General features: G+C 36.6%; 3 protein-coding genes and 1 pseudogene across 3 annotated transcripts; 3 read left to right on the top strand and 1 right to left on the bottom strand.

The window, feature by feature from the left end:
• The first annotated feature begins 2,786 nt into the window (after positions 1–2,786).
• Positions 2,787–3,500, top strand: LOC126080469 (olfactory receptor 10AG1-like). Its single transcript, XM_049891682.1, has one exon. It carries the CDS (start codon positions 2,787–2,789, stop codon positions 3,498–3,500), a length of 714 nt encoding a protein of 237 aa, XP_049747639.1.
• Positions 3,501–13,226: 9,726 nt separating this feature from the next.
• Positions 13,227–14,168, bottom strand: LOC126080470 (olfactory receptor 10AG1-like). Its single transcript, XM_049891683.1, has one exon. The coding sequence runs from the start codon at positions 14,166–14,168 to the stop codon at positions 13,227–13,229; it is 942 nt and encodes a 313-aa protein (XP_049747640.1).
• A 1,776-nt stretch (positions 14,169–15,944) lies between these two features.
• On the top strand, positions 15,945–35,486 carry LOC126080471 (olfactory receptor 10AG1-like). The gene is made up of 2 exons (XM_049891685.1): positions 15,945–16,091; positions 34,482–35,486. Exons 1-2 carry the CDS (start codon positions 15,945–15,947, stop codon positions 35,484–35,486), a joined length of 1,152 nt encoding a protein of 383 aa, XP_049747642.1.
• A 25,074-nt stretch (positions 35,487–60,560) lies between these two features.
• LOC126080783 (olfactory receptor 10AG1-like) lies at positions 60,561–61,525 on the top strand (annotated as a pseudogene).
• Positions 61,526–72,089: the final 10,564 nt, after the last annotated feature.

Raw genomic sequence — 72,089 nt, forward strand, 5'->3', positions numbered from 1 at the left:
CTTCAAGTGGAATCAGACTCATAATGACCATATAGGTTAGAATAGAACTGCCTCATATGGTCTCCAAAGCTGTAAATCTTTATGGAAGCAGACTGCCACATCTTCCTCCCACAGAGTGGCTGGTGGATTTGAAATACCAGCCTTTTGGTTAGCAGCCAAGCATAAGACCACTGTGCCACCAGGAGTCTGTCAGAATTTTGTTACACATTCCTTAATTACTTGGATTTTTTCCAGTGAATGGATGCTTAGATTGGAAAAAAAAAAGTGATAAAACTGAGTTTTATTTTCCTTATAATAAAAAGAACTTAAAACATTTCAAAAATGAAGAGCAATATAGAAGGATTTGGGAGAACACACAGGGTAAATCTCTGCTCTTGCTATCCTGCCTTCTTGAGAAAAACATAGACAAATCTTACATATTTAATGTTATACATGGATAATTTCATCACCAAGGAGTGAAGTTTGTACAATTAGAAGTATTATTTCATTGAGCACTCAAAGTAATTTTATTCAACTAACAAAAATTGAACTGTTTTTATTAAATACTGGCATTCATGAAGTATAGGTATTATAGTGAACTGTATTCGTGGACTATAGGTATGCAGTCCACAAAGTAGAGATAATGATATAAACCTAAATATTAGCAGAGAATTAATGGAGAAATTGCAACTTGAGAGTTGAATGTTTTTTGGGTTTTGGTACAAGTTGATAATTGCTTTAAAGATCTCACTTCATTTCTGCAATAATCCTGTGGTACAAAAGGAAAATAAATTAGAGGCATTATTCACGTTATATAGCATACTGAGTAACTTTCAGAAGAATAAATTAAAATTAGTGTTAATAATAATAATAAATGGATGCTAATAATAAAAAAAATTTAATAATAAGTAACTGTTGACAGCAATAATAATAATAGGTAACAAAAATAATGGCCTTTTATAAATGCCTGGACTTCTTCAAGGTTTTTAACTTATACTAAATGATTTAGTTCACATAACAACACTAAATGTTGGTATAGTTACTAATGATTTAACAGCTGAGCAAACTGTGAAGTGGGAAGATTAACTTGCGTAAAGTCATCAGCACTGAGTTTTTGTTTTTTAAGTCATCACACAGCTAAATGTTGCTGGAGCTATAATTCAGCTACAGTCCATCTGGGAAATACTATTCTCTAATGATGGGTATGGAGACCTGGTAGCTCCATGGTTAAACATCCGGCTACTAACCAAAAGGCCAGTGGTTCAAACTGCTGCCCCTTGGAATAGAGATGTGGTAGTCTACTACACTAAAGATTTATGTACTGAAAACCCTATGGGGCAGTTCTACTCTGTTGTATAGGGTCTTTGTAACTCAAAATTGACTCTTTGGCAATGGGTTTGGTTTTTTTTTTTTTTTTTTTTTTAACCATGGCACCATATTCTTCTTTTCTTAGTGGACAAGGTGCAAACGCATTAGGATAAAGAGATGAAAAGCAGGGTGAGACAAGAGGCACCTTGACTCTGGAAAAATTTAATGAGGCACTCACTGTCAGGATTGTGCAAGTGCAAGGATGGCCCTGAATGCCTCCTTACATTTTGTACCTTAGGAGCTTCACTGACTAGTTCTTGTCCTGACTCTGATGAAAGGGGATGGTGGGAAAAACAATTGCCAACAAAGGAACTGAAAACCACTTTATCAAATATCTAATTAACTAGGCAATCTGTTAAATCCTAGGGCTACATGCTTAAAGAACATACTGTCATAATCATAATTATAGAACCATAACTAAAAAGTAAACACTTTAAATTGGTAGGTAGAGGATAGGTTTTACCAACATTATCTCATTTACTTCTCACAAAGAAGTAAAACTTAGAAAATATAAATAAATGCCTAATATCACACAGATAATAAATCACAGGGATAGGAGTCAAATTCAAGTCCATTAAAAAAAAAAATGATACTGACTTGCAATCATAAAACCTGTGCGCAATTCGTCGGATTGTCCACACTTATTGAGTCTCAATAACTTTGTATCTAAAGAAGAGTCAGTTTAGAAATAGTTAAGTGAAATGTTATTTTTTGAGTAACAGCAAAAATAATGACAGGGGCACACAGCACATTGGGTACAAATGATATAACAGCCAATATCTTCCCTCCTCTTGACTCACACACATAATCGCAGGTAACAAATACCCTTCATACTACCCCGCTTGTCCAGGGTGACTACATATATTGTTGTATCTGAATCAATATACCCAGGCTAATTTCCCTGGGGAAAAAAAAAAAAACCTCTTATCTACTTAATATCCTGTTAAAAGATATTTGTTTTATTCCCCTATTCAAAATGAAATATTCTGTCAATTTTCTTTCTAGACTACCTAATATGAACTGTGTAATAGTTTTTTTTTTTTTTTAATAGGAACCTATATATGCTTAAAGTCGTCAAGAGATGAGAAAATGAAGCATTGAAACAGGCATTTAAAAATGTATGTGAGAAGACAGTTTATGATATAGTGTTTGAGAAGCTTGATGAGAAAATACATAGAGAAATAAAATAGGATTGTCAAGGTACGTAATTAATTTAAAGTGAGATTAGATGGCAAAGCTGAGGGTCCATTTCCAGCAGTTGTCAGTTGCTCCAGTGCCTGTGCTGAGTCAGTGTAACTTGATCCATACTGGGCTGTGCTCCAAAAGTTTAAGGAAATGATCTTAAAAAAAATTTTTTTGAGGGGATTGTTAACTGTGATTTAACAGGAGGACATGGGGCATACATAATTAGTATCATTCTCAAAGTGCAAACAACTGCAATGATCATAAAATCCAACTCAGATACCTCAATACAGTTTAGAGAAGAGATACAGGAAGGTAAAAGAAATGCACATGTAAATTTACCTTTTCCACAGATGAATCATCAGGAAAAACCACCAGAAGAAAATCTAACTGAAATGATGGAATTTGCCCTCTTAGGCTTTGCTGACATGCCCCATCTCCAGTGGTTCCTCTTTGGATTGTTTTTAGTCATCTATATCATTATCCTGATGAGCAATGGCACCATATTTCTAATAACAAAAATGGATCCTGCTCTCCAGAGTCCTATGTATTTTTTCCTGGAAAATTTTTCCTTCTTGGAAACCTGCTATGTATCAGCTACTCTCCCCAGAATGCTGATGAATCTAGGGACCCAGAGAAGAAGAATTTCTTTAGTTGCCTGTGCTACACAGATGTGCTTTGTTCTTCTGTTCGGAGGTACAGAGTCTTTGCTCCTGGCAGTAATGGCCTATGATTGCTATGTGGCCATTTGTAACCCTCTGCACTACCCTCTAGTCATGAACCACAGGGTCTGTATCCAGTTGGTGACTGGGTCCTGGACCACTGGAATCCCAGTTATGATAGGACATACGTATCAGATTTTCTTTCTGCCTTTTTGTAGATCTAAACAAATTAACCATTTCTTCTGTGACATTCCCCCAATACTCAAGCTAGCTTGTGGGGACACCTTTGTAAATGAGATGTTGGTCTAGATAGTTACTGTGTTATTTGTCATGGTTCCATTTCTGTTGATTCTTTGCTCCTATAGTAAAATCATCTTCATCATCCTGAAGTTGCCATCAGCCACAAGTCAAGCTAAAGCCTTCTCCACTTGCTCATCTCATCTTATGGTTGTGGTGTTATTCTTTGGATCACGTATTATTACATACTTAAGACCCAACACCAGACATTCAGAGGGAACTGACAAAATGCTTTCTCTTTTCTACACTATCCTAACACCTTTGTTTAATCCCGTGATATATAGTCTAAGGAACAAGGATGACATAATAGTACTGAAAAAATTGATGTGTAAATAATTCTTTTCATTAACGAATGAGTTAAATGTATAAGAATTGCTTTGTTACATATTTTTTGTCTGATTTCAATAGATGTATACCTTTATCTATACCTTGTCTTTCATACTGATGCAATTATTTTCAAACTAAAAATTACTTGTAATATTGTTAGATCTTTCTGCTCAAGTTATGTAAGTAATATATGTGCCATCTGATAGAAAATCATTCCATTAGTAAACCTAAAACTTCATTGCATGATGTTTTTCCTCAATAAAAACTTTTGCAGGGATTGATTTAATCCAGTCGCTTGTAATATATAACTTATTATATCACTTATTGGAAAACATTCATTTCATTTCCATGAGTGTCCATACAGTTGTGACACAGATTTTAAAAGCCAGGTTGGTGATATGCATTAATCAAAATATACAGTGGTCCCTAGTGGCAGTGGATGCAGGATCCCCATGAATACCAAAATCTGTTGGTGCTTAAGTCTCTTATATAAAGTCGCTAAATGTTTTCATATAGCCCACACACCACCTTCTGTATACTTTAAACCACCTCTATCTTACTTATAACGCCCTTGAGTATATTGCACCTGAATTTAGAGACCATCTCAAGAATAGATTTGACGCACTGAACACTAGTGACTGAAGACCAGATGAGTTGTGGAATGACATCAAGGACATCATCCATAAAGAAAGCAAGAGGTCACCAAAAAGACAGGAAAGAAAGAAAACACCAAGATGGATGTCAGAGGAGACTCTGAAACTTGCTCTTGAGCGTCAAGCAGCTAAAGGAAAAGGAAGAATTGATGAGGTAAAAGAACTGAACGGAACATTTCAAAAGGTTTCTCAAGAAGACAAAGTAAAGTATTATAATGACATGTGCAAAGAGCTGGAGATAGAAAACCAAAAGGCAAGAACAAGCTCGGCATTTCTCGAACTGAAAGACCTGAAGAAAAAATTCAAGCCTCGAGTTGCAATAGTGAAGGATTCCATGGGGAAAATATTAAACGATGCTGGAAGCATCAAAAGAAGATGGAAGGAGTACACAGAGTCATCATACCAAAAAGAATTAGTCGATATTCAACCATTTCAAGAGGGAGCATATGATCAGGAACTGATAGTACTGAAGGAAGAAGTCCAAGCTGCTCTGAAGGCATTGGCGAAAAACAAGGCTCCAGGAATTAATGGAATATCAATTGAGATGTTTCAACAAACAGATGCAGTGCTGGAGGTCTATGCCAAGAAATCTGGAAGACAGTTTCCTGGCCAACTGACTGGAAGAGATCCATATTTATGCCTATTCCCAAGAAAGGTGATCCAACCGAATGTGGAAATTATAGAACAATGTCATTAATATCACACACAAACAAAATATTGCTGAAGATCATTCAAAAAAGGCTGCAAAAGTATATCGACAGGGAACTGCCAGAAATCAGGCTGGTTTCAGAAGAGGATGTGGAACCAGGGATATCATTGCTGATGTCAGATGGATCCTGGCTGAAGGCAGAGAATACCAGAAGGATGTTTACTTGTGTTTTATTGACTATGCAAAGGCATTCGACTGTGTGGATTATAACAAACTATGGATAACACTGGGAAGAATGGAAATTCCAGAACACTTAATTGTGCTCATGAAGAACCTTTACATAGGCCAAGAGGCAGTTGTTCGGACAGAACAAGGGGATACTGATTGGTTTAAAGTCAGGAAAGGTGTGCGTCAGGGCCGTATTCTTTCACCATACCTATTTAATGTGTATGCTGAACAAATAATACAAGAAGCTGAACTATATGAAGAAGAACATGGCATCAGGATTGGAGGAAGACTCATTAACAACCTGCGTTATGCAGAGCACACAACCTTGCTTGCTGAAAGTGAAGAGGACTTGAAGCACTTACAGATGAAGATCAAAGACCACAGCCTTCAGTATGGACTGAACATCATCATAAAGAAAACAAAAATCCTCACAACTGGACCAATGAGCAACATCATGATAAATGGAGAAAAAATCGAAGTTGTCAAGGATTTCATTTTACTTGGATCCACATTCAACAGCCATGGAAGCAGCAGTCGAGAAATCAAAAGACACATTGCATTGGGTAAGTCTGCTGCAAAGGACCTCTTCAAAGTGTTGAAGAGCAAAGATGTCACCCTGAAGACTAAGGTGTGCCTGACCCAAGCCATGATATTTTCAATCACATCATATGCATGTGAAAGCTGGACAATGAATAAGGAAGACCGAAGAAGAGTTGACGCCTTTGAATTGTTGTGTTGGCGAAGAATATTGAATATACCATGGACTGCCAAAAGAACGAACAAATCTGTCTTGGAGGAAGTGCAGCCAGAATGCTCCTTAGAGGCAAGGATGGCAAGACTGCGTCTCACATACATTGGACATGTTGTCAGGAGGGATCAGTCCCTGTAGATGGACATCGTGCTTGGCAGGGTACAGGATCAGCAGAAAAGAGGAAGGCCCTCAATGAGATGGATTGACACAGTGACTGCAACAATGGGCTCAAGCATAACAACGATTGTAAGGATGGTGCAGGACTTGGCAGTGTTTCGTTCTGTTGTGCATAGGGTCGCTATGAGTCGGAACCGGCTCGATGGCAACTAACAACAACAACAACCTAAAACAATGTAAATACTGTGTAAATGGTTCTTACACAGTGTAGGTTAGGAGAAATGACAATATTCAAGGCAAAAAAATGTGCCGACAAGTGCTAGAGAGACTGAAGATCCGTGAAATGGCAGGAGGCTACAGCAGGGTATACCTGCACATCACTTCATTCACATGGATTCAGTGGCACAATAACAGCAATAATACAATCTCTGTGATAAACCTGGAAAGGTCTCTTTGAAGAAGTAACATTTGAGCTGAGTCCTAAATTGTTAGAAGGAACTATGCAAAGAACATTCTAGGCAGATGAAAAAGCAAAGGAAGACCCTTTATATTCTTGGAAGCCTGAAGAACTGATTGCTTAGGGAAAAATGTCTCTGCAGATAAGATTGGAAATAAAGGCAGCGGCCAAGTTATATAGCAGTTTTCAATTCCCTAGAAAGAAATGTGAATTACTCCAAATATAATGGTAATCCATGAAAATGCTTAAGATTTTCTTTAGAGAACACTTACAGTGCTTCAAATCCACCAGCCATTCCTACTCTGTCCTACAGAGTAGTTATGAGCTTGAATGAAATCAACAGCAAGGAGTTCATTGTTTATTTGTTTTTATAGAGAATACTTAAGAAATAATGAAAAATTCAAGCTCCTAGAACAATAGTGTAGAAGGTGATGGGTGCGGTAATGAATCTTTCATGTGTTTAAATAACTTAAAAATCCAAACCCAGCCTTGAAACAGAATCATATGGAATGGGAAGCATATTAAGCAGCAATCTACTGCATTCTATGGTGGTATTTGATTTGATGTATAGATAGATGACGGATAAATGATAGATAGATAGATAGACAGATAGATAGATAGATAGATAGATAGATAGATAGATAGATAGATAGATAGATAGATAGATAGATAGATAGATAGATAGATAGATAGATAGATAGATAGATAGATAGATAGATAGATAGATAGATATTAAATTGTCCCTTGGTGTCTGTAGGGGAGTGGTTCTAGGATACACGTGGCTATAAAATGGCATAGTATTTGAATATAATGTATATGCATTCTCCCATATACTTTAAATCATTGTAATACCTAATGCAATGTAAAAGCTATGTAAATAGTCGTTATACAGTAGTGTATTTTTTAGAGAATAATGACAAGATGCAAGGTGAACAGTGCTCAGATGAGTACAGGAGAGAGACTGAGAATCTGTGAAACGGTGGGAGGCTACATCAAGGTATGCTTACACATCATTATTTTAGCATGGATTCAGCATAGCACTCGGCTCCAGGCAAATTCAAGCTTTGCTCTTTAGAACTTCCTTTTTTTTCCTCCTCAAATATTTTCAATCCACAGTTGGTTGAATCTGTGAATGTGGAATGCACAGATGTGGAGGACCAGTTGTATATACCCAGATACACACTCACATACACACACACATATATATGAATAAATAATGTATGATATATGATATATAATATAGTACATAATACACATACTTTATATTATTAATTATAAATGGTAGTGATAAATGATATTTGATTATATATGCATGTATATGTACTTGTGTGTGTGTGTATGGTCTCTATAAGTCAGAATTGGCTTGAAGACTGTGGCTTTGGTATTCGAATACATACATTTACATGTATTTATATATAAAGTGTTAATGTTCTCACATTAGTTTATAGATAATAAAATGGAGACTCAAAGAGTCTTATTTCTTAACCTCTTATAAGCCATTAATCCCAGATTATCTATACGGATTTTAAAGAAAACTAGAGAAATAATTTATTTCACTTCTCTAGTTACAAATACTCAATAGTTTTATAATGCATTGAGGGCAAAAACCTCTTTGCAAAATTGAGAAAATGTCCAACTATCAGGAGGGGTGGAGCAAGATGATGAAATGAGGGGATGTTCCCATTTACTCCCCCAGTAACTAACACACTGACCAATGAATAAAAACAAGCACATACTGAGAATTCAGAACTCAGGACAGCAGCTGATGTGTTGTAGAGTCAGGGTGAGCCCACAAGCAAGAGAGAAGATCATGGCTGGCACAGAAGCTGGAAGAACATACCTATTACCATTGGGGGTACTTGCTCATTGCAGTCAGTTTGGGAAAGGACTGGGCAACACTCCAAACAGGGAACACAGAAAGGGAGCTAATCTTAGGAAGCTGTAACTAGATTTATTAAGGCAGCACAACCTGGCTATGGAAGTTCTTGGGCCACTCAAATTGGGAGGCTGTGAAAGGAGACTGTGGCACTGCAAGAGAGAGCTGTTGAATCTCACTGAAGTCTGAGACAGATGGTCACTAGGACCAGGAGGAACTGAATGGGCAGCATGGCAAGGGAAATACTTTAGCCTGACAGGCAACACAGAGGGAAACAGTTGGTTCCCTGCCCACAGTGGGACACTGTGGGAGAGTCTGTACAGGGACACCCATGATGGAAAGACATAGAGAGCCCCCAACTTTGCCACAGGGAAGTTGAGGCCCACTATTTACGTCAGTGTCTGCGACCAGCTAACCCTCCCTCTCCCATGTATGCGTAATGACTTCCAAAAACAATCATCCAGAACTGAATAAGCACTGAAAAAAACGTAAGGATGAGTACCTTCCAGTGGTTTTGAGGAGAAGACACCAAGTTCACTGCTGCTGGATTGAATCTAACTCACGGTGACACTGTGGGGCGGAGTGGAGCTGCCCTAAGTAGTTTTCAGTGCTGTGAGTCTTTGTGGAGGTAGAATTCTCCATGTTTCTCCCACAAAGTGGCTTGTGGATGGAGGTGCCAACCTTTCGATTGTCAGCCTGGCTACTGCACCACCAGGGCACACAATCAGAAAACTTTATCACAAAAACCAGAATACCAAATTTAGCATAAAAAATAATAACAAAAGGCTCAAGTTAAACAGAAAATAGTAAAGCACACAAAAATCACAATATAAGGAAAACCAATCCAAAGCGAAACATGAAGAAGAGGAAATTTCCCCTATGGAGGATAGCCTAATGCAAAGAATTAATAATTTTCAGACGATGGTGCTAAATATGTTTAAAGAAAGATAAAAGCATACAGAATACAAACTAGCAACGATCCAGAAACAAATGGAGGAACAAAGTAAGATTCAACGATGAAATCAAAACATCCAAAAAATAAAACGAAGAGAACCATTGGAACTGGAGAATAAAGCAACTGATTTAGAAAAAGCAAGAGAAACACTCAACAATAGAATTGAACAGACAGAAGCTGGAATAAAAGAGAAGACAAAATAACTGAACTTATCAAGTCTGAAGGGAAACAAAAGAAAAGCGAAAAAAAAACCCAAAAAGGAATATGGCATTCAATGAAGAAATCTAACATTAGAATTATTGGGATCCCAGAACTCCACGAAAAAAATAGAAACATAGAAATGATTTTCCAAGATATAATCAGAGAGAGTTTCCCAAATCCAAACAGAGAATCAAGTCTGAAACTATAGGAAGCTACACAAATCCCAATCAGAAGAGACACAAAAAGATTAACTCCAAGCATAACGTAATCACACTCAGTTGTTTTGGGTACTAACCTACAGGTTGGTGGTTTGAGCCCACTGTCAACACAGCAGAAGAAAGGTCTGGCGATCTGCTTCTGTTAAGAGTACAAGCAAGAAAGCCCTATAGAGAAGTTCTGTTCTTTAACACATGGGGTGTCCATGATTTGGAATCTATTTGACATAAGTGTTTTTTTTTTTTTTTATTTAGTCTTTGAACCAATAGAACTTGCACACATATGAAATTATCCCATTAATCTGTATTGCAACATTGTTTGTAATTGCAAAAGATTGTAAGCCAATTAAACTAGAATCGTTAAATGGTTTGTCTTTCTCCGACTTTATGAGTTTTCATTATAATATTCTCATAAGCCTTTTTTTCTTTCACATCTATAGGATGCCTCTTAAAATAATTAAAAAAAAATGTATCCAGGTTTTTCTAGTGGCTGAAGCAGAAATACTGGCTTTCTGTGAGCCGCTGAAACTTAATCAGAAATGGAAATGTTTTCTTTGTTTTAAATGTTGGAAACTATATGTGATTTGGTTTTAAGTCTACTCATTCATAAACATTTTGGTTTGTTTCTTCAAATTGATTCATATGCCTAAACTTAAATTTAGATAGCTATTTATTAAAGTACATTTAGGGAGTTAAAAGTAAAGCTAATGAATGTGAAAATAGTTTTAGGATATATAACTGACAAAGAGATTATGTCCCCAATATAAAAGAAAAGGTCAAATAGATAATAATAAAGACAAATAATTCAAAAGAAAATTGATGAATTGACACTTGCATGCCCTTTAAAAGAGAAAAATCCATAAACATATTAAAATACGTCCTACCTCAACATCAATAACCGTTCAAATTGAAACTACAATGACATCCTATATCAAGCTAATGGGTAAAAATTATAAAGGATGATAATAGTGAGTTCTGGTCATGAAGTGGAATATCACATTGGTACTTACAAATGTTGCTATTACAAGTATAAACTGATATATCTGCTCTGAAAAATTATTTGAGAGCTAAATAAATGCCTGATACTTTTAGGTAAAAACCCCATTCTAATGAGTTCTTATGTGCAAAGCAAAAGTACGCATGTCCCAAAATGGAAACATCCCAAATGTTCACCATAGTAGAAGGAATTTTTCAAAACTCCGAATATTTATACCTGAAATGATAGAAACAAAACTGAACAAACTGTAAGCATGTGCAATAATATGAATGATTTATAAAATACAATGTTCATTGATGAAATTAAAATGCACAGAACACAAACCACACGACTTGTTTTACATAAAGTGCAGAGGGAATATTGATTTGTATTTTTTCATAGACATAGTTACATAGTGGAATATATGTAGAAAAATAAGTGCATGATTATAATAAATGTCAAACTCGGGATTGCTGTTGGGTTGGGGTTAGTGTGACCAGGACATGGTTGGTAATTGATGGGTGGTGATGTTCTATGAATCCATTTGCTTTAGAATTACATGAGTATTTTTTTTAAAGATTTTTTTCAATTAATTTGCAATACACATTTTTTAAAATAATATTTTATTAAGTTTTTGATGAAAGTTTACATAGCAAGTTAGGTTCCAGTTTGACAATTTCCACACAAATTGTTAGTGACATTAGGTACATTTATCACAATAATATGTCAACATTCCCTTTAATTATGTTGTTTATTCCATTTCCAGTACTCTAATTTCCCTGCCAACACGTGTCTGCCAGTTTGTCATACTGTGTGGGGTTGTGTGTTGCTGTGATGCTGGAAGCTATGCCACCAGCATTGAAATACCAGCAAGGTCATGCATGGTGGATGGGTTTCAGCTGAGCTTCCAGACTAAGACAGACTAGGAAGAAGGACAGGGAAGTCTACTTCTGAAAATATTTAGCCAGTGAAAACCTTACTAATAACAGCAGGACATTGTTTGTTATAATGCCAGAAGACAAGCCCCACAGGTTGGAAGGCACTCAAAGTATGACTGCCTCCTCAAAGTAGAGTTGTCCTTAATGATGTGAATGGAGTCAAGCTTTTGGGACTTCCATTTACAGCTGTGGCACGAATAAAAATGAGAAGAAACAGCTGCAAGAATCCATTAATAATTGGAATGTGGAATGTACAAAGTATGAATCTAGGAAAATTAGAAGTCATCAAAAATGAAATGGGATGCATAAACATTGATATCTTCAGCATTAGTGAGCTGAAATGGACTGATATTGGCCATTTTGACTTGGAAAATTATATGGTCTACTATTCCGGGAATGACAAGTTGAAGAGGAATGGTGTTGCATTCGTCTTCAAAAAGAACATTTCAAGAGCTATCCTGAAGTACAATGCTGTCAGTGATAGGAAAATATCCACAGGCCTTCAAGGAAAACCAGTTAATACGACTTCTTATTCAAACTTATACACCAACCACTAAGGCCAGAGAAGAAGAAATTGAAGGTTTTTACCACCTTCTGCAGTCTGAAATTGATGGAACAAAGAAATTATAGAATTACTAATGAATTGATTTGCTATCTGCTAATACATATATTACTTATATAATTTGAGCAGAAAGTTTTGACAACATTAGAAGTGATTTTAAATTTGGAAATAATTTCACTGCATGGAAAGACAAGGTACCTTAGTAATTTCTTGCTTCTATAAAAGAAATACCCCAAGTGTATCGCTTAACAAAGAAAAACCTATTCTCATAGCCCAGGAGGCTAGAAGTCCAGATTCAGGGGGATAGCTCCAGGGGAAGCTTTCTTTCTCTGTTGGCTCTGGGGGAAGGTCCTTGTCATCAATCCTCCTCTGGTTTAGGAGTTTCTCAATGCAGGGACTCCAGGACCAAGGATGCACTCTCCTCCTTGTTCTTTATTCTTGGTGGTAGGAATTTCCCCAGTCACTTCTCTCTTTTATTCCAAAACAGACTGACTAAAGATACAACCTAATGTTGTAGATTGAGTCCTACCTCATTAACATAACTGCCTCTAATTCTTTATCTTTAACAACATAGACTTGAGATTTACAACACTAAGGAAAATCACCACATCAAACCCTTTGCCTTCTAGAGTATTCAGACTCATAGGACAAAATGGTGGACAATCACACAATTCTAGGAATCATGGCCTAGCCAAGTTAAAACACATTTTTGTGGGCATAATTCAATCCATAACACAAGGTATAGATAAATGTATATATAGCTATTGAAATTTGATTTAAAATATATAAGAAAACAATTCTTATACATTTAGCTCATTATTTAATGAAGTGAATTATTTACATAGCAATTTTCTGAGTGCAATTATGACATCCTTGTTCCTTAGGCTATATATCATGGGATTAAACATAGGAGTTAAGATAGTGTAGAAAAGAGATAGAACTTTGCCAGTTCCCTCTGAGTGTCTAGTGTTGGGCCTTAAGTATGTGATAAAGGCTGATCCAAAGAATAATATCACAACCATAAGATGAGATGAGCAGGTAGAGAAGGCTTTGGCTTGACTTGTGGCTGATGGCAACTTCAGGATGATGGAGATGAGTTTACTGTAGGAGCCAAGTATCAACAGAAATGGAACCATGCCAAATAGCACAGCAACCGTATAGGCCAACATCTCATTTACAAATGTCTCCCCACAAGCCAGCTTGAGTATTGGGAAAACATCACAGAAGAAGTGGTTGATTTGGTTAGATCCACAAAAAGACAGAGAGAAAATCTGATACGTGTACTCTATAAGAAATGGGATTCCAATGGTCCAGGAGCCAGTCACCAACTGGATGCAGACTCTGTGGTTCATGACTAGAGGATAGTGCAGAGGGTTACAAATGGCCACATAGCGGTCATAGGCCATCACTGCCAGGAGCAAACACTCTGTGACTCCGAACATAAGGCAAAAGTACATCTGTGTAGCACAGGCAACTAAAGAAATTCTTCTTCTCTGGGTCCCAAGATTCATCAGCATTCTGGGGAGAGTGGTTGATGTATAGCAGATTTCCAAGAAGGAAAAATTTGCCAAGAAAAAATACATAGGGCTCTGAAGAGTGGGATCCATTTTTGTTATTAGAAATATGGTGCCATTGCTCAACAGGATAATGATATAGATGATTAAAAATAATCCAAAAAGAAACCACTGGACATGGGACATGTTAGTAAGGCCCAAGAGAACAAAATCCATCAGCTCAGTTAGATTATCTTCTGGAGGTTTTCCTTGATGATTCATCTGCGGAAAAGGTAAATTTACATGAGCGTTTCCTTCACCTTCCTGTATCTCTTTGTCTCTTCTCTAAATTGTATTGAGGTGTCCAGGTTGGAAATTATGATCACTGCAACTGTTGGTACTTTAAGAATGATACAGTTTATGTATATCCCACGTCTCCCTATTAAATCACAGTAAACAGTCCCCTCACATTTATTTTAAGATCTTTCACTATACTTTCGGAGAACAGCCCAGGATAGATCAAGCTATACCTGACTCAGCGCAAACACTGGAGCAATTGATGACGGCTGGAGATGGACCCTCAACTTTGCCATCTAATCTCACTTTAAATTAATTATACTCCTTGACTATCCAATTGTACCTGTCTGCATTTTCTCAGTTAATCTTCCCAACCACTATATTATAAACTGTCTTTTAACACACATTTTCAACTGCCTTTCATCGCTTCATTCTCCCATCACTTGATGATTTTAAGCATATAAGTTCCTATTATACAATTCATATTAGATAGTTTAGAAAGAAAATTGTGAGACTATTTCATTTTACATAGGGGAATAAGACAAATATCTTTTCGTAGGATATTAAGTGGATAAGACAGAGGATTTTATTCAGGGAAACTAGCCTGGGAACATTGATTCAGACATGAATGATAAATGTAGTCTCCCTGGAAAAACTGGGATAGCACGGAGGGTATTTGTTACCAGCAGGCATGTGTGTCGGACAGGAGGAGGAAAGATATTAGCTGTTATGTTATTCCCATTGTGCTGTGTGCACCTGCCTTTGTTTTTGTTGTTCCTCAAAACACAGCACTTCAGATAACTGTTTCTAAACTCCATTTTCTGTACTGTAAAGATATTGAGATTAACTCAGTGTGAATAATTTGACCAATTGCACATAGGTTTTGTGAGTACAAGTCAGTATATGTTTTTCTTTTTCAGTGGACTTGGGTTTGACTCCAGTCTCCATGATTTACAGGTGTACCTAGTTTTATTATACTTTGCTTTATTGCACCTTGCATATTTTGCATTTTTTTTTAATTGAAAGGTTCTGACAGCCCTGCATGGAACAACTCTATCTGCACCATTTTTCCAACAACATGTGTTCACTTTGTTTCTCTGTGTCACATTTGGGTAATTCTTACAATATTGCAAGGTTTTTCATTATTATTTTATCTGTTATGGTGATCTGTAATCAGTGATCTCTGATGTTACCATTGCAATTGTTTTGGGGTGCCACCGACTGCACTCATGCAAGACAATGAACTTAATCCTGTGTTCTGTTTCAGCGACCTTGCATTCTCCCTTCTCTGTCCCTCTCCTGGAGCCTCACTATTCCGTGAAACACGACAATATTGAAATGAGACCAATTAATATCCCTACGATGGCCTCTAAGTGTTAAAGTGAAACGAAGACTCTCATGTCTCTCACTTTAAATCAAAAGTTAGAAATGATTAAGCTTAGTGAGGAAGGTATGTCGAAAGCTGAGGCAGACCTAAAGCTAAGCCTCTAGCACCAGTTAGCCAAGTTCTGAATGCCAAGGAAAAGTTCTGGAAGGAAATTAAAACTGCTAGTCCAGTGAACACATAAATGATAAGAAAATGAAACATCCTTATTGCCGATATGGAGGACGTTTTAGAGGTCTGGATGGAAGATCAAACCAGCCACAACATTCCCTTAAGCCAAAGCCTAATCCAGAGCAAGTCTCTAACCTAAATTCTCTGAAGCCTGAGAGAGTGAGGAAGCTGCAGAAGATAAGTTCGAATCCAGCAGAGATTGGTTCATGAGGTTTAAGGAGAGAAGCCAGCTCCACAACATGAAAACACCAGGTGGAGCAGCAGGCGCCGACGTAGGAGCTGCAGCCAGTTACCCGGAAGGCCTGCCTGAGGTCATCGGGAAGGAGGCCGCGGCATCTCCCACATGTGCCTCTGTTCTCTGTTTGATGTGAATTATGTAAAGTTTCTAAGGTTGGCTTCTTTATGAGAATTAAATGAGATAATATTGGTAAAATTTATCACCTGTCCACCAATTTTAAACTGTTCCCTTCCTTGGCTCTATCATTACAATTACAATAATATGTTCTTTAAGCCTGTAGTTTAACAAATTGCCTAGTAAAATAGGTTGATAAAGCTCGTTAAAGTTCATTTATTGGCGATTAGTTTTCCCACCGTTCCCTTTCATCAGGGCCAGGACAAAGACTAGTCAGTTAGGCTCCTAAGGGCAAAATATAAGGAGGAGTTCAGGGCCTTCCTCGCACTTGCACAATCCCAAAAGTGGGTGCCTCCTTAAATTTTGCATCCCTTGCATCTCTTGCCTCACCTTCCTTTTCATCTCTCCATTCTAATGGCTTTGCACTTTGTCCACTAAGCGGAGGAGAAGTATGGTGCCATGATTTCAAAAAAAAAAAAAAAAAACTCTTTTCCGGGGAGTTGATTCCAACCCCTAGGGACCGTATAAGACAGAGGAGAACTGTCCCAAACTGTTCCCAAGGCTGTGAGTCTTTACAGAAGCAGACCACCACATCCTTCTCCCTTGGAGTAGCTGGTGGGTTTAAACCCTGAATTTCTGGGTGGCAGACAAGCACTTAGCCACTACACCACCAGGGATTTGGGCCATGGTTAAAGAACAGTCTTTCCTTGATGGATAGGAATTTTGAATTAGAGCTCCAACATCATCTACCTGTGTGAGGACTTCATGTAAATTAATTAATCTTCCTGGGTCACAGTTTGCTCAGCTGTAAAATGGTTAACAACTATACCAACATTTAGTGTTGTTACGTGAATTAAATCATTTAATATAAGTAAAGCATCTTGAAGAAGTCCTGGCATTTATAGACTGTTATCATTATTGTCTATATTATGATTAACAGTTGCTTTTTTTATTATTATTATCTGTTTACTATTAGTATTATTAAAAACAATTTTAATTTATTCTGATTTTACTCAGTATTCTATACAACATGAATAATACTCTTTAATTTTCTTTTGTGTTACATGATTATTGAGGGAACAAAGAGATTTTAAAAGCAGTTACCAAATTGTTACAAAACTCTACAAAAAAAAAAAATTTGAAATCTCTAGTTGCAATTTCTCCATGAATTCTCTGCTAATGTTTGGGTTTATATCATTATCTCTACTTCGGGTACTGTAACACCTATAGGACCCATTACTGCTCAGCATGTAGAATTGTAATTAGGGTAACACTCCTTGTGTGCATTTTCTTTATACTGATACACAATGATATGACAGGTAAAGGCTGTGACTATTTTCCTAATTGAAATCATTACAGATTCTAGAAAACGGATGTTCTCACAACATGGTACTCAGGATTTGATTCTGAACTGAAGTAAAGGAATAGACATTGTTCAAATGAAAGCATCACTCTTAAAAGGAAGAGAAGAATTAAGACTCACAAAAGGACAAAAACACCAAATCTTTATATAGTGTTCTCTGAATGACAGCATTTAATAAATAAATAAATAAATAAATAATTTAATTCTTGTTAATTGAATACAATGACTCTGAGTGCTAAATGAAACAGCGTTTCTAATTATACCAACAACTTTTTGGTGATGAAATTATCCACGTATAACATCAAATATTTAAGATTTATCTGTTTTTTCCAGAGAACAGAGTACCAACAGCAGAGAACTTACCCTGCGTGTTCTCCCAAAACTATATTACTCTTCTTTCTTGAAAATGTGTAAGTTCTTTTTACTTAAGGGAAATAAAACTTAATGCTATCATATTTATTTTTAATCTAAGCATCCTTTCCCTGGAAGAAATCCAAGTAACTAAGGAATGCATAACGATATTCTGACGGAGGCTTGGTGGCACAGTGGTTGAGCGTTTGGCTGCTAATCAAAAGGTCAGTGGTTCAAATTCACCAGCCACTCTGTGGCAGGAAGATGTGGCAGTCTGCTTCTGTAAAGATTTATAGCTTTGGAAACATCTTGAGGCAGTTCTACACTATCCTATAGGGTCATTTTGAGTTGGAATCCACTCGAAGGCAACGGGTTTGGCTTTGGTTAACAATATTCTGATTCAGTTAGATATTACTAACCCAACCCATTGCCTTTGAGTTGATTCTGATTCATAGCGACCTTATAGGAAAAAGCAGAACTGCCCCACAGAGTTTCCAAGGAGCGCCTAGTGGATTTGAACTGCTGACCTTTTGGTTAGCAGCCGAACTCTTAATCACTGCACCACCAGAGTTTACAGTTACATATTAGTCCCTGTCAATGTCCCCAATATACCTAAATCTCAGCTACGTTTGTATTTTTTATATACATTAGAAACAAACCCTGAAATTATTTTGAAAAACAATATGAACATAAATCTTTATTGTTTTATGAATTCTTTAAATTAAAATGTATTATTTTCTTTAAAACAAATCTTCCTTGGAATTTGCAATGATTGTAAATTTATTCCATGGATTGTTTTACTTTAAATACCTTGTTAAAATGTCATCAGAACTAAAATACATAAATATAATGTTTATTTGCTAAAAAGTCTTTGCTAGAATTGCAGATTTCCTATAATATTATTTAGTATTCTTACAAAAATATAGCAATTTTTCGAATTTCCAGTGTTTCAAAGTAATTAAACATTACTATTTAAAAGTTTTTTTTAAAATCATTGTTTAAGGTAAATTGTATTTAATAGAGTCAGAAATATAAAGAAGCTGCATTAATAAAACATCGCATTGGATATTCTATATTAAATATTAATTTTAACATCATGAACTAAAGTTGAATATTAACATGAAAAATTTCGTATTTACCTTTCTTGTTGGGGATTCTAGGAGCCCTGAAGGTGTAGTTGCTAAAGTTCTCGACTGCTAACCAAAAATTGGCAATTTGAACCGACCAGGCAATCCATGGGAAAAAGATGTGGCAGTCTGCTTCCATAAACATTCACAACATTGAAAACCCTGTAGGGCAGTCCTACTCTGCCCTGTAGGGTCACAATGAGTTGGAATTAACTCAGTATTAGTGGGTTTGGGTTTTGGCTTAATTGGGATAATCTTGTTTTTTCCTCACTGAACAGGGTATATATATTTAAGTATTTAAATTATTTTAGCTGAAATAATTTGTTTCATCAAAGGTATTCAACCAACCTTTAAAACAGCCTGTTCATTTCAAACATGGAGTGCTCTTTAAATACAAAATAGTTATCTCTGCCCCTAGGATCTCTTCTACCTGACAGAACTAAATTTCTAATTAAACAAATCTCTTTGGGATTTTCTGATTTGGTTTATTTATATATTTTCCCAGAGAGCTCTCACTATACCCGGAAGACTCTTCCTCTGCAACCTCTCAATGGAATAGAGTGTGAAGAAAGTTTTATTTCTTAGATTCAAACAGGGTCCTGGATTGCCCTTCACTGAGCAGTACCATTGGCGGCCATCCAAAATTAACACAAACCAGTTCTCCCCTTATCTATTATGACTGCTTCATATCGACCCTCTTTTCCTACTAGGCTGAACTCCTGTCACATTTTTCTCAAGTTATTTTGCTTATTTTCTCCTCTGAAATGAGTGTTTTGATCCACATTCAGGGGCTGGCTTATGAAAGAGTTGTAATAAATATTCTGACAACAAAAACAAAATTCTTTTTTGACCTGCAAAACATGTATAATTTATTTCTCCAAGACTACCCAAGCTAACTGATAACTAACTATTGGATATATTAAATATATATATGTATATATATATATTCCTTTTTTTTTTTTTTGTCCCGAGATTAATCCCCACAGGGGACTTTTTATTTTCCTTGCATTCCACTACCATTCCCCAACTTCATTCCCTCTCTGAACCCATTTTTTTGAATAATTTTTATTGTGCTTTAAGTGAAAGTTTACAAATCAAGTCAGTCTCTCATACAAAAACCCCTATACACCAAGCTACACACTCCCAATTACTCTCCCCTAATGAGACAGCCTGCTCTCTCCCCCCACTCTCTCTTTTCGTGTCCTTTTCACAAGCTTCTAACCCCCTCCACCCTCTCATCTCCCATCCAGGCAGGAGATGCCAACACGGTCTCAAGTGTCCACCTAATCCAAGAAGCTCACTCCTCACCAGCATCCCTCTCCAACCCATTGTCCAGTCCAATCCATGTCTGAAGAATTGGCTTCGGGAATGGTTCCTGTCCTGGGCCAACAGAAGGTCTGGGGGCCATGACCACCCGGGTCCTTCCAGTCTCAGTCAGACCATTAAATCTGGTCTTATGAGAATTTGGGGTCTGCATCCCACTGCTCTCCTTCTCCCTCAGGGTTTCTCTGTTGTGTTCCCTGTCAGCGCAGTCATCGGTTGTAGCCGGGCACCATCTAGTTCTTCTGGTCTCAGGATGATGTAGTCGCTGGTTCATGTGGCTCTTTCTGTCTCTTGGGCTCATAATTGCCTTGTGTCCTTGGTATTCTTCATTCTCCTTTGATCCAGGTGGGTTGAGACCAATTGATGCATCTTAGATGGCTGCTTGTAACGTTTAAGACCCCAGATGCTGCTCTTCAAAGTGGGATGCAGAATGTTTTCTTAAAAGATTTTATTATGCCAATTGAGTTAGATATTCCCTGAAACCATGGTCCCCAGATCCATGCCCCTGCTACGCTGGTCTTTGAAGCATTCAATTTATTCAGGAAACGTCTTTGCTTTTGGTTTAGTCCAATTGTGCTGACCTCCCCTGTATTGTGTGTTGTCTTTCCCTTCACCTAAAGTAGTTCTTATCTACTATCTAATTAGTGAATATCCCCTCCCACCCTCCCTTCCTCCCCCCTCTCGTAACCACAACAGAATATTTTCTTTTCTGTTTAAACTATTTCTTGAATTCTCGTAATACTGGTCTTATACAATATTTGTCCTTTTGCAACTGACTAATTTCACTCAGCATAATGCCTTCCAGGTTCCTCCATGTTATGAAATGTTTCACAGATTCATCACTGTTCTTTATCGATGTGTAGTATTCCATTGTGTGAATATACCAAAATTTATCCATTCATCTGTTGATGGGCACCTTGGTTGCTTCCATCTTTTTGCTATTGTAAACAGTGCTGCAATAAACATGGGTGTGCATATATCTGTTCTTGTAAAGGCTCTTATTTCTCTAGGATATATTCCAAGGAGTGGGATTGCTGGATCCTATGGTAGTTCTATTTCTAAATTTTTAAGGAAGCACCAAATCAATTTCCGAAGTGGTTGTACCATTTGACATTCCCATCAGCAATGTAGAAGTATTCCAATCTCTCCACAGCCTCTCCAACATTTATTATTTTGTGTATTTTGGATTAATGCCAGCCTTGTTGGAGTGAGATGAAATTGCATTGTAGCTTTGATCTGCATTTCTCTAATGGCCAATGATCGTGAACATTTCCTCATATATATTAGCTACCTGAATGTCTTCTTTAATGAAGTATCTATTCATATCTTTTGCCCATTTTTTAATTGGGTTATTTGTCTTTTTGCAGTTGAGTTTTTGCAGTATCATGTAGATTTTAGAGATCAGGCACTGATCAGAAATGTCATAGCTGTAAACTTTTTCTCAGTCTGTAGGTAGTCTTTTTTTATGTAGTCTTTTTACTCTTTTGGTGAAGTCTTTGGATGAGCCTAAGTGTTTGACTTTTAGGAGCTTCCAGTCATCTAGTTTTTCTTCTACATTCTTTATTTTTTTTTTATAATGTTTTGTATACTCTTTATGCCATGTATTAGGGCTCATAACATTGTCCCTATTTTTTCTTCCATGATCTTTTTCATTTTAGATTTTATATTTAGGTCTTTGATCCATTTTGAGTTAGTTGTTGTACATGGAGTTAGGTATGGGTCTTGTTTCATTTTTTTTGCAGATGGATATCCAGTTATTCTACCACCATTTGTTAAAAAGACAGTCTTTTCCCCAGTTCACTGTTTTGGGGCCTTTTTCAAATATCAACTGCTCATATGTGGATGGATTTATGTCTGGATTCTCAATTCTGTTCCATTGGTCCATGTATCTGTTGTTGTACCAGTACCAGGCTGTTTTCACTACTGTGGCAGTATAATAGGTTCTTAAATCAGGTAAAGTAAGGCCTCCCACTTTGTTTTTTTTTCAGTAATGCCTTATTTATCCGGGGCCTCTTGCCCTTCCATATGAAGTGGACGATTTGTTTCTCCATCTCATTAAAGAATGTCCTTGAGATTTGGATTGGAATTGCATTAAATGTATAGATTGCTTTTGGTGGAATAGACATTTTTATAATGTTAAGTCTTCCTATCCACGAGCAAAGTATGTTCTTCCACTTATGTAAGTCTCTTTTGGTTTCTTGCAGAAGGGTACTGTAGTTTTCTTTGTATAAGTCTTTTACATCTCTGGTAAGATTTATTCCTAAGTATTTTATCTTCTTGGGGGCTACTGTAAATGGCATTGGTTTGGTGATTTCCTCTTCGATGTTCCTTTTGTTGGTGTAGAGGAATCCAACTGATTTTTGTATGTTTATCTTGTATCTGGATACTCTGCTGAACTCTTCTACTAGTTTCAGTAGTTTTCTGGAGGATTCCTTAGGGTTTTCTGAGTATAAGATCATGTCATCTCCAAATAGAGATACTTTGACTTCTTCCTTTGCAATCTGGATACACTTTATTTTTTATCTAGCCTAATTGCTCTGGCTAGGACTTCCAGCACAATGTTGAATAAGAGTGGTGATAAAGGGCATCCTTGTCTGTTTCCTGATCTAAAGAGGAATGCTTTCAGGCTCTCCCCACTTAGAATGATGTTGGCTGTTGGCTTCGTATAAAAGCCCTTTATTATGTTGAGGAATTTTCCTTCTTTTCCTATTTTGCTGAGAGTTTTTATCATGAATGAGTGTTGAACTTTGTCAAATGCCTTTTCTGCATCAATTGATTAAATCATGTGATTCTTGTCTTTTGTTTTATTTATGTGGTGGATTACATTAATTGTTTTCCTAATGTTGAACCATTCCTACATACATGATATGAATACACTTGGTCATGGTGAATTATTTTTTTTTTTTGATATGTTGTTGAATTTTAGAGATTAGACCGTTCTCTGATTTGTAATAGCCAAATTTTTTACCCTAGTCTGTAGGTTCTTTTTACTTTTTTGGTAAAGTCTTTTGATGAGCAAAACTGTTTAATTTTTAGAAGATCTCAGTTATCTAGCTTATATTCTAGAGTTTGTGTGTTGTTGGTTGTTGTTTGTATCTTGTTAATGCCATGTATTAGGGCTTCTAGCATTGATCCTATTTTTTCTTCTATGAACTTTTTAGTTTTTGGCTTTATATCTAGGCCTTTGATACATTTTGAGTTAGTTTTTGTATACCGTTTGAGGTATGGGCCCTATTTCATTTTTTTGCAGATGGACATCCAGTTTTTCCAGAACCGTTTGTTAAAAAGACTGTCTTTTCCCCATTTGATGGACGTTAGGCCCTTGTTGAAGATCAGGTGACCATAGGTGGATGGGTTTACATCTGGGTTCTCATTTCTGCTCCACTGGTCATGTATCTGTTGTTGTACCAGTACCACGATGTTTTGACTACCATAGCTGTACAGTAGATTCTGAGGTCAAGTAGTGTGAGTCTTCCTACTTCATTTTTCTTCTTCCAGTAGTGTTTTACTTATCTGGGGTTTCTTTCCTTTCCATATAAAGTTAATGATAAATTTTTCCATCTTTTAAAGAATGCTTTTGGTATTTGGATAGGAATTGCATTTTATTTGTAAATTGTTTTGGGCGGAATTATCATTTTCACAGTGTTGAGTCTACCTATCCAAGGGGATGGTATGGTTTTCCATTTATATAGAGCTCTTTTGGTTTTGTAGTAGTGTTTCACAGTAGTGTTTTGTAGTTTTCTTTGTATAGGTCCTTTGCATCCCTGGTTAGATTTATCCCTAAGTATTTTATTTTTTAGGGTCCATTATAAATGGTATTGTTTGTTTGATTTCCTTTTCCTTGTTTTCTTTAGCAGCGTATAGGAATCCAACTGATTTTTTTTATGTTTATCTTGTATCCTGCTACTCTGATGATTCTATCAGTTCTAGTATTTCTCTCGTGGAGTCTTATGGGTTTTCTAGGTACAGTATCATATCATCAGCAAATAGGGACAGTTTAACTTCTTCATTACTAATTTGGATGCCCTTTATTACTTTTTCTTGCCTTATTGCTCTAGGTAGAACTTCCAGCACTATGTTAAATAGGAGTGGTGATAAAGGACATGTTTGTCTTCCTGTTCTCAAGGGAAATGTTTTCAGCCTTTCTCCATCAAGAATGATGTTGTTTGTTGGCTTTTCTAGATGCCCTTTATCATGTTGAGAAATTTCCCTTCTATACCTATTTTATTGAGAGTTTTTATCAGGAATGGGTGCTGGACTTTGTCAAATGCCTTTTCTGTGCCAATAGAGATGATCATGTGATTCTTTCCTTTCCTTTTATTTATGTGGTGGATTCTGTCGATTGATTTTCTAATGTTGAACCATCCTTGCATAGCTGGTATGTATCCTACTTGATCATGGTGTGCGTGTGTGTGTGTATATATATATATATATATACACATATATATATATACATATGATGCTGAATTCTAACAGCTTGAATTTTGTTGAGAATTTTTGCATCTATATTCATGAGAGATATTGGCCTGCAATTTTTTTCCTTTTTTTTTTTTTTTTTTGTGGTGTCTTTGCCTGGGTTTGGTTCCAGGGTTATGCTGGCTTCATAGCATTAATTTGGAGTTATCACCTCATTTCAATGTTCTGAAATAGTTTGAGTAGCACTGGCATAAGCTCTTCTCTGAATATTTGGGAGAATTCTCCAATAAAAGCCATCTGGGCTAGGGCTTTTTTTTTGGAGAGTGAGTTATTTATTTATTTATTTATTTATTTATTTATTACCTTTTCAATATCTTCTCTTGTTATGAGTCTGTTCAGATTTTCAACATCACTTTGTGTTAGTTTGGGTAGGTAGTGTGTTTCCAGAAATTTCTTCATTTCCCGTAGGTTTTCAAATTTTTTGGAGTATAGTTTTTCGTAATACTCTGTTATGATATTTTTTATTTCAGTTGGCTCTGTTATAATGTCTCCCATTTCACTTCTTATTTGGGTTATTTGTGTCTTCTCATGTTTTTCTTTTGTCAGTTTGGCCCATGGTTTGTCAATTTTGTTGATCCTTTCAAAAAAACAACTTTTGGTTTTGTTGATTCTTTCTATTGTTTCTCTGTTCATTTCTGCTCCTTTCTTCTGGTGGCTGTGGGCTTCTTCTGTTGTTCTTTTTTATTTCTTCAAGTTGTGTAGCTAATATTTTGATTTTGTCCTTTTCTTCTTTTTTGATGTGTGTATCTATTGCTATAAATTGACCTCTGAGCACTGCCTTTGCTATGCCCCAAAGGTTTTGGTATGATGTGTTTTCATTCTCATTTGATTCTAGGAATTTGTTATTCCAGCTCTGATTTCTTCTATTACCCAGTGGTTTTTAAGCAGGGTATTATTCAGTTTCCATGTAGTTGATTTTTTTTCCTTCCTCTTCCTGTTGCTTATTTCAACTTTGATGGTGTTGTAGTCAGAGATGATACTTGGTATTATCTCAGTGTTTTGGATTTTGTTGAGGGTTGCTCTGTGGCCTAAGATGTGGTCTATTCTGGAGAACGTTCCATGTGCATTGGAAAAGAACATGTACTTTGCAGTTGTTGGGTGGAGCGTTTTATGTACGTATATATGGTCAAGTTGGCTGATTGTGCCCTTTAGCTCTTCTGTATCTTTGTTAAGTTTCTTTCTAGAAGTCTGTCCTTTACTGAAAGTGGAATATCAAATCCACAAATACATAAACATATACATACGTACATATATAATTCTAGTAGAAACCTCAACAATTATAATCATGACCAAAGTTTTGCATAACTGAATATTTTAAAATCTATTAATGCATTTGAATTCAAGAAAATGTTACTTGATGTTGATGATGAGTCAGGTGCCATTTCAAGGGCACAATATAATTTATCACAATAATAAATCAAAGCAAAATAGTGAAGGTGAATTGAAAAAAAAAATTCTTACTTTCACATAAAAAATAGTAACCCCCCCAAAATTGATTACATTCTCAAAATAATATAAAACACTGCTCTTCTGTGTTATTTTCCCCATCCTTTCACAATAAAGTGACATGCTTAATTCTGTGTTTTATAAAGATTTGTTATTTATTTTCCATTTCAGTTTTATATGAAACACATCCCCTTATGTTGTCTGAAAATATGTTGAAAGCAAAGTGGGGTAGCTGCAGTTGTAATAATAATGTAACTTCTGAAGATAAGGGAATATAACTAGCTTAATGAGTTTGCGATAGCGAGACTTCTACTTTCAGCAAAGATGGAGTAACATGACCTGATTTATGTCAAGACTTAAATATTTTAAAGTCCAGAAAAAAATTTATGAAACACCAGCAATCAAGATATTAGATATCAACCAAAGAAGGACAGTGCTATCTACTGTTTCTAAGAAAATTTTGCCTCACCCGAGGCAACAATGATTTTCTCCTATGTTTTCTTCTAGAAATTTTAGGGTTTTAGGCTTTGTTTTTAAGTCATTGGTCCCAATTTGTTAATTTTTACTTTTGTAGTGGTATGAGGAATGGCTCTAAGTTCATTTTTTAATAGAAAAATGTAATTATTCCACCACAAATTATTGAAGTTTATCCTTTTTCCATTGAATTGCCATTGCAATTTGTTGAAAATTGATTAACCATGTAATGTTAATTTATTTTTGAATTTTATAATCTGTTCCATTGTAAACTGATGAATGCACTAAGAAATAATATATTACAATGGAAATGTAGGAGGCATATTTCTAAACACAATCAAGGATAGAAGAGACAGTCAAATATGAGAAGTTAGTCTTAAAAACAAATAGAGAGAGAGAGAGAATGGATCAAATAACATTTGGTCCCAAATTAGAATATAGTATAGGTGGAAGTACAGAAACCTCAGTTGTGTCTACTAAGTTATTTTTATACTGATCATAAAAGTTGGTTAGAAATGAGTGTGTACTCTACAGTTATTTTTTTCCTTTGATATACAATATTCCAGATTTAAAATACTTATATTTAACAAAGTTTAAAGGTATACTTTGATGTAGTACCTATACTGTCCATGACAAAAAAAAAAAAATAACTTATTGGTTCTCCAGCCAGGGTATTGTTAGTTTTTTTTTTTTTTTTTTTTTTTTTTAAGGTAGACCACAGTAAATAAATCGTGGACATGTAATTGTGAGAGAAACCTAGAGTGCTATATTCCAAGGTCCAAGTAGTGGAGTCAAGAGAGAAATATTAAGAAAGTGGAGGTAAGAAAGGGCCTAAAACATACAACTTTGATGGTGAATAGCCTCCTGTGGATAAGTGGTATTGCTCTGTCTGGGGCATTCTTACACTCTGCCAAGGTCTAGTTGGAATGAGGACCTGAATTCCATGGGGAGCAATAAGAAAGTCAGATTTAGCCAGAGTTTCTAGAAAAACGAATCAGAATGAATGGCAAGCAGAGGCATCTATTAAATACTGAGGTGACATATGACAAAGGAGATAAACTATTATAATAGGGTGGATATTTTTATTTGAAGAGAACTTGTTGATTTGATTGCACATGTATTCTGAGATATCAGTTCCAGTTAGGAAGAAAATAAATTCTTAATAAAGCAAAAATTTATTAAAACCTATACGCATATACATTTAAAATCATTTGACTTACTAAGTTCTACTTGGGGAAAAAATAAAGCAACTATAGTCAAATCTAACAGAGTAAGTATGAAACTTTCTATGTTGGTATGATTTTTGTGTTGGTATTCTGTGTTTATTTTAGAACACTATAAAACTGAGAATCAGAGTTCAACAAATAACATAGAAAATAATTTTAAGCTAAAAAATGGGCACTCAGAGCAAATTAGAATTTCTGACTTTTCTAATTATGAAGTAAAATAAAAACAACGTTGGTACTCAAACGTCATATTTAATGATAAAATAGATCAAATAAATTACTGAAAGTTTTATTTGGAGTAAATCACTTCTAATAAGCAAGACATTAGTTCACCTTTATTTATATATGCTTGTATGACCATTACACAATTATGCTTGCTATTTTAATAGAAAGTCCATCATTGATTTTTGTCAAACATATTACTTTCTAGAAATGACAGAATTAAGGAATAATAATAATTTATAAACATAGCAGTTCTCGTTTATTTATTTATTTTTTTCTCACAGCATGGTACTTTATATCTTAAAAGAGGTACTAAAAAGTTTTAAGCCAACACTTCAGTTTTCTTGGGAAGTATTAACAAATTATGGAATTACAGAAAGCTAGAGTTGACGGAATTGGGGCAATGTCCAGTGTTTCCAGTTACAGCTGCCATCAGATAGGATAAAACCCTAACCAACTGACATCAGGCACATAATGAAAAATGATAGTGACATAAAAGTGGGTTCTCTTGGTCTGGCTCCTTTTTCTGTAATAACTAGCACTGGAAACCATTTTCTTTATTCATATCTGGATAGATATTTTCTTGAGTCTTATATGAAATTATAAGTTTAGTCAGGACTTCTTATTCTCTCTCTTTTTAGCATAGATAATGAATCTTACAGTATATTACATTAAATTAAAATCAGTATGACAGTTTAAAATTATTACATGTCCCACATTCTGTTAGTTTAATATAGGGGAACATTGTGGAATAGGAAAAACACTCCTGTGTTATGGGATGTTGTTGGGATAGGGGAAGATAAGACACAGGCATAAATTCTCCTAAAATCAAGTGTCAGTGAGTGACACACAGTTTAGAAGTAAAAAGATAGAGACTGTAATCACACCGAAACTTAAGAAATTGATGGAAGTCATCCCAGTTGGGGAGTAAAATAATTTTACATTTATTTACTTCTGATTACTTAATTTTGAGTATTATGTAACATGAGTAATACTATTTAAATACATAAGGTATATAATTGAGACCCACATATATAAACCACATCTGGTCTCATATTAGTCAATATCTTCGGTGTGTAGTTTTATTACATGTCTTAGAATGACATTTTATATAGATATATGGAAGTAAAGAGAAAACTGACTTTATGGCAAACAGAACAACTTGGTAAATATTAGATGCAAAACTGAAGAAGACATGCGTGAGAAAGAGTCAATGTAAAAAGTAGTAAGGAAGGAAGTGATGTATCAGGTAAGACAACAGTGGATAATTTGAATACTTGACAATTTTGTTCAACAATTTTTTTATTGACACTTGTCTTATGCTGCTATGACCTGGATTTTTCAGAATCTCAAATGTAGTAGTAATTACAGAATATAACATGTCATTTAATAAACTAAATAAATTTTAGATAAAATATTTATAACTTCTCCTTAAATCTCACAATTCTAAGAGTTATTTAGGTCCTTTTTTTTAATATAAAAAAAATGACTTAAAATATTTAAATAATGGCCCAGGTCAACTAAAACTATAAGCACTGGAAACCAGGTCTAGAAAAAGAACTTGAGTGGGGAGTTGAAATTCTAGCATGTGTGTGACGTAGCAACACATATGCAAACTCTTTCAGTCTATGTTTCTTCATCTAAAAAATAACATGAGAACATTAACACTTAACTAAAGAAAAACATTTGAGAAATAAATGATAAAATATTATGGTAATCACTTGACCTACACACCAGCTTCTCTTCTCTTTTCCCAGATGCTATCCACTGCTATGTTGTTATTAATTGCCTTCCTCCTTTAACTCCTGTATTATCCACCTAGATCTCAATACCCGAAAAGTTATTGAAGCTCTGCATGTCTTATAACTCCCTATCAAAATATACTTGCTCACATGGTCCCTGGTTAAAATGGGTATTCTCTGCTATTGGCCTTTTTGAAAATGATGTTAAAATTATATTTTATAATAGTTTATACTGTACGATGTTGATTTCCAGGTGTTTCATTTCAGACATATTATTGAAATGATACATTTTATGAGAATAAATGGCAGATAGCAAGACATTAAGGATAGATAAACTGGGCAGAGTTCCTGAAATAATATCATAAATGGATGGTAAATTAAATATCTTGCCTGTGCCTGGTGGAAGAGATCCCAAAGGGGAAGAGATAACTATTATTTATTTATTTAAAGAACATTGCTTGTTCAAAATGAACTGACTGTTTTAAAGGTGGATTGAATATCTTTGAGGAAACAAATTATTTTTGCTAAAGTAATTTAAATACTTACATAAACCCTCTTCAGTGAGGAAAAAACAAGATTATCTCAAATAAATCAAAACCCAAACCAACTACCATTGAGTTGATCCTGACTCAGAGTGACCCTACAGGACAGAGGAGAACGGTCCTATATTGTTTTCAAGGCTGTGAATCTTTATGGAAGCAGACTGCCATATCTTTCTCCCACAGGTCGGCTGGTGGGTTGGAATTCTCAAACTTTTGACTACCAGCTGAACGCTTTAGTAACTGCACTACCAGGGCTCCTAGTATCCCAAATAAGAAGGTAAATATGGAATGTTATATATTAATATTCAACTTTAGTTCATGGTACAATTAATATTTACCACACAGTAGTGAATGTGTTATTTTGCTAAAGCAGCTCCTTTGTATTTCTGAATCTATTAAATACAATTTACCTTAAACAGTGACTTTAAATAGTGATACTAAATTACTTTGAAACACTGGCAATTTGAAAAATTGCTATGTTTTGGTAAGAATGCTAAATAATACTATAGGAAAACTTCATTTCCAGCAGACTTTCTAGCAAATAAGCATTATATTTATGTATTTTAGTTCTGATGATATTTCAGTAAGATATGAAAGTAAAACAATCCATGAAATAAATTTAAAACCATTGAGAAAACCAAGAAACATTTATTTTAGAGAAAATAAATGTTTTTAAAGTAAGAATTTATAAAATAATAAAGTTTTAAATTCATAATATTTTTCCAATTAATTTCAGAGTTTCTGTTTCTAATATATATATAAATACAAACATAACTGAGGCTTAGCTAGATTGGGGACTTTGACAGTGACTTATATCTAACTGGAAGCCCTGATGGCACAGTGGATAAGAGCTCAGGCTGCTAACCAAAAAAAAAAAAAAAAAAAGGTTAGCAGTTGAACTCTACCAGCCACTCCATAGAAACTCTATGGGGCAGTTCTACTCTGCCCTAGCTGAATCAGAATATTGTTAACCAAATCCAAACCCATGGTCTTCAAGTGGATTCTGACTCCTAAAGACCCTACAGTTAGGGTAGAACTGTCTCTTAGGGTTTCCAAGGCTTTAAATCTTTATGGAAGCTGACTGCCAACATCTTCCTTCCTCAGAGTGGCTGGTGGGTTTAAAACACTGACCTTTTGGTTAGCAACCGAGCGCTTAAGCACTGTGCAACCAGGACTCAGTCAGAATATTGCTCAGCATTCCTTAATCATTTGGACTTTTTCCAGGGAATGGATGTTTAGGTTTTAAATTAAAATATGATAGCCTTAGGCTTTATTTCCCTTAGTAAAAAGAACTCAAACATCTTCAAGAATGCAGAGTAACATAGATAGACTTGGGAGAACACACAGGGTTAATTTCTGCACTTTCTACCCTGTCTTCTTGATCAAAACATAGGCAAATCTTACATATTTGAGGTTATACATGGATAATTCCATCACTAAAAACTTAAGTTTGTATAATTAGAAATGCTATTTTATTTAGCACTCAAAGATATTTTATTCAAACAATAATTAAATTATTTTTTATTAAATGCTGTCATTCATTATGTATGTCATTTATACGTAAAGATTTGGCACTTTTGTCCTCTTGTGAGTCTTAATTCTTCTCTCCCTCTTAAGAGTAATGCTTTCATTTTAAAAACATCTGTTCCTTTGTTTTAGTTCAGAAACAAATCTTTTCTAGGATCTGTATTGATTTAAAGTAGGAAAATAGTCACAGCCTTTACTTCTCAGATCATTTAGTATCAGAAAAAGAAAACGCGTACAAAGGCTATTACCCTAATTGCAATTCTAAGTGTTGAGCACTGATGGGTGTTCTGCTTTCCCCAAAATTTACAGCCTTCGAAACCGTATGGGGCAGTTCAGTTTGCCCTATAGCGTTGCTATGACTTGGAATCTACTCCTCGGCAGGTTTTTTTTTTTTTTATTTTTTTAACCATGGCTCCATACTTCTCCTCTTCTTAGTGGATATGGTGCAAACATTAGGATGGGTTACAGTCTATAAAGTAGAAGTAATGATATAAACCCAAATATTGACAGAATTCATGGAGAAATAACTTGAGTTGAATTTTTTTGGAGTTTTGTTACATTATGATAATTACTTTTAAGTCCCACTTCATTTCCACAATATTCCTGTGACACAAAAGAAAAATAAATTAGAGAGAGGGTATTGTTCATGTAGTAGAGCACAGTGAGTAAAATTCAGAAGAATAAATTAAAATTAGTTTTAATAGTAATAATTATAAATGGATGATAATAAATAACTATTCATAACAATAATAATAGTTTTTTAATAAATGCCAAGACTTCTTCAGGTGTTTTACTTATATTAAATAATTTAATTCATATAACGTCACTGTATGTCAATATAGTTGCTAGCCATTTAAGAGCTAACCAAACTGTGACACAAGAATATTAATTAACTTGCATGAAGCCATCACATAGCTAGATGTTGCTGGAGCTATAATTCGAGTACATGTGGGAAATACTGTTCTTTAACATGGGCATGGAGCCCTGGTGGATCTTCAGTGAACCACTTCACTGCTAACAAAAGAGCCAGTGGTTCAAACCAACTGACTGCTCATTGTAATAAAGACTTGGTGTTCTGCTTTCCCCAAAATTTACAGCCTTCGAAACCGTATGGGGCAGTTCAGTTTGCCCTATAGCATTGCTATGACTTGGAATCTACTCCTTGGCAAGTTTTTTTTTTTTTTTTTTTTAACCATGGCTCCATACTTCTCCTCTTCTTAGTGGATATGGTGCAAACATTAGGATGGAGAAGTTAAAATCAAGTGAGACGAGAGGTACCTTGCCTCTTTCAAAATTTAAGGCAGCACTCATTTTCACGATTCTGCAAGTGCAATGACGGCCCTGAATGCCTCCTTAAATTTTGCACCTCAGGAGCTTCAATGACTAGTCCTTGTGCTGACACTGACGAAGGGAATGGTGAGAAAAATAATTATCAATAAATGAACTCAAAACCACTTTATCAAATACCTACTTAACTAGCCAATCTGTTAAGTCCTAGGGCTACAGGCTTAAAGAACATGCTATCATAATCATAGCTATAGAACCATAACTGAAAAATAAACGGTTTAAAATTGGTAGGTAGCCGATACATTTTACCAATATTAACTCATTCAACTCTCAAAAACACAGATGTAAACCTTAAAAACTTTAAATAATTGCTTTAAATCACACAGATAATAAATCATAGACTGAAGTCAAACTCAAGTCCATTAAAAAGAAAAAGAAAAAACACATGCAGTCACAAAATGTATATGCAATTGCTGGAATTGCCCACACTTAGTTAATCTAAATATCCTTATATCTAAGGAAAAGTGAGTTCAGAAACAGTTATCTGAAGCGTTATTTTTTGAGTAACAACAAAAATAATAGCAAGTGTACACAGCACAATAGGTATAACATAACGGTCCATATCTTTCCTTCTCCTGTCCCACACACATACACACAGGTAACAAATACCCTCCATGTTATCCCTGTTGACTACATTTATTCTTTATATCTGAATCAATGTACCCAGGCTAAGTACCCTGAACGGAATCCTCTTATCTTACCCAGTTCATATCCTACCAAAAGATATTTGTTTTATTCCTCTATGCAGAATGAAATATTCTTTCAGTTTTCTTTTAAACTACCTAATATGGGGAACCTATATGCTTGTTTGTTGTATATGCTTAAAATGGTCAAATATGGAAGAATGAAGCATTGATTTAGGCAATTGAAGATGTATGTGAGAAGACACTTTATGATACAGTGTTTGAGAAGCGTGAGGAGAAAATGCATAGAGAAGTACAATAGGATTGTCAAGACATGTTATTAATTTAAAGTGAGATTAGATGGCAAAGCTCATCTCCAGTGGTTGACAATTGCTCTAATCCCTCTGCTGAGTCAGGTATGGCTTAATTTATTCTGGTCTGTGCTCCAAAAGTACAGTGAAATGACCTTAAAATAAATTTGATGGGACTGTTTACTGTGATTTAACAGGGGGACCTGGAACATATATAAATAGTATCTTTCTTAAAGTGCAAACAATAGCAATGATCATAAAATCCAATTCAGACACTTCAATACAGTTTAGAGAAGAGGCAAAGAGATACAGGAAGATAAAGAAAATGCACATGTAAATTTACCTTTTCCACAGATGAATCATCAAGGAAAACCACCAGAAGAAAATCTAACTGAACTGATGGAATTTGTTCTCTTGGACTTTGCTGACATGCCCCATCTCCAGTGGTTTCTTTTTGGATTATTTTTTATCATCTATATCATTATCCTGATGAGCAATGGCACCATATTTCTAATAACAAAAATGGATCCTGCTCTCCAGACCCCTATGTATTTTTTCCTGGCAAATTTTTCCTTCTTGGAAATCTGCTATGTATCAGCTACTCTCCCCAGAATGCTAATGAATCTAGGAACCCAGAGGAGAAGAATTTCCTTAGTTGCCTGTGCTACACAGATGTGTTTTTTCCTTATGTTTGGAGGTACAGAGTGTTTGCTCCTGGCAGTGATGGCCTATGACTGTTATGTGGCCATTTGTAACCCTCTGCACTATCCTCTAGTCTTGAACCACAGAGTCTGCATTCAGTTGGTGACTGGGTCCTGGACCGTTGGAATCCCAGTTACGGTAGGGCATACATATCAAATTTTCTCCCTGACTTTTTGTGGATCAAACCAAATTAATCACTTCTTCTGTGACATTCCCCCAATACTCAAGCTGGCTTGTGGGGACATCTTTGCAAATGAGATGTTGGTCTACATAGTTGCTGTGTTATTTGTCATGGTTCCATTTCTGTTGATACTTGGCTCTTACAGTACAATCATATCAGTCATCCTGAAGTTGCCATCAGCCACAAGTCGAGCCAAAGCCTTTTCCACCTGCTCCTCTCATCTTACGGTTGTTGTGTTATTCTTTGGGTCAGTCATTATTACATACTTAACTTCCAACATCAGACTCTCGGAGGGAACTGACAAAGTGCTATCTCTTTTATATACTATCCTAACTCCTATGTTTAACCCCATGATATATAGTCTAAGGAATAAGGATGTCATAAAGGCACTGAGAAAATTGTTATGTAAATAATTCACTTCATTTAAAAATCAATTAAATTGTAATAAAATTGATATCTTACATAGTTTTAATCAAATTTCAACAAATGTATACCCTTAACTATACCTTTTTTTATGGAATGAACTGTGTCCCCAAAAAATGTGTGTCAACTTGGGTAGGCCATAATTCCCAGTCTACTATGATTGCCCACCATTTTGTCTTATAAGTCAGAATTGACTAGAAGGCAAAAGGTTTGTTTTGATGTTATTCCTATACATTGCAAATCTTACATCTGTAATGATAATAAGGCAGGATTATAGGCAGTTATGTTACTGAGGCAGGACTCAATCTAAAACATTAGTTTGTATCTTGAGTCAATCACTTTTGAGATATAAAAGAGAGATGTGAGCAGAGAGAAGGAGTCCTCCTACCCAAGAATGAAGAAACCAGATGGAAGCCTGTCCTTTGTAACCTGGTCCCTGCACTAAGATTCTTCTACGCCAAGGGAAGATTGGTGACAAAGACCTTCCCCCAAAGGCTACAGAGAGAGGAAGTTTCCCCTGGAACTGTCACACTAAGTTTGGAATTCTGCCTCCTAGGTTGTGAGTGAATAAATTTCTCTTTCTTAAGCTATATTATACTTTTGGTGTTTCTGTTACAGCAGCACCTGATAAAAAAGACACCTTTTCTTTTCATGCGGTGAAAATTATTTCCAAGTTAAAAATTACTTGCAATGCTGTCAGAACTTTCTGCTCAAATTATTTAAGTAATATACATGTTAGCAGACAGCAAATCATTCCATTAGTAACTCTATAATTTCATTGTGCAATGCTCTCCCTCCTTAAGAACTTTTGTTTGGGCTGATTTAATTTAGTTGGTTATAATGTATAATCTGTTATATCACTTAGTGTAAATGATATCATTCATTTCCGTGAGTATCCGTACAGTTGTGACACCCATTTTAAAAACCAGGTTTACAATATGCATTAATTAAAACTATACAGCATTCCCATGGTATCTACTGGTGATAGGTTTCTGGACTCCCAAGAATACTAAAATATGTGGATGCTCAAGTGCTTTATATAAAATAGCACAATATTTGCATATAACCTATGCACAACCTTCCCTATAAATCATCTCCAGGTTACTCATAATATCTAATATGAAGTAAATGCTATGTAAATAGTTGCTATACACTATTGTTTAGGGACTAGTGACAAGACACGAGGTAAACAATAAGTGCTCCTAAACAAAATGTTGGCCATTTGAATCTACCAGCTGCCCCTTGGAAAACCTATGGGGCGGTTCTACTCTGCCCTTTAGGGTCACTAAGAGTCGGAATTGACTTGGTGGCAATAGGTTTGGACTTTAGGTTTTCACCTGTGTTCTATTTCTAGACTTGGGTTTGAGTTAGGTCCTCATCACTTTAGTTTTTGTTTGACATGGAAAATTATTTAATATTTCAAAGTCAATTTTTATATTTGACTCTCTTTTTCTCTCTATATAAAAGATATATACATAAGTATATGAATTTATGTAGGGTTGCTATGAGTTGGAGTCAGCAATGGGTATATATATATTCTTATTTCTTTTGTGTGTGAAAATTAATACATTGTGTAGAGCACACCTACCTCTGATTGAGTTTACCATATGACATTTTTATATCTGTAATTATGATCACATTTGCGATTAAGGAATTTCCTTAACATCTCTTATCTACAGCCTTAGGAACAAAGATATCATGGAGACAATTAGGAAGTTAATTAATCATCACCAAACTACTTTCACACTGAATATGATCAAAATAAGTACTTGTTCATTTATGCTCTATTGCAAAAAAAAAAAAAAAATCATATATATTGTTCTCTCTTTTGAGAGTGATTTAAGTCAGTTGTTATTGTTGGCGTTAGCTGTCATGGAATCATAGCCTGACTCATGGTGAATCAATGTGTTACAGAGTAGAACTATTCTCTATAAGGCCTTATTGGCGATGATCTATACAGAAGTAGATAGGCAGGCCTTTTCTGCGGAGCCGCCGAGTGCCAACTTTTCCACTAGCAGCTGATTGTAAACTGCTTATGTTATCCAGGTTCCTCCTTAAATCAATTTAACATTGCCTATTCTATGATTTTCAGTCTTTTGTGTGCTTTACAATCGTCTCTGGCTTAATACAGAAATGATGCATCTGATTCACTTGCTCTCAGGTGGTGTCAGAAAAAACACATTTTAAAAAATTCCCATTGGAAACTATCTCACTCAGGATGGAGAAGTAGAAGTCTATATTTATGGGCTCAATACCTATTATTGTTTGACTTTAAGTTATGGTTAATAATAAAAGAACTGAATATGTTGTAACTGCCTTTACTGTATCCTTACAACAAACACTTTTGATTCAGGAATTGTATAGACATAATTTCTTACTTCCCCTTTATTTTATTCCAAGTACTGGAAAAGTTGAGGTTTGCATTATGAAAATGTTATCATGTTCTTAATGAGGAAAATGTTAAAAATATTAGCTACTATCTATATGTGTCCTCATTTTTTGAGTATAAATATAATATAGTTCAATTAAGTATTGAAAATAATACTGTATATCTAGAAAAATTCAGTTTACTTCTTCAAATCTTATGTCCAAAACTCAGAGATATCAAAATCAAGATTAATACAATATACCTTTTGAAGATTCATTCTCACCCATAAACTGATTCCTCCCATCAGTCTTCTTCATATCAATAAATGATTTCCATATGTGCTAGTTTGCATAAACAAAGGTATAAAAGTTACTTGTTATTCTATTACCTGTCACACGTACCTCTAGATATCTCCAAAACACAGCCACTTTTACATGTGTTTTCTCTTTAAGTAATCATTGTCATTAAATTGGTCTTGAGCATTTATCACCAAAGGAATTTACTTGTCTCATCCTAGAAACCATTAATCCCAGATTATTTACAGGATTTTTTTTTTAAATAAAGAAATGGTTTATTTCATTTTTATATTTACAAATATCCAGTAATTTTATATTACATTAAAGACAAAAATCTAACTCTTTGAAAATTTTAGAAAATGCCAAACTTTCTGGCTTCATCTTTTTTTTAAAATAAAATATATTGTGGGAGTGGGCTGAGCAAGGTGACAAAGTGAGTGTATGCTCTCATTCACTCCCCCAGCAACTAGCACACCGAACAATGAATAAAAACAATCACAGACTGAAATCTGAGAACTAGATGGCAGTCGAGGTGTTGGAGAGTCTGGGTGAGTCCAGAAGCGGGAGAGAGTAGGAGCAGGGATGGCACTGAAGTGGAAGAACTTACTCTCTATCATCAGGAACACTTTCTCGTGTCAGCCATATTGGGACAGTGTTGAGCAACACCCCAAACAGTGAACACAGAAAGAGAACTAATCTTAGAAAGCTGTAGCCCAAATTTTAAGGCAACATAATTTGGCCATGGGAGTTTGAAAGGGCTTGAAGGGAGACTGGGCATTGCAAGGGAGTGCTGTTGAATTTCGATGAGGCCCAAGATAGATGGGCACTAGGACCAGGAGGAACTGTACTAGCAGCAGGGTGAGGGGAATAGTTCAGATTACAGGTGACACAGAGGTAAAGGAATGTCTCCCTGCCCAAAGGGGGACACTGTAGGAGAGTCTGTGCTGGGGTGCCCATGAGGGAAAGGCATAGAGAGCCCTCAGCTTTTCCTCAGGAAAATTGAGCCCCACAGCTTAGTTTCATGGGCAACCAGCTAATCACCCTCTCTCTCGTGCATGCATAATGATTTCCAAAGATCAATCCTCCAGAACTCATGATTAAACATTGAAGAAAACTTAACGATAAGAGTGCCCTCTAGTGGTTCTCAGGAGAAGATACCAAGTTCATTGCTGCAGGGTCAATTATGACTCAGAGATCCTGTGGGGCAAAGTGTACTGCCCCAAAGGGTTCCCAGGTATGTCAGTCTTTGTGGAGATGGCATGCCAATATTTTCTCCGCTGAAGTGGCTGGTCAGTGAAGGCACTAGCCTTTTGGTTGTCAGCCGGGAGCTTGGCTAAAGTGCAAAAGGGTTGCCAAATCAGAAAATTTTGCCACAAAAACCAGAAAACCAAATTTATAGTTAAAAAATAACAAAAAGGCCCAAGTTCAACAAAAATAGTAAAGTGTGCAAAATCACAAGATAAGAAGAGCTTATCAATTGCAGAACCTGAAGAAGAGGAGATTTCTCCTGTGGAAGTCAGAATCATGCAAAGAGTTGATAATTTTTAGACTCTGATGCTAAATATGTTTAAAGAAAGATAAAGAACACAGAATACAAATTAGTGGAGATCAGAAAACAAATGGAGGGAGGAAATAAGATTCCACAATGAAACTGTAAACATAAAAAAAGAACTATTAGAACTGAAGAAGAAAGCAACTCATTTACAAAAAGCAAGAGAAACACTCAACAGTAAAATCAAACAGACAGAAGATAGAATAAATAAACTAGAAGACAAAATAATTAAACTCATCAAGTCTCAAGAGAAACAAAAGAGAAGAACAAAGAAAGCAAACGTAAGGACGCGGACTGAAAATGAAAGTACGGAAAAATATTCCCTGCAATAAATAAATAAAAAAGTTCAGGGTTTGCCATACCAATATCAGATAAATACATTTTAAATCAAATTCTATGACAATAGATAAAAAAGGATATTACATAATAATAAATCTGTCAATTCAATAAGAAGACACTACAATTATAAAGATATATGTACCTAACAGCAATGCACATGAAACAAATACTGACAAACAGGAAAGATGAAAAAGACAAGTCTACAATAATGGTAAAAAAAAAAAAAAAATGGTAGGGGGCTTCAAAACACCGCTTTTAATTATAGACCAAACATCTAAAAAGAAGATCACTAAGGACATTAAGAACAAAAATAAAACCATAGTCCAAAGGACCTAATGGACATGTATTGAACATGCCACGCAGTATCAGAACAATACGTATTCTCCAGTGCACATGTATCGTTTTCTGGAATAAACCATATGCCAGGATAAAATAATTCTCAACAAATTTAAAAAATTCGGAGTCAACAAAGCATATTCTCTGACCATAACAGAATGAAGCTGGAAATCAACAACAGAAAAAAAGCAAGGAAAAAATAAATAACACATGGGAGCTAAATTATACCCTATTAAAAAATATTGGGTTATAAAAAGATATCATAAGTGAAATTACAAAATTGGAAGAATGAAAACTCAGCATATAAAAAGCTTTGTTACACAGCAGTACTCAGAGAGAAATTCATAGCAAAATGTGCCTACATTAAAAAACGAAGAAAGATCCAAAACTGCTTAACTTTAACCAACAACTTGAACAAGTAGGAAAGAGAGAGCAAAAGAAGCCCAAAGCAACCAGAATAAAGGAATAATAAAGATCAGGCCTAAAATAAACTAAATAAAAAATAGAAAACCAACAGAAAGAATCAACAAAACAAGGAGCTGATTCTTTGAAATGACCAATAAAATAGAGAAACCACTGGCTAGATTGGAAAATGAAAAAAAAAAAAAAAAAAAAAAACCCAGAAGAGGCAAATAACCAAATTAAGGAATGAATTGCTGACATAACAACCTATCCAAAAGAGATAAAGAAGATCATAATTGATTATTATGAAAAAATTGTATTCCTACAAATCTGAAAACCCAGAAGAAACAGACATATTCCTAGAAACACACCACCTACCTAAATTAACACAAAAAGAGGTATAAAATTTTCACAGACCCATTATAAAAGTAGAGGTTGAAGTTGTCTTCAAGACAGTGACAACAACAAAAAGAAAAAACTCAGGACCAGATGGCTACACTGGATAATTCTATCAAACATTCAGAGAAGAGTTGACACAAATCCTACTCAATCTCTTCAAAAACAGAAGAGGAAGGAACACTACCAAAGCCTTCCTATGAAGCCGTCATAACCCTGATAACTAAAACAGGCAAAAACATCACAAAAAATGAAATTACGGACCAATGTTTTCATCCCTTATAAAAATAGATGCAAATTTTTCAACTAAATTCTGGCCAACAGACTTCAGCCACATATCAAAAAACCATACACCATAATCAAGTGGGACTCATGATCAAGGGTGATTCACCTTTAGAAAAACAATTTAATTCACTAAATAAAAATAACAAAGAAAAAAAACATATGCTCCTATTAATAGATGCAGAAAATGCATTCAATCAAATTCAACACCCTGTCCTGATAAAACCCTCATAAAAATAGGTATAGAAGGAAAATCTCTCAACATAATTGAGAGCATATGTGCAAAACCAACAGCCAACACTATACCCAAGAGAGAAAGGCTAAGAACCTGCTCTTTGAGAACTGGAAGGAGACAAGGGTGTCAAATCTTATTTAGCATTAAACTGAAAACCTAGCAATAGCAATAAGAAAAGAATTAGAAAAAATAGGAAAAGAAAGTGCAAAACTACCTATATTTGTGGACGACATGATTCTATACATAGAAAATCCTACAGATTACTTAAGAAAAGTGCTAGAACTAATAGAATAAAAGAATTCAGCAATGTTGCAGGGTGCCAGATCAACACACAAAAATCAGTTGTATTCCTCTACACTAACAAATATTACTACCCTTCCCCCCAAAATGAAGAAAATAGTACAATTTTCAATAGCCCCCAAACTGAAAAAATACTTAGGAATTAACCTAGTCAGGCACATAAAATTCTGATGTAATGAAAATTATAAAACATAACTTCAAGAGACTAAAAAAGACTTACAAAAATGAAAATACATCTAGTGCCCATGGATTGTTTGTTGTTGTTGTTAGGTGTCATCGAGCCCATTCCAACTCATAGAGACCCTATGTACCACAGAAGGAAACACTGCCTGGTCCTGTGCCATGCTAACAATCATTGTTATGTTCGAGTCCATTGTTGCAGCCACTGGGTCAATGCATCTCATTGAAGGTCGTCTTTTTTTTTACTGACCCTGCACTCTAACAAGCATGATGTCCTTCTCCAGGGACTGATCTCTCCTGACAAAATGTCCAAAGTATGCAAGATTAAGTCTCACCATCCTTGCTTCTAAGAGGCATTCTGATTTTACTTCTTCCAAGACAGAATTGTTGGTTCTTTTGGCAGTCCATGGTACATTTAATATTCTTCTCCAACACCACAATTCAAAGGCAACAATTCTTCTTCAGTTTTCCTTATTTGCTGTCCAACTTTTGCCTGCATAAGATGTGACTGAAAACACCATGACTTGGGTCAGGTGCACCTTAGTCTTCAAGGTGACATCTTTGTTTTTCAACACCTTAAAGAAGTCTTTCACAGCAGATTTGCCGAACATAATGCATCTCTTGACTTATTGAGTGTTGCTTCCATGGGTGTTGATTGTGGATCCAAGTAAAATGAAATCCTTGACAACTTCAATATTTTCTCTGTTTATCATGATGTTGCTTACTGGTCTGATTGTGAGAATTCTGGTCTTCTTAATGTTGAGGAATAATCCATACTGAAGGCTGTGGTCTTTGATCTTCATTGGTGGTGCTTCAAGTCCTCCTCACTTTCAACAAACAAGGTTGTGTCATCTGCATAAAGCAGGTTGTTGAGGGAAAGGCGGAGCCAAGATGGCGGACTAGGCAGACGCTACCTTGGATCCCTCTTACAACAAAGACACGGAAAAACAAGTGAATCGATCACATACATAACAATCTACGAACCCTGAACAACAAACACAGATTTAGAGACGGAGAACGAACTAATATGGGGAAGCAGCCATTGTTTCCAGAGCCTGGAGCCAGCGTACCAGTCAAGTACGGCACAAGCACAGAGAGCGCCTCCACCCCCCTGAACTAACCCCGGGAGGGGGACCAGCCGGTTCCACAGGCGGCGTGGGACGCAGCCGGTAGGAGAAGTCCCCGGGAGGCAGTGAATGGTCTTGGAGCAGAAAGAGCAGCGTCCGAGCCGGGGAACCGTCCCGCAGGGATTTGGACTGGACGCAGGTACGGCATAAACACGGAGAGTTGCTCCACCCCCCTGAACTAACCCCGGGAAGGGGACCAGCCGGGTCGCGCGGGCGGCATGGAATGCAGCCGGTAGGAGAAGTCCCTGGGAGGCAGTGACTGGTATTGGAGCGGGGACACTCGGTCACGGAACAAACACGGGGACCTGCTCCACCCATCTGAACTAACCCCGGGAGGAGGCCCAACCAGTTTTCGCGGGTGGCACGGCCACGCGGCTGGAGGGACGAGAAGTCCCTGGGAGGCAGCGACTGATTTTGGAGTCGAGAGTGCACCATCCCAGTAGGGGAGCCTTGACGCTGGGCGTGGGGCTGGAAGCAGAGGATCTGACCGTGACTCCAGCGGGCAAGACCCCCCGGGGGCAATCTCCACACAGCCAGCACACATAGGCGACGTGCCCCGTGGGAGTCTCAGATATAATAGTCATTCCAAGCAAGACAAGCAACTCTGGCTATATTCTGAGGTGCTACTCTCCTATCTCTCTGTTCCCTCCCCCACCCTCCCAGGCGGCTTCATTAACATCTGAATAGCCTGAGCCAGAGGGAGAACTCTGATAGGGATCTGACTGCATTTTTTTTTTTAGCGGATTTTCTGGAAAAACTAGTTTCCCAGTGATGGCTCGGAGACAACAATCCATATCAAACCACTTAAAGAAGCAGACCATGACAGCTTCTCCAACCCCCCAAACAAAAGAATCAAAATCTTTCCCAAATGAAGATACAATCTTGGAATTATCAGATACAGAATATAAAAAACTAATTTACAGAATGCTTAAAGTTATCACAAATGAAATTAGGATAACTGCAGAAAAAGCCAAGGAACACACTGATAAAACTGTTGAAGAACTCAAAAAGATTATTCAAGAACATACTGGAAAAATTAATAAGTTGCAAGAATCCATAGAGAGACAACATGTAGAAATCCAAAAGATTAACAATAAAATAGCAGAATTAGACAACGCACTAGGAACTCAGAGGAGCAGACTCGAGCAATTAGAATGCAGACTGGGACATCTGGAGGACCAGGGAATCGACACCAACATAGCTGAAAAAAAATCAGGTAAAAGAATTTAAAAAAATGAAGAAACCCTAAGAATTATGTGGGACTCAATCAAGAAGGATAACCTGTGGGTGATTGGAGTCCCAGAACAGGGAGGGGGGACAGAAAACACAGAGAAAATAGTTGAAGAACTCCTGACACAAAACTTCCCTGACATCATGAAAGACGAAAGGATATCTATCCAAGATGCTCATCGAACCCCATTTAAGATTGATCCAAAAAGAAAAACACCAAGACATATTATCATCAAACTCACCAAAACCAAAGATAAACAGAAACTTTTAAAAGCAGCCAGGGAGAAAAGAAAGGTTTCCTTCAAGGGAGAATCAGTAAGAATATGTGTTCTGACTACTCAGCAGAAACCATGCAGGCAAGAAGGGAATGGGACGACATATACAGAACACTGAAGGAGAAAAACTGCCAGCCAAGGATCATATATCCAGCAAAACTCTCTCTGAAATATGAAGGCGAAATTAAGATATTTACACACAAACACAAGTTTAGAGAATTTGCAAAAACCAAACCAAAGCTACAAGAAATACTAAAGGATATTGTTTGGTCAGAGAACCAATAATATCAGATATCAGCACAACACAAGGTCACAAAACAGAACGTCCTGATATCAACTCAAATAGGGAAATCACAAAAACAAATTAAGATTAATTAAAAAAAAATACACATAACAGGGAATCATGGAAGTCAATAGGTAAAAGATCACGATAATCAAAAAGAGGGACTAAATACAGGAGGCATTAAACTGCCATATGGAGAGTGATACAAGGCGATATAGAACAATACAAGTTAGGTTTTTACTTAGAAAAATAGGGGTAAATAATAAGGTAACCACAAAAAGGTATAACAACTCTATAACTCAAGATAAAAACCAAGAAAAACGTAACGACTCAACTAACATAAAGTCAAGCACTATGAAAATGAGGATCTCACAATTTACTAAGAAAAACGCCTCAGCACAAAAAAGTATGTGGAAAAATGAAATTGTCAACAACACACATAAAAAGGCATCAAACTGACAGCACTAAAAACTTATTTATCTATAATTACGCTGAATGTAAATGGACTAAATGCACCAATAAAGAGACAGAGAGTCACAGACTGGATAAAGAAACACGATCCATCTATATGCTGCCTACAAGAGACACACCTTAGACTTAGAGACACAAACAAACTAAAACTCAAAGGATGGAAAAAAGTATATCAAGCAAACAATAAGCAAAAAAGAAGAGGAGTAGCAATATTAATTTCTGACAAAATAGACTTTAGACTTAAATCCACCACAAAGGATAAAGAAGGACACTATATAATGATAAAAGGGACAATTGATCAGGAAGACATAACCATATTAAATATTTATGCACCCAATGACAGGGCTGCAAGATACATAAATCAAATTTTAACAGAATTGAAAAGTGAGATAGACACCTCCACAATTATAGTAGGAGACTTCAACACACCACTTTTGGAGAAGGACAGGACATCCAGTAAGAAGCTCAACAGAGACACGGAAGATCTAATTACAACAATCAACCAACTTGACCTCATTGACTTATACAGAACTCTCCACCCAACTGCTGCAAAATATACTTTTTTTTCTAGCGCACATGGAACATTCTCTAGAATAGACCACGTATTAGGTCATAAAACAAACCTTTGAAGAGTCCAAAACATCGAAATATTACAAAGCATCTTCTCAGACCACAAGGCAATAAAACTAGAGATCAATAACAGAAAAACTAGGGAAAAGAAATCAAATACTTGGAAAATGAACAATACCCTCCTGAAAAAAGACTGGGTTATAGAAGACATCAAGGAGGGAATAAGGAAATTCATAGAAAGCAACGAGAATGAAAACACTTCCTATCAAAACCTCTGGGACACAGCAGAAGCAGTGCTCAGAGGCCAATTTATATCAATAAATGCACACATACAAAAAGAAGAAAGAGCCAAAATCAGAGAACTGTCCCTACAACTTGAACAAATAGAAAGTGAGCAACAAAAGAATCCATCAGGCACCAGAAGAAAACAAGTAATAAAAATTAGAGCTGAACTAAATGAATTAGAGAACAGAAAAACAATTGAAAGAATTAACAAAGCCAAAAGCTGGTTCTTTGAAAAAATTAACAAAATTGATAAACCATTGGCTAGACTGACTAAAGAAATACAGGAAAGGAAACAAATAACCCGAATAAGAAATGAGAAGGACCACATCACAACAGAACCAAATGAAATTAAAAGAATCATTTCAGATTATTATGAAAAATTGTACTCTAACAAATTTGAAAACCTAGAAGAAATGGATGAATTCCTGGAAAAACACTACCTACCTAAACTAACACATTCAGAAGTAGAACAACTAAATAGACCCATAACAAAAAAAGAGATTGAAACGGTAATCAAAAAACTCCCAACAAAAAAAAGCCCTGGCCCGGACGGCTTCACTGCAGAGTTCTACCAAACTTTCAGAGAAGAGTTAACACCACTACTACTAAAGGTATTCCAAAGCATAGAAAATGACGGAATACTACCCAACTCATTCTATGAAGCCACCATCTCCCTGATACCAAAACCAGGTAAAGACATTACAAAAAAAGAAAATTATAGACCTATATCCCTCATGAACATTGATGCAAAAATCCTCAACAAAATTCTAGCCAATAGAATCCAACAACACATCAAAAAAATAATTCACCCTGATCAAGTGGGATTTATACCAGGTATGCAAGGCTGGTTTAATATCAGAAAAACCATTAATGTAATCCATCACATAAATAAAACAAAAGACAAAAACCACATGATCTTATCAATTGATGCAGAAAAGGCATTTGACAAAGTCCAACACCCATTTATGATAAAAACTCTTACCAAAATAGGAATTGAAGGAAAATTCCTCAACATAATAAAGGGCATCTATGCAAAGCCAACAGCCAATATCACTCTAAATGGAGAGAAGCTGAAAGCATTTCCCCTGAGAACGGGAACCAGACAAGGATGCCCTTTATCACCGCTCTTATTCAACATCGTGCTAGAAGTCCTAGCCAGAGCAATTAGGCTAGACAAAGAAATAAAAGGTATCCGGATTAGCAAGGAAGAAGTAAAGTTATCAGTATTTGCAGATGACATGATTATATACACAGAAAACCCTAAGGAATCCTCCAGAAAACTACTGAAACTAATAGAAGAGTTTGGCAGAGTCTCAGGTTATAAAATAAACATACAAAAATCACTTGGATTCCTCTACATCAACAAAAAGAACACTGAAGAGGAATAACCAAATCAATACCATTCACAGTGGCCCCCAAGAAGATAAGATACTTAGGAATAAATCTTACCAAGGATGTAAAAGACCTATACAAAGAAAACTACAAAGCTCTACTACAAGAAATTCAAAAGGACATACTTAAGTGGAAAAACATACCCTGCTCATGGATAGGAAGACTTAACATAGTAAAAATGTCTATTCTACCAAAAGCCATCTATACATTTAACGCACTTCCGATCCAAATTCCAATGTCATATTTTAAGGGGCTAGAGAAACAAATCACCAATTTCATATGGAAGGGAAAGAAGCCCCGGATAAGCAAAGCACTACTGAAAAAGAAGAAGAAAGTGGGAGGCCTCACCTTACCTGACTTCAGAACCTATTATACAGCCACAGTAGTCAAAACAGCCTGGTATTGGTAAAACAACAGACACATAGACCAATGGAACAGAATTGAGAACCCAGACATAGATCCATCCACGTATGAGCAGCTAATATTTGACAAAGGACCAGTGTCAATTAATTGGGGAAAAGATAGCCTTTTTAACAAATGGTGCTGGCATAACTGGATATCCATTTGCAAAAAAATGAAATAGGACCCATACCTCACACCATGCACAAAAACTAACTCCAAGTGGATCAAAGACCTAAACATAAAGACTAAAACGATAAAGATCATGGAAGAAAAAATTGGGACAACCCTAGGAGCCCTAATACAAGGTATAAACAGAATACAAATCATTACCAAAAATGATGAAGAGAAACCCGATAACTGGGAGCTCCTAAAAATCAAACACCTATGCTCATCTAAAGACTTCTCCAAAAGAGTAAAAAGACCACCTACAGACTGGGAAAGAATTTTCAGCTATGACATCTCCGACCAGCACCTGATCTCTAAAATCTACATGATTCTGTCAAAACTCAACCACAAAAAGACAAACAACCCAATCAAGAAGTGGGCAAAGGATATGAACACACATTTCACTAAAGAAGATATTCAGGCAGCCAACAGATACATGAGAAAATGCTCTCGATCATTAGCCATTAGAGAAATGCAAATTAAAACTACGATGAGATTGCATCTCACTCCAACAAGGCTGGCATTAATCCAAAAAACACAAAATAATAAATGTTGGAGAGGCTGCGGAGAGATTGGAACTCTCATACACTGCTGGTGGGATTGTAAAATGGTACAACCACTTTGGAAATCTATCTGGCGTTATCTTAAACAGTTAGAAATAGAACTACCATACAACCCAGAAATCCCACTCCTAGGAATATACCCTAGAGATACAAGAGCCTTCATACAAACAGATACATGCACACCCATGTTTATTGCAGCTCTGTTTACAATAGCAAAAAGTTGGAAGCAACCAAGGTGTCCATCAACGGATGAATGGGTAAATAAATTGTGGTATATTCACACAATGGAATACTACGCATCGATAAAGAACAGTGACGAATCTCTGAAACATTTCATAACATGGAGGAACCTGGAAGGCATTATGCTGAGCGAAATGAGTCAGAGGCAAAAGGACAAATATTGTATAAGACCACTATTAGAAGATCTGGCGAAATAGTAAACCTGAGAAGAACACATACTTTTGTGGTTACGAGGGGGGGAGGGAGGGAGGGTGGGAGAGGGTTTTTTATTGATTAATCAGTAGATAAGAACTGCTTTAGGTGAAGGGAAAGACAACACTCAATACATGGAAGATCAGCTCAATTGGACTGGACCAAAAGCAAAGAAGTTTCCGGGATAAAATGAATGCTTCAAAGGTCAGAGGAGCAAGTGCGGGGGTCTGGGGAACAAGGTTTGCGGGGACTTCTAAGTCAATTGGCAAAATAATTCTATTATGAAAACATTCTGCATTCCACTTTGAAATGTGGCGTCTGGGGTCTTAAATGCTAACAAGCGGCCATCTAAGATGCAGCAATTGGTCTCAGCCCACCTGGAGCAAAGGAAAATGAAGAACACCAAGGCCACACGACAACTAAGAGCCCAAGAGACAGAAAGGGCCACATGAACCAGAGACCTACATCATCCTGAGACCAGAAGAACTAGTTGGTGCCCGGCCACAATCGATGACTGCCCTGACAGGGAGCACAGCAGAGGACCCCTGAGGGAGCAGGAGATCAGTGGGATGCAGACCCCAAATTCTCATAAAAAGACCAAACTTAATGGTCTGACTGAGACTGGAGGAATCCCGGCGGCCATGCTCCCCAGACCTTCAGTTGACACAGGACAGGAACCATCCCCGAAGACAACTCATCAGAAATGAAAGGGACTGGTCAGCGGGTGGGAGAGAGACGCTGATGAAGAGTGAGCTAATTATATCAGGTGGACACTTGAGATTGTGTTGGCAACTCTTGTCTGGAGGGGGGATGGGAGGATAGAGAGAGAGGGAAGCCGGCAAAATTGTCAAGAAAGGAGAGACTGAAAGGGCTGACTCAAGAGGGGGAGAGCAAGTGGGAGTAGGGAGTGAGATGTATGTAAACTTATATGTGACAGACTGATTGGATTTGTAAACGTTCGCTTGAAGCTTAATAAAAGTTATTAAAAAAAAAAAAAGCAGGTTGTTAATGAATTTTTCTCCAAGCCTGATGCCCTGTTCTTCTTCATACAGGTCAGCCTTTTGGATTATCTGCTTAGCATTCAGGTTGAATAGGTATGGCAAAAGGATACAACCCTGAGGCACAGCTTTCCTGACTTTAAACCATGAAGTATCCCCATGTTCTGTTTGAACAACTGCCTCTTGATCTGTGTACAGATTCCTCACGAGCACACGTAAGTATTCCAGAATTCCTATTCTTTGTAATGTTATCCAGAATTTCTTATGATCCACACAATCAAATGCCTTTGCAGAGCCAACAAAACACAGGGAGATATCTTTCTGGTATCCTCTGCTTTCATCTAGAATTTATCTGACATCAGCAATGAGATCCCTGGTTCCACATTATCTCCTAAATCTGGCCTGAATTTCTGGCAGCTGCCTGTTTATATACTGTTGCAGCTACCTTTGAATGATCTTCAGCAAAATTTTGCTTGCATGTGATATTAATGATATTTTTCGATAATTTCCACATTCATTTGATTCACCATTCTTGGGAAGAATTATGGATCTCTTCCAGTCAGTTGGCCAGGTAGCCATCTTCCAAAACTCCTGGCATAGAGGAGTGAGTACTTCCAGTGCTGCATCCATTTGTTGAAACATCTCAGCTGATTCCTGGGGCCTTGTTTTCATAATGACTTCAGTGCAACTTGGACTTCTTCCTTCAGTACTATTGGTTCCTTATCACATGCTACCTTTTGAAATGGTTGAATGTCATCCAATTCTTTTTGGTATAATGACTCTGTGTATTCTTTCCATCTTCTTTTGATGCTTCCATTGTTCTTTAATATTTTCCCCATGGAATCCTTCACTATTGCAAATTGAGGCTTGAATTTTTTTCTCCAGTTCTTGCAACTTAAGAAATGCTGAGCGTGTTCTTCCATTTTGGTTTTCTATCTCTAGGTCTTTGCACATGTCGTTATAATACTTTGTTTTCTCGAGCTGCCCTTTGAACTCTTGTGTTCAGTTCTTTTACTTCATCATTTCTTCCTTTTGCTTTAGCTGCTCAATGTTCAAGAGCAAGTTTCAGAGTCTATTCTGACATCGCTTTTGGTCTTTGTTTCTTTTCTTTTTAACGATCTTTTGTTTTCCTCATAGATGATGTCCTTGATGTCATTCCACAACTTGTCTGACCCTCAGTCATCAGTGTTCAAGGCATCAAATCTATTCTTGAGACAGCCTCTAAATTCAGGTGGGATATACTGAAAGTTGTACTTTGGCTCTCGTTGACTTTTTCTGATTTCTTCAGCTCAGCTTGAAATTCCATATGGCCAACTGATGGTCTGTTCTGCAGTTGGTCCCTGGCCTGGTTCTGACTGATAATATTGAGCTTTTTCCTTGTCTCTTTCCACAGATGTAGTTGATTGGATTCCTCTGTATTACATCTGGCAAGGTCCACATGTATAAAACCCCCCCCCCAAAAAAAAAAAAAACCCAGTGCCCTGGAGTCAATTCCGACTCGTAGCATACATGTATAGTCACCATTTATGTTCATGCAGAATGGTATTTGCAATGAAGAAGTCTGTGGTCTTGCAAAAATTCTATCATGCTGTCTCTGGCATTGCGTCTTTCACCAATGCCATATTTTCCAACTACCATCCCTTCTTCTTTGTTTCCATCTTTCACATTCCAATCACCAGTAATTATCAATGCATCCTGATTGCATGTTCAATCAATTTTAGACTGCAGAAGCTGGTAAATATCTTGAATTTTCAGTGGCTTTAGTGATTGGTGTGTAAATTTGGCTAATAGTCATATTAACTTGTCTTCCTTGTATACGTATGAATACTATACTGTCAACTACAGTGCTGTACTTCAGGATAGATCTTGAAATATTCTTTTTGACAATGAATGCAAGGCCATTCATTTTTAAGGTGTCCTTGTTGGCATAGTAGACCATATGATTGTCTGATTCAAAATGACCAATACCAGTCCATTTCAGCTCACTAATGCCTAGAATATTGATGGATTGGTAGACTTATTATAGTGAAAATATCAATTCTCCCAAAAAATTACCTTCAGATACAATGCAAACCCAAAACAAATCCCAACAACCTTCTTTAGTGAAGTGGAAAAACTAATGAGCAACCTTATATGGAAAGAAAAGAAACCACTGATAGACAAAGCAATATTGAAGAAGTAGAACAAAGAAGGAGGCCTCATAGTCCCCGATATTAAAACATGCTATGCAGCCACTGTAATCAAAATATCCTATTATATGTTCAGTGCTAGATACATAAACCAGTGGAATAGAATTGAGACTTTAGAATTAAACCCAGTTGTCTATGGACAACTGGTTTTCTACAAGGAGTCATAGTCCATTCAGTGGGGCAGAAACAATCTCTTTAATAAATGGTGCCAGCAAAACTGAATATCCACCTGCAGCAAAAAGAAGTGGGACCCATACTTCACACCATAGAAAAAAAACTAACTCAAAATGGGTCAAAGACCTAAATGATAAATCTAAAACCATTAAAATTTGTAAAAGAACACATAGGGAGAAAACTGTGGGACCTAAGCTTTTGTAGAAATAGAATAACAAACATAACCACAAAAACACAAATAAAAGAATGCAAAATACAGAAATGGGACCTCATAAAAATTAAAAAAAAAAAAAACTATTGATCCTCAAGAGATTTTATTAAAAGAGCAAATAGGCAGATAACAGATTATGTAAATATCTTCAGAAATGACTTACCTGATAAATGTCTAATCCCTAACATCTGTAGAAAGTTGCGATAAGTCAACAAAAAAATTGCAAATGACACATTCACAAATTAGGCAAAGGAAATGAGCAGACAGTTCACCAGAGTTCATCTAAGCAGACAATAAACATATGAGAACATACTCACAAATATTACACATTAAAGGCATGCAACTCAGAACTACAATGAGATACAATCTTATCCCAGCTAAAATAGCACTGATGAAAAAAAAAAATAGATAACAACAAACCTTGTGGTGAACTTGCAGGGAAATTGGAACTTATATCCACTGCTGGTGGGACTGTAAAACAGTGCACCTTCTGTGAAAAATAGTATGGCACTTTCTCAAAAAACTAGAAATAGAACTAACCTATGATCCAGCAATCCCACTCCTAGGTATGTATACCCATTGCAGTCTAATTAATTCTGACTCATAGCCAGCCAGTGGGATAGAGTAGAACTGCCCCACACGGTTTTCAAGGAGTGGCTGGCTGGTGAATTCGAACTGCAGAGCTTTTTATTAGCAGCTGAGCTCTTAACCACTATACCACCAAGTCTGCTGGTATATACCCTAGAGACCTCAAAATAATGACATGAACAGACGTACAGACAACAATTTTCATTGCTGCTTTATTCACAATAGCAAATAAATAGAAACAACCATACTGCCCATCAACAGATGAATGGATAAACAAATTGTGGTACATATATAAAATGGAATACTCTATGACCATAAAGAACAAAGATGAGCCTGTGAAATATATTATAACATGTACGGGCCTGTAGGGCATAATGCTAAGTGAGGTAAGTCAAGCATATATAGGCAAATATTATGTGTTCCCTGTTTTATAAGAACACAAGACAGATACATACAGAGAGAGCAATGTTCTTTGGAGGTAACCAGAGAGAGGGGAAAGTACACATTTGATCAAAGAGACTTGTAGTTATTTTTTGGTGACGGGAAAAGTGGCACCTAATATGGATGTAGTGAGCACAGCACAAACAAAGTAAAAACGAGTGTTTAAGGACATATGGAGGGGTATAGGCATATTGCTATATGGGTAGGTACAAGTGTGTGCATAAGTGAGAGCAGATAGATGTATCTGTAAAAACAAAAAACAAAAATACCGGTTGCCATCCAGTCTTTTTTGACTCAGAGTGACCCTATAGGACAGAGTAGAACAGCCGCATAAGGTTTCCAAAGAGTGGCTGGTAGATTAGAACTGCCAACCTTTTGGTTAGCAGTCTGACCTCTTAACCATTGCTCAACAGGGCTCCAGCAGTATGTGTAAATACAAATATGTGGGTGTGGGCACATATACTCATACAGATACTCCACAGGTATAACCAAACTCCTTTTAAGACTGGTTTTCTGGGTTTGAAAACTTAGGACCATAGTCTTATAAGACAACTGAGTCAATAGGCATAACATAGTCCACAAAAGTCATGATCTGCATCCTAGTGAAATGAGCAGTATCTGGGGTCCTAAACTTGCAAACAGCTATCTACGGTACAATTACAAGTCTCTAATCCCTAGAAACAAAACAGTAAGAAAATAAGCAAAAGTTCAGAGATCAAACAAGTCTACACGGGCCACAAACTCATCTACCCTACTACCAGAAGTATTAAATGGTGCCCAGGTCACAACAGGTGGTCCCAAATAGAAAGGGAGAAAAATGTGGAGCAGAACTCAAATTCCTACTAAAAAAAAAGAGAACCGGAAGAGTGGAGAACAGAGGATTCCCTGAGACTATCACCCTGAGACACTCTTTCAGCCTATCACTGACCTTATCCCCTGAGATTAGCATTTAGCAAAAAAAGCAGTGTGGCACGCAAAATAAAGGAAATTATGTATAAGATTGGTGCTTTGCTTAAAAACCATCAGCTTGAGACCAAAAAGTTAGCAATTACTTAAAAGCAATGTGAGAAGATAAGGGGGCAAGGAAAGTAGAGTATTAGAAATGGAAAAACAGAACACAAAGAGAATGTTGACATATTTTGATAAATGTAACTAATGTCAATGAACAATTTGTATGGAAATTGTCAATGGGAACCTCACTTGCAGTGTAAACTTTCACCAAAAATTAAAAAAAAAAAAAACATTTTATATATATATAGCAAATTAATTAAAAAAAAATTAAATACCCATGTAACTCCCAAGTAGATTGATTCATAGAACATCACCATCACTATAGAAGTCAATTACCAAGACTTTCCTGATCACACCGCCATTCCGTCCCAGCAATAAGCACAAGTTTGACTTTTATTATAACAACGTACTTGCTTTTCTTGGCAAGTCCAAAATACCTAGGTCAGCATCAGGGCATGATGAACCCAAGATCCATAGGTCGGTCCACAGCATGCTGGCTCACAGCTGCAAAGGCCTACAATCCAAGACCAGCAGGTGAGGTGGCAGGCTGCTGCAGGCCCAAATCCCAAGAATTGGAGGTCACACGATGATGAGCCAAATACTGGATCCAGGGCAGAGTAAAAGCCAGTAAGCTTTGCCAGAAAGCCCAAATATACTGTATACATGTAACAACCTAAGAAAACTCCCTTTTAATTGATTGGCTACTTACAGCAGATCCCATCATGGAAGTGATCACAATATATCAGATCTCATCATGGTGGTGATTACATCATTATACGACTGCCAAACTACTCTATAATTGCCAAGACACTGAGAATCATGTCCCAGCCAAGTTGGTGCATAATCTTAAAGATCACACTACCTAATTGTCATTCAGATATGAAGTCTTGAAGAAGTATTTTGTAACAATAGACCGACTATTGTCCTAGAACCTCGCCTCTTGTCTCAGCTGCAGTTATACCAGATTCTTATTTTCTGCTAAATGAAGCTTAATAGGATTCACACCTTAAAAGAGGGTTCACAGAAGGGATGATGTTGGACAAATATGGTAGAATGCTGCAGGGAAAAGAAAAAGTCACTTTGTTGGGATTAATCTTCGGCCAAAAAAAAAAAGCTTTTGTACTAGTTAGTATACCCAAAAGCCAGTTCTCAGTTTGCCCAGGTAGTCTTGAAGAAATAAATTATATATTACACAATTTGTAGGTAAAGCTATTCTTTGTTTCCAGAACATTTATTACAAATCTTACAGAGGACAGCTACGGAATTTGGACCAAGGCACACATTTCAGAGGACAAAATATACAAAAACTTCAGGAAAATGTGACAGGAGCTTAGTCTAAAAGGAATAGAGGACCATACGAAGCAGTCATAATAGATAAGGGGAGAACTGGATTTGAGTCAATTTTGGATGGCCTCCTGTGGTATCATTCAGTTAAAGGTAATCCAGGACCCTATTCAAATCTAAGAAGTAAAACTTTCTGCACACTCTATTCCATTGAGAGGCTGCAGAGGAAAAGTATTCTGGGTAGAGTGAGAGATATCTGGGAAAACAAATAAATAAACCAAATCAGAGAGTGCCAAAGAGATTTGTTTAATTAGAAATTTAACTGTGTCATGTGGAAGAGATCCCAGGGGTAGAGAGAACTGTTTTGTATATGAAGAGCACTCCATGTTCAAAATGAACAAAGTGTTTTAAAGGTAAGTTAAATATCATTGATGAAACAAGTTATTTCAGCCAAAGAATTTAAATACTTAAATATGTAAACCCTCTTCAGTGAGGAAGAAACAAGATTATCACAAACAAACCAAAACACTAACCCACAGAGGCCAAGTAGATTCTGCCCCACAACAACCCTTCAGGACAGAGTAGAACTGCCTCATCAGGTTTCCAAGCCTATAAATCTTTACGGAAGCCGACAGCCACAACTTTCTCCCATGGATCAGATGGTGGGTTCTAATGGCTGACCTCCTGGATAGAGAGCCGAGCCCTTTAACCATTCTTATTTTTGAAATTAAGGAAGGTAAATATGAAATGTTTTATTAATATTCAACTTCAGTTCATGATATTGTTAAAATTAATATTTAATATAGAGTAGCAAATATGCTACTTTATTAAAGTAGCTCCTTTATATCTCTGACTCTGGTATATACAACTTACTTTAAACAATGAATTTAAATAGTGATGTTAGATTACTTTGAAACACTGAAACTTTGAAAAACTGCTATGTTTTTGTAAGAATACTAAATGATATTATAGGGAAACTTCAATTCCAGAAAAGACTGCAGTGAATAAGCATTATATTAATGTATTTTAGTTCTGATGATACTTTAATAAGATATTTAAAGTAAACATTCCAGGAAATAAATTTGCAACAATTGAGGAATCCAAAAAAACATTTTTTTGAAGAAAATAATATATTTATGTTAAAAAAATTATTAAGCAATGTAAATTTTTAAGTTTATATTGTTTTTAAAATTAGTTTCAGGGTATGTTTCTAATTTGTATTAAAACTACAAACATAACTTAGGTTTAGGGTAGATTGGGGATGCTGACAGTGATAAATATCTGTCTAAATTAGGGTATTATTAACCAAAGCCAAACCCATTGACTTCAAGTGGAATCAAACTCCTAATGACCGTATAGGTTAGAGTAGAACTGCCTCAGTGGTTTCCAAGGCAGTAAAGCTTTATGGAGACCAAGTGGCTGGTGAATTTGAACCACTGACATTTTGGTTACCAGCCAAGCACTTAAGCACCGTGCCACCAGGTCTCCGTCAGAGTACTGTTATGCATTCCTTAATCACTTCTATTTTTTCTGGGGAATGGATGCTTAGATTTCGAATAAAAATATGATAACATTGAGTTTTATTTCCCTTAAATGAGGACTTAAATATTCCCAAGAAAGAAGAGTAATATAGTTTTGGGAGAACACACAGGGTAAATCACTGCTCTCTCTACCCTGTCCTCTTAAGAAAAACACAGACAAATCTTATGTATTTGGTGTTATACATGGGTAATTTCATCACCAAAGAGCTGAGTTTGTACAATTAGAAATGCTATTTCATTTAGCACTCAAAGTCATTTTATTCGATTAACAAGAATTAAATTACTTTGTATTAAATGCTGTCATTCATAAAATAATACATACATATTTGACTCTTGCCATCTTGTGAGTCTTAATTCTTCTCTCCCTCTTAGGAGTGATGCTTTCCTTTTAATAATGCCTATTCTTTATTTCAGTTCGTAAACAAATCCTGAGTAATGTATTAGATGTACGCCCATTTTCTAGGATCATTTAAAGTGGGAAAATAGTCACAGCCTTTACCTGTCAGATCGTTGAGTATCAGTAAAAGAAACTGCATACAAAGGCTGTTACCATAACTGCAATTCTAAGTGCTGAGCAGTGATGGCTACTATAGGTGTTACTGTCCACAAACTAGAGATAGTGCTATAAACCCAAATATTAGCAGAGAAATCATGGAAAAACTGCAACTTGAGAGTTGAGTGTTTTTTGAAGTTTTGTTACACTTTCATAATTGATTTAAGATCTCACTTCATTCCCACAACAATCCTGTGATACAAAAAGAAAATAGAGTATTGTTTACATTGTATAGCATAATAAGTAACATTCAGAAGAATAAATTACAATTAGTTTTAATAATAATAATAACAAATAGATGATATAACTGTTGATAACAATAAATAAACAATAAAAAAATATAGATAACAATAATAATAGCCTTTTATTAATGTCAGGACTTCTTCAAGGTATTTTGCTTATATTAAATGATTTAGTTTATGTAACAACACTAAATGTGGGTATAGTTGCTGGCCATTTAACAGCTGAGCAAACTGTGAAGCAGCAAGATTAATTAACTTGTATAAAGTCATCACACAGCTAGATGTTGTTGGAGCTATAATTCAATTCCAGTCCATCTGGGAAACACTGTTCTTTAATCATGGGCATGGAGACCTGGTAGCTCGGCAGTTAAGTGCTCGGCTGCTAATCAAAATGCCAGTGGTTCAAACCAAACTGCTCCCCTTGGAAGAAAGTTGTGGCAGTCTGCTTCCCTAAAGATTTATGTCCTGGCTATGACTCGGAATTGACTCCTTGGCAATGGGTTTGCATTTTTTTTTTTTTTTTTTTAAACCATGGCACCATATTCTGCTTTATTTAGGAGACAAGGTGCAAACCCATCAGGATGCAGACATGAAAATCAGGGTGAGCCAAAAGGCATCTTGACTCTTGCAAAATCTAAGGGGGAAGTCACTGTCAGGATTGTGCAAGTGCAAAGATGGCCCTGAAAGCCTCTTTACATTTTGCACCTTAGGAGCTTCACTGACCAGTCTTTATCCTGACTCTGATGCAAGGGGATGGTGGGAAAAACAATTGCCAACAATGGCTCAAAACCACTCTATCAAATACCTTCTTAACTAGGCAATCTGTTAAATCCTAGGGCTACAGGCTTAAATAACATACTATCATAATCATAATTATACAAATGTAACTGAAAAAGTAAATAGTTTAAAATTGGTAGGTAGGGAATAGATTTTACCAATGTTATCTCATTTAATTCTCACAAACAAAGAAGTAAACCTTAGAAAATTTAAATAATTGCCTAATATCACATGGATAATAAATCATGGAGATAGGAGTCAAACTCAAGTCCATTAAAAAAATTAAAAAAAGATACTGACTTGCAGTCATAAAACCTGTGTGCCTCACTTAGTGGACCTCAATATTTTTATATCTAAAGATAAATGAGTTTAGAAACAGTTAACTAAAGTGTTATTTTTTGAGTAACAACAAAAATAATGGCGGGTGTACACAGCATAACGGGTATAAATAGCATAACAGCCAATGTCTTTCCTCCTCCTGTCCCACACACATAAACACAGGGAAAAAATACTCTCCATGTTACCCCTGTTTTTCCAGAGTGACTACATTCATTGTTTTTATCTGAATCAGTGTACCCAGGCTACTTTCCCTGAAAAAACAATCCTCTTACCTACTTAATATACTACCAAAGGATATTTGTTTTATTCCCGTATGCAAAATGAAATATTCTCTCAATTTTTTTTTCAAAACAATTTAATATGAACTGTCTATGCTTAAAGTCATCGAGTGATGGGAGAGTGAAGCATTCATTGACATAGTCAGTTGAAAATGTATGTGAGAAGACAGTTTATGGTATAGCCTTTGAGAAGCTTGACTGAGAGAATGCATACGGAAGTACAATAGGATTGTTAAGACATGTAATTAAAGTGAGATTAGATGGCAAAGCTGAGAGTTCATCTCCAGCAGTTGTCAATTGCTCCAGTGCCTCTGCTGAGTCAGGTATAGCTGGGTCTATCCTGGGCTGTGCTTGGAAAGTATAGTAAAATGATCTTAAAATAAATCTGAGGGGACTGTTTACTGTGATTTAACAGGAGGACCTGGGATATACATAAATAATATCATTCTTAAAGGGTTAACAATAGCAGTGATCATACAATCCAACCCAGACACCTCAAAACAGTTTAGAGAAGAGGCAAAGAGATACAGGAAGATAAAGGAAATGCACATATAAATTTACATTTTCCACAGATGAATCATCAAGTAAAACCACCAGAAGACAACCTAACAGAACTGATGGCATTTGTTCTCTTGGGCTTTGCTGATATGCCCCATCTCTGGTGGTTTCTTTTCGGATTATTTTTAATCATCTATAACATTATATCATTATCCTGATGAGCAATGGCACCATATTTCTAATAACAAAAATGGATCCTGCTCTCCAGAGCCCTATGTATTTTTTCCTGGCAAATTTTTCCTTCTTGGAAATCTGCTACGTATCAACTACTCTCCCCAGAATGCTGATGAATCTAGGAACCCAGAAAAGAAGAATTTCCTTAGTTGCCTGTGCTACACAGATGTGCTTTGTCCTCATGTTTGGAGGTTCAGAGTGTTTGCTCCTGGCAGTGATGGCCTATGACCGCTATGTGGCCATTTGTAATTCTCTGCACTATCCTCTAGTCATGAACCACAGGGTCTGCATCCAGTTGGTGACTGGGTCCTGGACCATTGGAATCCCAGTTATGATAGGGCAGACATATCAGGTTTTCTCTCTGCCTTTTTGTGGATCTAACCAAATCAAGCACTTCTTCTGTGATATTCCCCCAATACTCAAGCTGGCTTGTGGGGACACCTTTGTAAATGAGATATTGGTCTACATAGTTTCTGTGTTATTTGTCATGGTTCCCTTCCTGTTGATTCTTTGCTCCTACAGTAAAATCATCTCCACCATCCTGAAGTTACCATCAGCCACAAGTCAAGCCAAAGCCTTCTCTACTTGCTCATCCCATCTTATGGTTGTGGTGTTATTCTTTGGATCAGGCATTATTACATACTTAAGACCCAACACTAGACACTCAGAAGGAACTGACAAAGTTCTATCTCTTTTCTACACTATCCTAACTCCTATGTTTAATCCCATGATATATAGTCTAAGGAACAAGGATGTCATAATGGCACTGAGAAAATTACTAAGTAAATAATTCATTTTATTAAAGAATGAGTTAAATGTATAAGAATTGCTTTCTTACATATTTTTAATCAAATTTCAGCAGATGTATACTTTTAATTATAACTTGTATTATGGATGGATTGAGTCCCCCCAAAATGTCTGTCAACTTGGCTAGGCCATGATTCCCAGCATTGTGTGACTGCCCATCATTTTGTAATATGAGTCAGAATGGTCTAGAAGGCGATGGGTTTGGTTTGGTGATTTTCCTATGTGTTGTAAATCCTACATCTATGATGTCAATGAGACAGGGTTAGAGGCAGTTATGTTAGTGAGGCAGGACTCAATCTACAACATTAGGTTTTATCTTGAGTCAATTTCTTTTGAGATTTAAAAGAGAGAAACCAACAGGGAGACAGGGGACTTCCTACCACCAAGAATGATGAACCAGAATGGGAGCGTGTTCTTTGGACCCAGCTTTCCTGAGCTGAGAAGCTCCTAGACCAGGGGAAGATTGATGAAAAGGACCTTCCTCCCGAGCCAAGAAAAAGAAAAGCTTCCCCTAGAGCCGTCACCTTGAATTTGGAATTCTAACCTCCTAGACTCTAAGAATAAATTTCTCTTTATTAACCAATATACTTGTGGTATTTCTGTTAGAGCAGCACCAGATTCCTAAGGCACCTTGTCTCTTCATACAATTATTTCCAAATTTAAAATCACTTTTAATATTGTCAGAACTTTCTGCTCAAATTACGTAAGTGATATATATATATATCAGCAGATAGTAAATCATTCCTGTAGTTTTTTTTTTCTTTTTAGTAAATCATTCCTGTAGTAATTACATAATTTTGTTGTGCAATGTGTTCGATAGAACTTTTATTTGGGCTGATTTAATTTAGTCAATTTATATCATTTAGTTTAAACCACGTCATTCACTTCTAGTGTGTCCTTGCAGCTGTGATGCCCATTTTAAAAACCGAGTTTGCAATATGCATTAATTAAATATTCACAAGGGATTGGTTCCAGTACCTCCATGAATATCAAAATCCATGGATGCCCAACTCCCTTTTATAAAGTGGTAGAATATTTGTGTAAAACCTGTGTACAACCTTCTGTATACTTTAAATCATCTCTAGATTACTTGTAATACCTAATACAATACAAATGCTATGTAAATAGGCATTATACAGTACTGTATTGTTTAGAGAATAATGACAAGAGGTAAACAATGCCCAAACAATGAGTGCAGGAGGGAGACTGAGCATCTTTGAAATGGAGGGAGGCTACATCAGAGAATGTCTACAAATAATTTCATTCTAGTTTTGCTTTTTGGAACTTTTTTTTTATGAATACTTTCAATCTCAGTTGAATTTCTCAACTTGGAACCTGAGAAACTGACCCAACTGTACCTATCTATCTATCTGTCTACACACACACATATATATATATATTTTTTTTTTTTTTACTTGGATCCACAATTAACACACGTGGAAGCAGCACTAAAGAAATCAAATGGCATATTGCATTGGCCAAATCTACTGCAAAAGAGCTCTTTTTAAGGTGTTGGGAAGGAAAGATGACACTTTGAGGGCCCCAATTTATATATTGTATGTATTTATATATGTGTGTGTATATACATGCTTATATATAAAAACTGTTAATGCTGTCACATTATTTTATACATTAAAAAAAAAGAGATACAAAGAGTTAGCATAACTTTTCCTACTTCAAACACATGCAAGGATCGTAACTGACTATGCACATTCTGGAACGCCGGTAGCACAGTGATTAGGAGTTATGGCTGCTAAACCAATGGTCAACAGTTCAAATCCACCAGCTGCTCCTTGATAAACCTATGTGGCAGTTCTACTTAGTCCCAAACGGTCACTATGAGTTGGAATTGAATGGACATAAGGAGTTGGGTTTTTTTTGTTTTTACAAATGTTCTTTCTAGGCCTGGGTTTGAGTTAGCCCTTGATCACTTAGGTTTTTGACTTGGAAAATTATTTAATAATTTAATGTCATTTTTTTATATTTCATATATATATACATGAACCTTACAGAGTTTTGTGAAAACAAATATCTTGTAAAGAGCACACATACCACTGATTTAGTTTATAATTGTGATCACATTTGTAGTTAAGGAATTTCCTTAACATCTTCCCTTATTTGGAGGCTTAGGAACAAAGATATCATGGAGACAATTAGAAAGGTAATTAATCATGACAAACTCCTTTGGCACCCAATATAATCCAAATAGGTATTTCTTCATTTATGCCCTACTTTCAAAAACTTTTCATAAATTTTGTTCACTCTTTTTTGATTGTGGTCTAAGTCAACTGTTGCTATTTTTGGTATTAGCTGTCATCAAGTCAGAGCAGGACTCACGGCAAAGCCATGTGTTATAGAGTAGGACTGTGCTCTATAAGGTTTATTCGGTGGTGATCTTTACAGAAGCAGATAGCCAGGCCTTTCTTCTGCAGAGCCCCTGGGTGAGTTCAATCTGCCAACCTTTACATTAGCAGCTGATTGCAAACTGCTTGTGTTATCCATGTTCCCTCTTAAATCAATTAAACTTTACCTGTTCTATGATTTTCAATCTTTTGCATGCTTTACAATCATCTCTGAGTTAATATAGAAACGATGCATTCTGATTCATTCACTCTCAGGTGGTGTCAGAAAAATTAATATTAAAAACTTCCTATTGGGCACTATCTCAGTCTGAATGGAGCAGTAGAAGTCTATATTTAGGGACTCAATACTGATATCATTGCTTGACTTTAACTTGCACTTAATAATAAAAGAACTGAAGACACTTATCATAACTGCCTTTATTGTGTCCTCACAACTAACTCTTTGTGTGTGAGTGCGTTTTTTAGGTGACATTTACAGCTCAAGTTAATTTCTCATACAAAAATATATACCCATAGTGTTTTGTGACATTAGTTGAAATCCCCATAATATGACAGCACACTCCTCCCTTCCAACCCAGGTTCCCTGTGTCCATCCAATCAGTTCCTGTCCCTTCCTGCTTTCTCATCCTACTTTTGGAGAGAAGCTGCCCACTTGGTCTAGTCTACCTGATTGAACTAAGAACCACATTCCTCACTTGTATACTCTTTGTTTTATACTCCTGTCTAATCTTTGTCTGAAGAGTGGGTTTTCGTAATGGTTTCAGTTCTGGTTTAACAGAGCATCTGGAGACCATAGTTTCAGGGTTCCTCCAGTCTCAGTCAGCACCTTAAGCCCGGTCTTTTTACGTGGATTTGGGTTCTGTTCTACGTTTTTCTCCTGCTCTGTCTGGGACTCTCTGTTGTGTTCCCTGTCAGGGCAGTCATCCATGGTAGCCGGGCACCATCTAGTTCTTCTGGTCTCAGGCTGGTGAAATTTGGGTTTATGTGCTCCTGTAGTCCTTTGGGATAATATTTTCCTCCTGTCTTTGGTGTCCTTCATTTTCCTTTGCTCCAAGTGGAATGGGACCATTTGATGTATCTCACAAGTTTTAAGTTCCCAGATGGCACTCATCAAAGTGGTATGTACAATATTTTCTTAATAAACTCTGTTATGCCAATTGACCTATGTGTCCCCCAAAACTATGGTCCCCAAGCTCCAGCCCCAGCTACTCTGTTCCTCAAAGTATTTGGATGTGTCCAGGAAACTTTTTAGCTTTTGTTTCAGTCCTGTTGTGTTGACTTCCCCTGCATTGTGTATTATCCATCCCTTCACCAAAATTGATCCTTTTCTACTGTCTAGTTAGTGAGTTTCCCTCCACTTCCCTTCCCACCCTGATAACCACCAAAGAATGCTTTTTTCTGTGTTTAAACTTTTTCTTGAGTCCTTATTATAGTGGTCTCATACAGTATTTGTCATTTTCTGACTGACTGATTTCATTTAGCATAATGCCTTCCAGTTTCATCCAGGGTGTGAGATGTTTCACAGATTCATCATTGTCCTTTATCATTGCATAGTATTCCTTTGTGTGTATGTACCCTAATTTGTTCAACTATTCAGTTATTGATGGGCATTTACGTTGTTTCCCTTTTTTTTTGTTATTGGGAATAGTGCTATAGTGAATATAGTTGTGCATATGTCTATTCATGCAACAGCTCTTATTTCTCTTAGGTATATTCCTAAGAGTGGAATTGCTGGACCATATGGCACTTCTATTTCTAGCTTTTAAACGAAGCACCAAATTGTTTTCCAAAGTGGTTGTATCATCTTATATTCCCACCACCAGTGTATAAGGTTTCCAATCTCTCCACAACATCTCCAACACTTGTTATTTTGTGCTTTTTGCATTAGTGCCAGCCTTGGTTTGGTATTATAGTATCACACTCTAGCTTTGATTTGCATTTCTCTAATGATTTTTTTTTTTTTAATGATTACCCTAGTGGCATACTGGTCAAGAGCTACAACTGCTAAAATAACGGTTGGCAGTTCGAATCCACCAAGTACTTCTGGGAAACCCTGTAGGGCAGCTTTACTCTGTTCTACATGGTCGCTATGAGCTGGAATTAACTCTACAGCAATAGATTTGGAGTGACCAATGATTGTAAGCATTTCCTCATGTGTCTGTTACCCCCCTGAATGTTTTCTTTGATAAAGTGTCTGTTCATATCTTTTGCCCAGTTTTTAATTGGATTATTTATCTTTTTGTTGTTGAGAGTTTATAGTATCTTATAGGCTTTACAGATTAGACCCTGATCGAATATGTCATAGCCAAAATTTTTTTCCTAGTCTTTGGTTCTCTTTCTACTCTTTTGGTGAAGTCTTTTGATGAGCATAAGTGTTTGATTTTTAGGAGCTCCTGGTTACCTAATTTCTCTTTTAGTGTTTGTGCATCTTAGCTATGGTGTGTATACTATTTATGCCATTTATTAGGGCTTCTGTGTTGTCTCTATTTTTTCTGCCATCATCTTTATCATTTTAGATTTTATAGTTAGATCTTTGATCCATTTTGAGTTAGTTTTTGTGTATGGATTGAGGAATGGGTCCTGCTTCATTATTTTTATTTATTTTTTAATTTAATTTTATAGATGGATATCCGATTGCACCACCATTTGTTAAAGAGATTGTCTTTTCCATATTTAATGACCCTGGGCCTTTATTGAACATCAGCAGCTCATAAGTGGACGGATTTTTGCCTACATTCTCGACTCTGTTCCATTGTCTAGTGTCTGTTGTTGTACCAGTACCAGGCAGTTTTGACTACTGTGGCAGTATAATAGGTTCTAAAATTAGTTAGTACAAGGCCTCTCACTTTGTTTCTTCTTCTTCAGTAATGCTTTACTTGTTCCGTATGAAGATGGTGATTTGTTTATCCATCTCATTAAAAAATGCTGTTGCAATTTGGATCAGAATTGCATGGTATCTGTAGATCCTTTCTGGTAAAATTGACATTTTCATTATGTTGAGTCTTCCTATCCATGTGCATGGTATGCCTTTCCATTTTTGTGGGTGTCTTATGGTACAAGTAACTCTTTGGATTCTAGAACTGTATAAAGTACAATTTTCTACTTCCCCTGAACAACTTTATTTTATTTCAAGTATTGAAAAAATTGCAGTTTGTGTTATAAAAATGTTATCACATTCTTAAGGAAGAGAACTTTCAAAATATTAGCTACTGTCTATATACAGCCTCATTTTTTGAGTATCAATGTAATGTAATTCAATGACATTTTGAAAAAATACTGTGCATGAAGAAAATGTTCAGTGTACTCCTTCAAGTTTTATATGCAAAACTAATGTGATATCAAAATCAAAATTTATACAATGTACTTTTTGATGATCCATTCTCACTCCTAAACCTATTCTTCCTACCAGTGTCCTCCGTGTCGATAAATTACTTCTGTATTTACTGAGTCACTTAAACAAAGGTGTAAAAGTTATTTGTTATTCTATCACCTCGCACTCATGACTGTAAAATTTCCAAAATATAGCCATTTTTACATGTGTTTTCTCTTTGACCAATTATTGTCATTAACTTGATCTTTAGCAATTATTACCATAAGAATCTACTTGCCTCATATCATAATCTCCTATTAGCCATTAACCTAAAGTTACCTCTAGGATTTTTAAGAAATAGATAAATAGTTTATTTCACTTTTCTATTTACAAACATCCAGTAGTTTTATATTACATTGAGGACAAAAATTGAACACTTTACAAAATTTAGAAAATACCAAACTCTCTGGCTTCCTCCTTTTTGAACTAAAATATATTGTAGGATTGGTTGGAGCAAGATGGAGAAGTGAGTAGATACTCCCATTTACTCCCCCAGCAAGTTACACACAGAATAATGAATAAAAGAACTGCAAACTGAAATCTCAGAACTCCAGGGGCAGCTGAGGCTTTGGAGATTCTTTCTGAGTATAGAAGCAAGACAGAGCAGGAGCAGGGATGGCACAGAAGCTGGGAGAACCTAAATGCTATTATCGGGAGCGCTTGCTCATTGCTGCCATTTTGCAACACCCTAAACAGGGAACACAGAAACGGAGCTCATTTCAGGAAGCTGTAGCCCACTTTTTTTTTTTTTTTTTTAAGGCAGCACAAATTGGCTCTGGGAGTTCATGGGCTATCCAACTGAGAGAGTCTGATGGGAGTTTGTGGTCCTGTGAGAGCTGTTGGATCTCACCGAGATCCAGAAAAATGGGTAACAGGGCCAGGAAGATTTGGATGGGAAGCAGTGTGAGGGGAATACTTTAAATTAGTGGATGAAAAAGAGGGAAACACTTGGCTCCTACTTACAATGTGACACCATGGGAGAACTGTGCAGGGGTGCCCATGAAAGAAAGGCATAAAGAGCCCCCCATTTTTGTCACAGGAAAATCAAGCTCCACCCATTATGTCAGCATCTTTAACCAGCTAAACATCCCCTCACCCATGCGTGCATTATGAATTCCAAAGATCAAGCATCCTAAAATCCTGATTAACTGTTAAAAAAAAAACAAAAACCTATGAATAAGAGTGCACTCTAGTGGTTCTTAAGTGAAGAAACAAAGCTCACTAATGTTGAGTTGGTTCTGACTCATACCAACCCTGTGGAGTGGAGTGTACTGCTCCAAGGGGTTCCTAGGTCCCTGAGTCTTTGTGGATGTCAGGTGCCACACCTTTCTCCCACAAAGTGGCTGGTGGGACAAGTGCCAGCCTTTTGGTTGACAGCTGAGCACTTGACCACTGCACCATCAGAGTGCCTAATCAAAAATTTTCCCACACAAACCAGAATACCAAATTTAAGGGGAAAAAATTAACAAAAAGGCTCAAGTTCTACAAAAAATAGTAAAACATGCAAAAATCACAAGATAAGAAGAACCAGTTAAAAGAAAACATGAAGAAGAGAAAATTCCTCCTATGGACATCAGAATAAAGCAAAAAATTGATAATTTTCAGAATCTGGTGCCACATATGTTTAAAGAAAGCTAAAAGCACACAGAATACAAACCACCAGATATCAGAAAAAAAAGGAAGAAGAAAATAATATTCCATGAAGAATTTGAAAACATCAAAAAAAAAAAAGAGAGAGAACAATTGGAACTGAAGAATAAAGCAACTGTTTTAGAAAAAGAGAAACACTCAACAATAGAACAAACAGACAGAAGATAGAAGAAATAAACTATAAGACAAAATAACTGAACTTATCAACTCTCAAGAGGAAAAGAGACTAAAAGCAAACAAAGCAAAAAGAAATATGGAATTCAATTAAGAAGTCTAACATTAGAATTATTGAAACCCCAGAATGCTATGACAATAAGAAAAGCATAGAAACAATTTTCTAAGAGATAATCAGAGAGAATTTCTCAGACCTGAACAGAAAATTAATTCTGCAACTATAGAAAGCTACAAGAACCCCAATTAGAAGAGACAAAAAATTCCAACTCTACGTCACAGCCAAATCAAATTCTTGAAAACAGAAGACAAGGAAGGAATTCTGAAAGGAGCAAGAGAACAACACAATACATTATACCAAGGATATTTTGCAAGAATCAGTGCAGGTTTCCTCAAAGACTCTAGAGGCCAGAAGACAATGGAGAGACATATATAAAATACTGAATGAAAAGAATTACCAACCAAGAATTCTTTACCTAATGTCTTAGGCTCGGTTCTCTAGAGAAGCAAAACCAGTAAAGTGTAAAAATACATATACAGAAATTTATATTAAGGAAATGGCTCATGTGATTGTAGAGGGTGGAGTATTCCAAGTGCAAGGGTCAGGAAAAAGGCTTCTCTTCATTCACATAACGACAGGGGCTGGTAAGCCCAAGATTGGTAGGTCAGAGAGCCAGGCTCTTGCTCAAAGGCAGTGAAGATCGAAGAAACCCAAGATTAGCAGGCAAGACCATAGGTAAGCTGCTAGCTCAAGTCCCAGGAACCAGACTTCAGATGAACAGGAGCCAGGTACAGGATCCAGCATGAGCAAAAAGCCCCAAAACCTTGCCAGAATGTCAGCTTATATTCGAAGCAGGTGGCACACCCAAGGAAGCTCCCATTCAACTGATTGGCTACTCAGAGTAGATCCTATAATAACCAAAACCAAAAACCAAACCTAGTGCCGGTGAGTCGATTCCGACTCATAGTGACCCTACAGGACAGAGTAGAACTACCCCATAGAGTTTCCAATGAGCGCCTGGTGGATTTGAACTGCCGACCCTTTGGTTAGCAGCTGTTGCACTTAACCAATACACCACCAGTGTTTCTGATCCTATCATAAAAAAAAGGGGTGAATCAAATATCAAATCTCAACAGGAAGTGATCTCAACATTATACAACTGCCAAAACACTGAAAATCATGGTCCAGCCAAGGTGACACACAATCTTAACCATCACAGTCCATCCCTTGTCTGCTTGGCACCTGTACACATCTTTTTAAGTCACATGTAATCTCTGAATAAAGACAGTGTTAAAGTCATGCTTGCACCTAACATGATACAACAAACACACATACAACTGAAAATGCACTAGCTCTGTTTACATCTTATACTTTATAAGCGAAGAAAACAAATATATTTGATGTGTACATACAAAGCTGAAATTCTCATAACAATTAAGGTCCTCATTTCTGCAACTGCTCATGTGGATATTACTCGTAGTCAGAACTACCTTCTTTCACCATCCATGCCGTATTCCCTTTGCCCTCAGCAAGCACCTCAGCTGGCCATGGTTCTGTGTCTGGTGAGGTGACCCAAACCTTCATTCCCAAAAGGTCTACTCCATTAGTAGTCATGCTGGAATGTGGTTGCTGTAGGTTTCTCCTGACTTTAATCACACGGCATTGTAGAACTAAGAGAAACCCTAAGGGATCTCCTGCATTCCAGACATACTCCTCTTTATTTCCATTATGTAATGTCAATTTGATTTTCTCTTGGTAATCAGGTTTAATTATACCAGCCAGTATGGAAATTCCCTTTTTTGCCTGTTGATCCAGAGGCATAAGGAACCTAAAGTGGCCATATGGTATTCTTAGCTTCCAGTTCAATGGAATCAGTGATGTGTCTCCAGGCAGGAGCACAGATCATGGGGACAGGCAGCAAAAATCTTGTGAGTGGGTCACTGGGGGTAATAGTGAGTGGTGCCATGCCCATTTCAACTCTTTGATTCCCGAGTTCATGAATTCTGGCTATGGGAGAAAGAGCACAATACATTGGAAACTGGTTAGACCATTTACAGCCTTCTGGTGAACATTGCCCAACTGTGCAAAGTATTGTCACATAGCCAGTGCTGTAATTGTATTTTTAGAAGGCCATTCATTCCATCATTCTCTCAAGCCAGTGAAATCCCTGAGCATGCACCCACTGCCAGATTTCATTTGCTATGAAGTTAGTCCCTTGATCTGAGGTAATGCTGTGTGGGGTACCATGATGGTGAATAAGGCATTCTGTAAGTCCATGGATGGCAGTTGTGGCAGAAACATGGTGTGCAGCGAAAGCAAATCCATATCCAGAGTGTCTAATCCAGTAAGGACAAAACACCTTTCCATGATGGAAGGGGTCCAGTGGAATCAACTTGCTACCAGGTTGTTGGCTGATCACCTTGAGGGAAGGTGCCATATCAGGGACTCAGTGCTGGTTTCTGCTGCTGGTGGATTGGGTATTCAGCAGTGGCTGTAGCCAAACCAGCCTTGGTGAGCAGAAGTCCATGTTGCTGGCCCAGTGCATAATCTCCATCTCTGCCAACATGGCCACTTTGTTCATGAGCACATTGAGCTATGAGAGGAGCAGCTGGGAAAGAGGATGAGTGGTTTCCACAGAACGAATGATCCTATTCACTTGATTATTAAAATCATCCTCTGCTGAGGTCATCCTTTGGTGAGCATTCACATGAGACACAAATATCTTTGCTTCTTTGGCCCATTCTGAGAGGCCTATCCACATGCCTCTTCCCCATCAATCCCTGTCTCCAAATTTCTAGTCATGTTCCTTCCACGTCCCTGACCACCCAGCCAAACCATTGCCTGTGAATAAGTATACAATCATACAACCGGCCATTTCTCCTTCCAAACAAAGTGAACAACCAGGTGCATTGCTCAAAGTTCTGCCCATTGTGAGAATTTCTCTCCACCACTGTCTTTCAGGGAGGTCTCAGAAAGGGGCTGTAGGGCTGCC

This window comes from Elephas maximus, chromosome 7, assembly GCF_024166365.1.
Source record: "Elephas maximus indicus isolate mEleMax1 chromosome 7, mEleMax1 primary haplotype, whole genome shotgun sequence".
Taxonomy (NCBI): Eukaryota; Metazoa; Chordata; class Mammalia; order Proboscidea; family Elephantidae; genus Elephas; species Elephas maximus.

Coding starts and splice junctions, on each gene's coding strand:
- LOC126080469 (XM_049891682.1), top strand. CDS start 2,787: ATGATCATAAAATCCAACTCAGATACCTCAATACAGTTTAGAGAAGAG.
- LOC126080470 (XM_049891683.1), bottom strand. CDS start 14,168: ATGAATCATCAAGGAAAACCTCCAGAAGATAATCTAACTGAGCTGATG.
- LOC126080471 (XM_049891685.1), top strand. CDS start 15,945: ATGAGGTTTAAGGAGAGAAGCCAGCTCCACAACATGAAAACACCAGGT. Junction 16,092..34,481: donor CATCTCCCACATGTGCCTCT/GTTCTCTGTTTG, acceptor AATACAGTTTAG/AGAAGAGGCAAAGAGATACA.